The sequence below is a fragment of the Syngnathoides biaculeatus genome, chromosome 10 (assembly GCF_019802595.1).
Source record: "Syngnathoides biaculeatus isolate LvHL_M chromosome 10, ASM1980259v1, whole genome shotgun sequence".
Classification (NCBI taxonomy): Eukaryota; Metazoa; Chordata; class Actinopteri; order Syngnathiformes; family Syngnathidae; genus Syngnathoides; species Syngnathoides biaculeatus.
Genome location: NC_084649.1, coordinates 7,068,955 through 7,141,043, shown reverse-complemented (window position 1 = coordinate 7,141,043; position 72,089 = coordinate 7,068,955). Strand labels below are relative to the sequence as shown.

General features: G+C 43.1%; 3 protein-coding genes, 1 long non-coding RNA gene and 1 other non-coding gene across 5 annotated transcripts in view; 2 read left to right on the top strand and 3 right to left on the bottom strand.

The window, feature by feature from the left end:
• The window catches only part of LOC133507081 (ras-related protein rab7), an 8,625-nt gene extending 2,495 nt beyond the window's left edge, over positions 1-6,130 (bottom strand). Inside the window, exons 1-3 of the mRNA XM_061831696.1 lie at positions 5,689-6,130; positions 2,433-2,495; positions 2,132-2,258 (exon numbers count right to left, since the gene is read on the bottom strand). Coding sequence (XP_061687680.1) covers positions 2,132-2,258; positions 2,433-2,485 — 180 coding nt within the window. The 5' untranslated portion in view covers positions 2,486-2,495; positions 5,689-6,130. The remainder of the gene's footprint in view (positions 1-2,131; positions 2,259-2,432; positions 2,496-5,688) is intronic.
• Positions 6,131-11,528: 5,398 nt separating this feature from the next.
• On the bottom strand, positions 11,529-11,601 carry trnaf-gaa (transfer RNA phenylalanine (anticodon GAA)). Its single transcript has one exon. It is a non-coding gene; the product is annotated as a tRNA-Phe (tRNA).
• Positions 11,602-11,765: 164 nt separating this feature from the next.
• Positions 11,766-20,858, top strand: rpn1 (ribophorin I). Its single transcript, XM_061833237.1, has 10 exons — positions 11,766-12,143; positions 13,537-13,601; positions 13,696-14,002; positions 14,081-14,290; positions 14,362-14,554; positions 16,658-16,757; positions 16,854-16,992; positions 17,856-17,975; positions 19,754-19,999; positions 20,078-20,858. The coding sequence occupies exons 1-10, from the start codon at positions 11,919-11,921 to the stop codon at positions 20,258-20,260; spliced, it is 1,788 nt and encodes a 595-aa protein (XP_061689221.1). The 5' UTR covers positions 11,766-11,918; the 3' UTR covers positions 20,261-20,858.
• Positions 20,859-27,020: 6,162 nt separating this feature from the next.
• Positions 27,021-31,505, bottom strand: LOC133507055 (uncharacterized). Its single transcript, XR_009796731.1, has 3 exons — positions 31,375-31,505; positions 27,335-27,390; positions 27,021-27,203 (listed from the first exon to the last, which is right to left on the bottom strand). It is a non-coding gene; the product is annotated as an uncharacterized LOC133507055 (long non-coding RNA).
• A 7,682-nt stretch (positions 31,506-39,187) lies between these two features.
• Positions 39,188-46,942, top strand: gata2a (GATA binding protein 2a). Its single transcript, XM_061833524.1, has 6 exons — positions 39,188-39,280; positions 39,411-39,807; positions 40,561-41,133; positions 43,395-43,540; positions 45,105-45,230; positions 45,810-46,942. The coding sequence occupies exons 2-6, from the start codon at positions 39,579-39,581 to the stop codon at positions 46,107-46,109; spliced, it is 1,374 nt and encodes a 457-aa protein (XP_061689508.1). The 5' UTR covers positions 39,188-39,280; positions 39,411-39,578; the 3' UTR covers positions 46,110-46,942.
• Positions 46,943-72,089: the final 25,147 nt, after the last annotated feature.

Here is a 72,089-nt window from a genome sequence, read left to right as displayed (position 1 = left end):
TAAGCCGCGATCTCCAACTCTCAACTCTGGTTTGCAGCCAAGTGTGAAGCAGTTGGGATGAGAATCAGCACCTCCAAATCTATGACCATGAGCCTCAGTCGGAAAAGGGTGGCGTGGCATCTTCAGGTCGGGGATGAGATCCTGCCCCAAGTGGAGAAGTTCAAGTATCTTGGGGTCTTGTTCACGAGTGAGGGAAGAATGGAACATGAGATTGAGAGGCGGATCAGTGCAGCGTCTGGAGCGATGTGCACTTTGTATTGGTCCACTGTAATAAAGAAGGAGGTAAGTCGAAAGGCGAAGCTCTTAATTTATTGGTCAATATATGTTCCTACCCTCCCTATGGTCACGAGATGTGGGTTGTGACCGAAAGAACAAGGTCTCGGATACTAGTGGCCAAAATGAGTTAATTCAGCAGGCTGTCCAGGCTCTTCCTTAGAGATAGGGTGAGAAGCTTGGTCATCCGGGAGGGGCTCAGAGTAGAGCCGCTACTCCTCCGCATTGAGAGGAGCCAGATGAAGTGGCAGGGTATCTGATTCGGTTGCCTTTCGGACACCTACCTGGTGAGGTGTTCTGGGGACGCCCCATTGGAAAGGGACCCCAGGCACGCCCCAGGAGACGCTGGAGAGACTACGTGTCTCGGTTGGCCTGGAAATGCCCCGGTATCCCCCCCGGAAGAGGTGAATGAAGTGGCTGGGAAAAGAGAAGTCTTGGCGTCCCTGTTAAGGCTATTGCTCCTGCAACCCGACCTCAGATAAGCAGTAGAAGATCAATGAATGAATGAATAAATGAAAATTGTTGTGTGTCCTTGGGTCCCTTGCAAGACACTAAATAAAGACTATGACTGGAATGTTCATTGGGAACTCACTTCCCAAACACAATGATATTAATCCTCCCCCCTCTGTATGTGGCATTGTGTCCCCCATGCAGAAATGTAATGGTAAGTGCATTATTTTTTAAAACTTTAATATGCATTCTTTTAATATTTTAACACTTGTGTCACTGCTTATGGTGTTAAAAAAAATAAAATGCAAGAAACTTCCGCGAATTCCTCACTTTTATGTTAGTGATGTCGAGGTCATGAATCCACAAATTATTATTATGAAGCAGTTCACTTGTATAATAATATGTGCAGTTAGAAATGTTAAATGTTACTTCATACATTTTGTGTACAGCAAATAAAGCTTTCATGATGGGAAAGTTGGACCCTGCAAAAGAATATTTCCAACAGGAAACTATGGATACACAAAGAAATCAAGTACTGTCCTCACAAAGGATTGTGTTGGGACCTCAGAGTTTCCTTGTAAATATTTAGAAACAGCACATTTTGCCACATTGTGTAGACCCTCCAATGACTGAGGGAATTATTTGGCTAGATCTCATAAGGGAAGTTAACTGAACACAGTAACTGAACTCCAATATTTTGGGACCTACAGTCCCCTCCAAAAGTAATGGAACAGCAATGTAATTTTGTTTTTGGTCTACTGAAGACATTTGGGTTTAAGATCAAAAGATGAACAAGAGACAAAGTTCAGAATTCCGTATTTTATTCCATGGTATTTACATTTGGATGTGTTAAAATAACTCAGGAAAGAGCACCTTTTGTTTTAAGTATTATTATGTATGTATTATCATTGAACACAATAACCTATTGGCCTTTAAAGATTGGTAAACATCCTCAAAAATGACTGGTACTCGGGGTTTGTTTTTTAAGAAAATGTCTGGCACTGAATTAATAATTTTGTCATTGATTTATTCTTTAAAGCATTATTAATAATTTGTGCAATTGTAATGTCTTGACTTCAGTGACTTTAGTCCAAAGTCATCACCATGAATACAATTGTACTAATGCTTTAAGGGGCGTATATCATACAGTATGAAAACATTAAATCTAAAATAATCATGACGAATAAATGTATATTACTGTATAACATACGGGGCCACTAGAAGGTCTGACAGGGTTACCACAACTTGGCTTTGGCCACCACTCAAAAAGGCTTGTCGGACCCTACATTTCTTGAGATGGTGAATTTTATCTGTGTTCAAACGTTCGACTGGTAGTGTGCAATGAGGTACAATTGTATTTACAGAATCTTTTGGAATTGGTGCCGAAGTTACAGTACGGGTTAAATACCTGCATTGTGACAAGTCTGTCATCCACCATGACCTCTTTTGTCAAGAAGTCCGCACCTATCGTGGCTTTGTACTGGTTACTGAATTTCTTATTCACATACTGGTTCATCAACGAGGTCTTCCCCACTCTAGACAGGAACCAAGCACAGAAAATGAAGCGGAGTTGAAGGTCAGCAAAAAAACCAAAATGTAGTTTCTGTTTTTGTGTGCATTAGTTGGAAAATGGTGAGAACGGAACAAGTGGTGCATTCCTCCCAGGTGCACTGGAAGCCACTTGAGCTTGAAGGAGCAGGACCACTCACCCGGAGTCTCCCAGGATGATGACTTTGAGGAGGACTTTCTTCCTTGAAGTCATTGTGCCTCAGCTGGAACGACAAAAAAAAAAAAAAAAACCATCGAGAGAAAAGGAAAAATCAAACATGCAGGAACTTTCTCAAAGTGGACAGAGCCCTTGAAATAAGAAAAAATTTTCTACATACATACAACACCACAGGAAAAATACATCTTTGAAAAATGCAACAGGACAATGGTCCAAAACACAATACCAACACAACAAATTACTTCAGAAGGGGAAAAGAGTAGAAAGTGTTGGACAATCACCGGCTCTTAACCCAAATGAACATGCATTTTTTTTCCTCCTCAAGAGGAAACAGAATGGAGAATCCTCCAAAAAAAACAAAACAAAAAAAAACAAACAGGCTGCAGTAAAGGACTGGAAAAGCATTCACACAATGATGAATCCAACAGTCTGGTGAAGACAATCGGTTCCAGCGTTGATGCAGTTATTACTAGTAAGGATTATGCCACAAATATTAAATGTTAACTTTAGTCAGTCTTTTCGAGTACTTTTGCTTACTTAAAAAGTTCAGCTTCAAACAAACGTTGCTCTGTCTTGACTTATATATCACATCGAAATGTAAATGAAAGCTTTCATTTAATATTAATCTTTTGATGTGAAAACCCATGTCTTCAGTATACAACAACAACAAAAGGAATTCACCTTGCCGTTCCAATAGTTTTGGAAGATGCTTTAGCTTGGTTCATCAAGATGTTGAAGTTCACCCTTCCAAAATTGTATTAATTCATCAGGTGTTTTTTTTTTTTTTTTTTTTTTTACCATCTATCGAGTCCACACAAGCAGCCAGCTGTAGCTTTCACCCTACTATCTCAAAAATGTGAGGAAAAAGTTTTTTAAAAATGGTGAATTAAAACAAAACCAGGACTTTTGTGCTTCATGTGCAAACCAAAACCCGGAACAAAATATGGCAGGAACCATGGTGAAAGTACTGATAACTTTGCCTTGCTTGCAACTCTGGCTGAATACATGAAAAAATATTTGTTACATATTTTTATATTACAAATCAAAAATAAATTCCATATCATGACAGTGTGATCACACTGTTTTAACTAAGGCATTCTAATTAATATAGAATTTATTTTTTAGTAATCGATTTTTTAAATTATATACTGTATATACATTTACGCTGACTCTCAGAACACAATTCGATTTCTCACACAGCTGTGGCCTTACTGAATCGATTGCCAAATACAGCATTTATCCGAGGATATATGAAGGCTTGTAAATATGTATTCAGACAGGTTTTGTCGTGGAAGTCCCTAACTAAATCTTGAATAAAATGAGCCTGTTCTCAATTGCGTTCATCAGCCAGAAATGAAGTTTATCTTACGTTCACACAAATAAGAACTAGTGAATGAATTTTCGTTCATTGAATTTGTTTAAGTACAACTCCTGTTGTTTTAATGCATCACCTATAGCTCCAAGACTTTTGACTGGGAGTCTGCTGGCTTATGAGAGCCAAGTCAAAAGGCTGCAAAGTGATCATGACTTTGTGCTGTGTTGATGTTGGTGCACAACAGTATATAATGGCAATATAAGGTATGATAAAAAAAGTTGAACAATGTGAGAACAGCTAGCAGTTGTTTACGACACAGCTTCTGTCGAGAGTAACAATGTGTAGCTTTTCATGGTTGAACATTTCCATGTAGTAACTCTGTCTTGTTTTCTTTGTAAATAAAGCTCCATAATAATCTCAAACTGACAAAACACATCACACCATTGCAAATTTGCAACAATTACTGGAAGAGTAAAAAGACCTCCGTAAAACGAGTAGATGTGATGTTTTAAATGTTGCTGTTTTGCTTAGAATATATTGTGGATTTAAGTAACAGCAGCTGATGAAAAAAAAAACCATTAACATTGAAGATATAAAGTTGACATTTTGGTTTTAGTTCCCTTTAACGTTTGAGTGCAGTGCATGCAGTTGACTAGCCTTCTTCTGCTGTACTCTTCACTTTCCCTATGGTACACACAGCCAAAGGGTGAGTCATTTTTGTTTTGCTTCAGTCTTTTAGAGGAAATCACGAATTCTAACACATCTGTCATTTCTGACTCAAGAATATTGAGATCATACTTGAAGCAATGTTGTGGAAGAGATTTCTTTAGAATAAGATGGTTATTATAATTACAACCAGTAGGAAGTCGACCAGTATGACAAAACAGACTTTCTTTGGATGTTGGAGGCTCCACTGAGGTCACCTTGTTAAAAGAATATCAAAACAGACAAACCCCAGCACAAAGACAGCATGGAGAATGGAACCAAAGTGTTAATCATAACACGTTTTATTCTACGAGAAAAAAAGGCTGTTGAATGTTTTTGTTTTAAACAAATTATTTTACAATTGCATCTAAATGAGTCAAACATGGAGGTGGGAGCAAACACTGAAATAGCAACATTTACATGCAAAGTAAAAAGTGATCTGCAGAGAATAACTACACTAGTATAATCGACACTAATCAAATATAACCTGAGTTCAGAAATCATCACTAAGCATTCCTCACTTCAGCTGAGTGCGCCGAAGGCACCATTATACCACTACTTCCAGCTGGACCGACCAAAGTCCAAACTCTCTCATTTGATTTGATTAAATCTGAGAATCGTATTTATTTTTCATCAATAAACAGTCAGGTGGTGTACTTCCACATTTAGGTTGTCTTATTTCGTGGGAAATAATGCACGAGAGACCATAACGCTTGTAAAAAGTGACAAAGTGCTAAGGCAGCGGCGCTCCTAATCTGCACCCCATGACACATTGTCAGCAACGGATCACATGGTTGGCCAACACACGGCTAACGGAACCATGACTTGGCAAGCAGCTTTGAGCTCGGCAAACAGCACAGTACTTCAATAACGGCCATTCGTGTTGAAAAATAAACGTAAACGGGAAGCACAAGTACAACCAGGTAATCGATGACACAGAATGCACCGTCATCATTTTACTGCCTTGAAATCCCTTGATGACAAAATCAAACCGTGCACCCACAAATAAATACAATGTAACGTGTTATGAAACGTTGGATCATGAATGCAAATGAGTTACTCTCTAAACGAGCAGCGACGTCTTTTCAGTCGCATTTTTGCTCGTTTTTACCACCAGCTATCGATTGGGCTAACGTTTAGCAGAAAAGCGGATGTTGTGAAATGTGACAAGATTCGGCATATCCTTGCCTATTAGGTTTGAAAATATAATAAACCATACCTGCGAGACGATCCTGTGGTAAAAATACCGAAAGCGGACTTTTCCTCGGCCTCCGTTCCAAACGTTAGCTAACGCGGGGACTAGCCAAACCGGGGCTAGCGGTTCCTTTTAAATGTCTGTCGTAGCAAAAGTTTCCCTTTGAAGCCTCGGCAAAGTCCTAATATATGATGGCTGAACGTCCCTACTAACTCTCCCAATCCGAGTGAGGGCCGTCTGTGGCAGGGTATATATCACTTGTCGATTTGCTACACTGGTGTGTTGCTGTCGTTGACGTTTGCTTTTCCTGTATGTCAAGCTAATGAGTCAAGCCTAGCCGTTAGCCTCGCTCGCTTCTCCCTGCGTTGTCGTCCACTTTTCTTTCTGTCGTCCACTTCCTCCAAAACAAGCGCCGTCGGAGGCGTGGACGTCACACGCTGGCTACGCCTTGCTCTGCCTTGGCCAGCCCCGAGGAATTGAAAAGAAAAAAAAAAACAGCTGACAGGCGCACGCACGAGTTTTCAAATGGATTTAGTTCGTTCTTGAATTGGAGGACATGCTATTTCAATTACTTCATGCACAAAATAAAGAAATAAATACGTTTTTTTAGTATGAATTATAGTTGCCCTGAGACAAAATGTAACTATCAACTGTTTTCGACTGACGTCACACAGTTTCCGGTTTAAAAGGCAATCGCCATTTTGGTGGGGTGAATTCGAGTAAACAAATCGTAACTAGGCAGGAATCATTTCAGAAAGGCGTATGAATGGTGGCACACTGCTATGTTATCAGTTGCTTAAACGAACGTGGGCGTTATAAAGCGTATTTCTTTCGACTGCCAGCTGTTATCAAGAACCAGTGCAAGAAGCCGGAGCAGTTATCAGCCAAACGGCGACAACTGTGGCTGTCTCGTATCAGCAGAGCCGATGTAGCAGCCAAGTCATTCCCTTATGTCAGTGATTTCCAACCTTTATAGAGCCAAGGCACATATTTTACAATTGAAAAATCCCACGGCACACCAAAAAAAGTAAATGTCACCGAAAATGTATCGATTAATTACTGTATGTACTTCCTGCCATCAAATAGAAGATGATTTTTTTTTGTTCTGTCTGTCATTGTGCCTCACTGGCATAATTAGATGAAAAAAGATATATTATTTCTTGGAATAAATGTTTTTTTAGCAATTACATAAAATTGGATAACTTCCTATGGCACACCTGAAGAGCCCTTACGGCACACTAATGTACCGCGGGACACTTTGGGAATCACTGCCTCATGTCAGCGTTTGCTCGGAGCATTTTGTTCTTGGTAAGTATTGGATACATTTTAGAATTTCACACCTATTTAGCAATAACTAAGTTCTGTGAAGGAAAAGTATTCTTTAGGGCCAAGGACCGACATAATAAACGTGTGAATGCAATGCGGAGCTCGCTCACAGGGGAGCAAGCTCTTCAGACTCCGCCTCATTCCGCCCAAAGAACCATCTGAGCCATGAGCTTGCTCCCCGCCGAGGCAGGAGCTCCCTCGACCGAGGAGCGAGCTCTGGGGCACGCCGGGGAACTCGCTCCGCCAAGCGGCGGAGAGAGCTCATCAGACTTCACCTCATTCTGCCCGAAGTACCATCTGAATATGCAACATTATTTACAGGCGCTCTGCGGCATTAATTGACCCCTCCGTGGATATTGCGCAATCCGCTTCACTGACCAATCAGAGGCCAGAGATCTGCATAAACCAAAGCCCGTTTTTGCTCCCGGCATTTTCTCAGACAACATTGCATGGTCCAGTATAGGTTTAGTTAGCGTTTTATCGCGTATTTGGGTTATTTAACAAAAAATATGGTTAAGAGGTGTAGTCACGGACTTTTTAATAGTGACGACATGTATCCTGAAAGGCTAGTTGCTGGAGTTCGATTCGTACCCTTTCCAAAACCGAAGACCCAGTACGAAAAATGCCTTCGATGGATCAAACTTTGTGGAAGACCACATCATCAACTAAATCCATCTAATATCAACCGGAACACATATGTTTGCACGAAGGTATGCCCTATATTTGATTTTCAATACATGTCTCGTATAAATGAATTCGAAGTTCTTCGCTAGCATAACAGCTGGGTGTGAACGATTGACACTTATTCTTTGTTGAGCGATATTTAGCGATGATCGGACTGCACAAACGTATTGATTTCTTGCTGGCTCGCGGCCGAAGCTTAACCAGACTGTGTTTGCACGAAGATATGCCCTAAATTTGATTTTTAATCCACGTCTCGTATAAATAAATGAGACGTTCATCACTAGCATAACACTGCTACGTGTGAACGATTGACACACTTATTCTTTGTTGAGCATATTTAGCGATGATCGGACTGCACAAACGTATCGATTTCTTGCTGGCTGGCGGCCGAAGCTTAACCAGACTGTTTGCACGAAGATATGCCCGAAATTTGATTTTTAATACACGTCTTGTATAAATGAATGAGACGTTCTCCGCTAGCATAACATTGCTACGTGTGAATGATTAAATGAAATCAGAAGCATGGCGTCTCTCTCAGTTAAGAATGTATTGTATTTAAAATCTATTAATATATCGTTGATTTGAATGAAATCAGAAGCATGGTGTCTGCACGTCTAACGATGTATTGTATTGTATCGTATTTGCCATTTTTACTGTTTGTCTTACGTCAGCGCACGTGGTGTGACGTCACTTCAGGAGGCGTGGTTAAGTGCCCTGTACGGAAGGCTCTGTATGGACGTATTCCTCCGTCTTCCCGATCAACCAATACTGCTATTCATCATCTTCATCAGATGTGGATAAATCCGAGAAATCAGCGCTGGGCATAATGATGTCCCATATAATCGAGCAGTTGGAACGGCACGTAACACGTCACATACGCCCACGTAGGTCATGTGACTCACGAAAATGGCAGCACCTTTGAAAATCCGTAATTGTCAATAAAAATCATCTCAAAACTCTATTAAATTACACATCACGTTGTCAAGATAGAGTACATATTACATGATCTATTGGATTCAATATTAATTCAAACCACTGAACTTCCCCTTTAAATACACATTGGACTCATTTGAGAACAATGCATATTTAAAAAAGAAAAACGTCTGTCAGGGAGAGGTTTAATGAAGTTTAACATGTGGCCGCAACATGCTTACGTGTACGTTGGAGACGACTCCCTGTCCCGCATTATTCTCAAATGAGCCAACTTGGCATTATAAATACTTCTTGGGAATTTGAGATTGAGAAGAATAATTCCTACCTGAAATGAAGTGATCGCTACACACGCGTGTGTATTTAGTTGGGCACCATCCATCACATTTAATTGCCGAAATCCATCAATCTTTTCTGGTCTTTTCAGCTGTTATTCTATAGAATGACGTCTTTGAATATCTGTCTTGTCTGTTGTAACAACCAACATCACAACAAGTCTCGGGCATTGTGAATATTCTGCTCCGCTTCAATGTCCCCAACACTGTTGAGCAGCTCTTTTTGACCGGCAATATGACGTCGTGAAAATGGGGATGTCACGTGCACAAGCTCTATACCTGCAGTATAGACGGTTTTTGACCACGTGACTACATCCAGGGCACGCAGCCATGTTGAATGGGTTCACTCTACTGACGCACCGTTCACGCTATCGCTTTTGCATACAGATCAGAGTTACACAAATGTTCGTATGAATGTTAAAAGTGACGCATGGTGGCTAAAAAGAGTTTGGAAAGTTATCAGGGCTCATTAGATGTTGATTCAAGAAAAGTTACGACAATATGTTTTGATGGACAATATCGACCCATATGCCTTGGAGAAACACAAATGGAGCAAGAATTTTGAACTGTGGGCGTTGGTAACCTAACCTGACATCGTCAACTACAGTGAAGAAAATAAGTATTTGAACACCCTGCTATATTGCAAGTTCTCCCACTTAGAAATCATGGAGAGGTATGAAATTTTCATCGTAGGTGCATGTCCACTATGAGAGAGATAATCTATAAAGAAAAATCCAGAAATCACAATGTATGCTTTTTTTAACGATTTATTCATGTGATACAGCTGCAAATAAGTATTTGAACACCTATCAGCTAGAATTCTGGCCCTCAAAGACCTATTAGTCCGCCTTTAAAAGTCTACCTCCACTCCATGTATTATCCTAAATCAGATGCACCTGTGTGAGGTCGTTAGCTGCATAAAGACACCTGTCCACCCCATACAATCACTAAGACTCAAACTTGTAACATGGATGGCCAAGACCAAAGGGCTGTTCAAAGACATCAGAGACAAAACTGTACAACTCCACACGGCTGGAAAGGGCTACGGAGAAATTGCCAAGCAGCTTGGTGAAAAAAGGTCCAGTGTTGGAGCAATAATTAAATTGTTAAATGGAAGAAGCGAAACATGACGGTCAAGCTCAATCAGAGTGGCGCCCCATGCAAGATATGACCATGTGGGGGTCTTAGTGATCCTTAGAAAGGTGAGGAATCAGCCCAGGACTACACGACAGGAGTTGGTCAATAACCTGAAAAGAGCTGGGACCACTATTTCCAAGGTAACTGTTGGTAATACACCAAGACATCATGATTTGAAATCATGCATGGCATGGAAGGTTCCCCTGCTTAAACCAGGCCCGTCTTATGTTTACCAATTACCATTTGGATGATACAGAGGAGGGAAGAAAGTTTTGTGGTCAGATGAGACCAAAATGTAACTTTCTGGTCGTAATTCCACTAACAGTGTTTGGAGTAAGACGAATGATGATTTCCATCCCAAGAACACCATCCCTACTGTGAAGCATGGGGATGGTAGTATCATGCTTTGGGGGTGTTTATCTGCACATGGGACAGGACGACTGCACTGTATTAAGGAGAGGATGACTGGAGTCATGTATTGTGAGATTTTGGGGAACAACCTCTTTCCCTCAGTCAGAGCATTGAAGATGGGTCGTGGCTGGGTCGTTCAACATGGCAATGACCCGAAGCCCACAGCCAGGAAAACCAAGGAGTGGCGCCGTAAGAAGCATATCAAGGTTCTGGCGTAAAATGGAAGGTGTGTGACGTCCATCGAAAACAGTCTATAAGTGAGTACATCCCCAGGATAGATTTTTTTCCCCCTGTCTATTCTTATGTAAATCCGCCTATCCATCCATTTTCTGAGCCAATTATCCTCACGATGGTCGCAGGAGTGCAGGAGCCAATCCTAGCTGTCATCGGGCAGGAGGCGGGGAACACCCTGAACATCTTGCCAGCCAATCGTCGGGCACATGGAGACAGACAACAGTCTCACAATCACACGTAGGGGCAATTTAGAGTCTCCAATGAATGCATGTTTTTGGGATGAGGGAGGAAACCGGAATGCCTGGAGAAAACCTACAGAGGTTTTCCCTGTGTAACCACACAATGGTTTTCACCTTGGAATTTTGCCATGGATGTCATTTTTACCCTGTCATTTCTTTTTTTGAGACATGAATGTTACTGACCTTTACTGAGGTAAGGGAGGCCTACAGTTTTTGGGTAACAAATTTGCCAAATATGAATTATTAAAATTAAAAGAATATATAAGGAGCGGCGGCACAGCACGGTGACGCAGTTGTAAAGTGTTGGCCTCACAGTTCTGAGGACCAGGGTTCAAATCCTTGCCCTACCTGTGTGGATTTTGCATGTTCTCCCTGCGCAGAGGTGAGATTTCTCTGGGCATTCCGTTTTCCTCACTCATCCCAAAAACATGCATTCATTGGCGACTAAATTGGCTGTGGGTGGGAACGGTGGATGACTGGGACAGGCTCCAGCATTGCCGCGACTGTTGTGAGGACAAGTAGCCCAGATAATGTTTGGAGGTACTTTTGCAAAAAGCTGCACACTTACTGCCGAAACCCGGGATCGAACCAGGGACCTTTAGATCTTCAGTCTAACGCTCTCCCAACTGAGCTATTTCGGCCCGACTCACATAGCCGCCCACTTCCATCCCATGTTAATACCATAGCACACAGTTTCCAATGGTCAGATATATTATGATTGAGTCATTAAAAAGAGAAGTACGTCCTAGACGAGCGTTCAGTGAGGTGCAGGCTTTTTCTCCCTACTAAAGCGCTTAGTCGTCTCGGGCGCAGGCCTTCCTTGTGACGTCATCACGTTCAAATGAATGAAGCGTCATCCTTTCTCATGTGTGAGCGGAGCGGTGTGTTGGCCTTTTCTACTTTAGCTATCCCGAACCCAAGACCCTTTCGGTTTTTGTTGTCTTGAACCTTTGCAACCATGTGGAGAAGGCCCCTGCTCGGCGCTCTCCTACTGTTGATGGCCGCATTCTGTTCGGCCACTTTGGTGAACGACGAAGTAAAGAGGACCGTGGATCTGAGCACTCATTTGGCTAAGATCACCGTGGACATTACGATGTCTAACCACGGACGCTACGACGCGCAAAACGTGATATTAACCGTGGATCCGGATCTGTACCCATACATGGCGTACCTAGGAGCCTCCGTGAGTTGAAAATGAGCTAATAATAAAACTTAACGCGCAACCACGGGCGGTTGCCTGCTAGCAGTAGCAGGCTAGCTTGACGGCTACTTCATAGCTGAAGACACACGACCGACCCTGCCCTGTTTGAGCCAAATCTTTTTGTCTTAGGAGGTTTTTATTGTGTCAAATTGTGCTTTACAATTAGGTCATCTAAATGTGTTAAAACTCCAACTTGAGCAAACTCATATGCTAATGCTAATGAGTGGCCGGCGACTTTGGCTTTTAACGGATAGTCAAGTTGCGTACAGCTATCTTTCGTTTATTATTGACGCGATTGAGCTGTTTCGAAACAGGTTTGTTTGGATTAGTATTTTGTGAAAGTACTTTCTTTTATTTTCTGAAGACGAACTTCGTCAATGGCACACGTTTGTTCTAGTGACAGAATGACACGTATGCGCTAGGAAGCGTTCTTCCGGTTACGACTGCGCAGGGGACCCGCCCACTTCCATAGGACAGGAAAAAATGCTTTTTGGACCACGTAACCCGCACAATTTGGACAAAATAAGAGATTGAGATCTACATTGAAGCAATCAAGCATAGTTGCATTCATTTACTTTAGCAGACATTATGGATGTTTCTAAACTACCTGTGCACGCTTTGTGTAAAGTATTTTGTGTCGTTTACTGAATCCAAATCTTCTTATGTTAAATCTGGGACTGAACAATGTTACCTTAACGTAAAATCTTATTTTCTGTCCTGGCATGTGGTGCATTCGTTCTCATACCAAGCAACCTTTTCCACCTGCATTAATTTGAATGAACTAAGGAAATTTTCCGTGAAATTACCCCCTTAAAGAGTTTTGACTGACTTAGAAATACCATGTAAAATCTAGATTAAATCCTGTTAGTTTGCAGAAAGTTGGAGCCTACTGTTGACTGGAGTCAAACAGTCACTCTTCACCGGTCAGTCACAGAGCGCAGAGTGCCATGAAAAATGATTAGACCACCGTCTCCAATTCTCGTATTTCTGCATCAAACAAATGTAAATATCAGACACATATAACCCAAGTGAACTTAAAATGCAGTAGGATTCACACGTTCATGTTTTGTGGGCCAATCACTGGTCGGCGAGTTAAAAAAAAAAAAACGATGATCACCAATCCAATCCCAAAATGGAACACTACCTATTTAAATAAGTTGTTCATTAACTTTATATAGTTGTATACTTAGTATCTTAAAGTATTCTCTCTTCAGCTCATCCATTCTAATCAGTCAAGTCAAACCAACATTACGACATGACAGAAATAATGAGGGCTAAATTGCGCTGAAGTTACATTTACTTAACATTGTTCATGCTTCTTACAATATACTGGCACTTCTAAATATGCACTCAGTGAAAAACAATTGATTTACAGGTGCAAGGTGATGAAGAGGATGATGGCCAACTTGACATCCAGGAGACAAAAATTAACGGCTTAACGTAACGCACTATTGTTATTCATTTGTAGCAAAAGCACTTAGAATACTTGTTGATTTGATTGACAGTAAGTTATCCGTGCTGCTCTCTTTTACAGCGGGGTCTTTTTCAAAGTAACTCTTCCATTCAAGCTGGTCGTAGGAAGTAAGGCCAAACTAAAAGTGGAAATGACGTTCAGCCACGTCCTCCAGCCCTTCCCGTCGGACATCACGCAGGCTGAGCGCCAGCTGGTCGTTTTTCAAGGCAACCACTACTTCTACTCGCCGTACCCCACCCAGAGTCAGACGACACGTGTTCGCCTGGCATCCAAAACGGTGGAGAGCTACACCAAACTGGGAAATCCCAGCAAGACTGATGAGATTATTGAATACGGTCCATACAGTGACATACCTCAGTTTAGCCAGGTGCTGCTCATCAGAAAGTGACAATCTGTGCTGGAAAGTAGTACCAAGTTTTAACCGTGTGTGTCCTCTCGTTTCTAGGATACAATGAAAATCCACTTTGAGAACAACACTCCCTTCCTCACTATCAGTAGCATTACTCGCACCATTGAAGTGTCTCACTGGGGCAACATCGCTGTGGAGGAGACCATTGATGTGAGGCACACTGGAGCTATTCTGAAGGGCCCATTTTCACGCTACGATTACCAGCGTCAGTCAGACAGTGGCATCTCTTCTGTCAAGTCCTTCAAGGTATATGCGCTTGTGCTTAATTACTGGTTTTTCTTATTGTGATAACAATTAACTCCCGTTCTTCTTAACAGACTATACTTCCTGCTTCTGCGCAAGATGTTTACTACAGGGATGAGATTGGGAACATCTCCACATCCCACCTCCAAATTCTGGATGACTCAGTGGAGGTAGAGATCAGGCCTCGGTTCCCTTTGTTTGGAGGCTGGAAAACCCACTACATTATTGGGTACAACCTGCCCAGCTATGAGTATCTCTACACTCTTGGTGAGTGGATTGGACATTCATCCATTTTAAATAATCTGGACAGTGGTAAAATAAGTAGTTTTTCCACACAGAACAAAGTTTTTTTTTTTTTTTAAATAAATCATGAAGAATGGTATTGATCCTTTTTACAATTGCCACGTGGCCCCCTCCTGAAGCAGAGAGGGGTTCCCAAATAGTGCTACTAGGAAGCAGGACCATGGTCATTTGATTATACAATGAACCACTGCGTATTTGTGATTCATTTGCATTCACAAAGTCACCTATTTATGAATTTGTTTGAAGGATCCGATCCTCAGATTTTTGCTAAGAAACATCTATTAATTGTTTTTTGTACTTGGACCAGAGCAATAGAAGAATTACTCTGGTGTCAAGAAATTTATGTTGAACTGCGTTGAAATTTATTTAATAGAAACTGATTCACGGCTGTCTTGTGGTATCACTGCTGAAGTAATTGACCCCTCCGTACAGGGCACTTAACCACGCCTCCTGAAGTGACGTCACGCCACGTGCGCTGACGTAAGACAAACAGTAAAAATGGCAAATACAATACAATACATTCTGAACTGAGACAGACTCCATGCTTCTGATTTCATTCAAATCAACGATATATTATAGATTCTAAATACAATACATTCTTAACTGAGAGAGACGCCATGCTTCTGATTTCATTCAATCATTCACACGTAGCAATGTTATGCTAGCGGAGAACGTCTCATTCATTTATACGAGACGTGTATTAAAAATCAAATTTAGGGCATATATTCGTGCAAACACAGTGTGGTTAAGCTTCGGCCGCGAGCCAGCAAGAAATCGATACGTTTGTGCAGTCCGATCATCGCTAAATATCGCTCAACAAATAATAAGTGTGCCAATCGTTCACACGTAGCGGTGTTATGCCAGCGGAGAATGTCTCATTCATTTATACGAGACGTGTATTAAAAATCAAATTTAGGGCATATCTTCGTGCAAACACAGTCTGGTTAAGCTTCGGCCGCGAGCCAGCAAGAAATCAATACGTTTGTGCAGTCCGATCATCGCTAAATATCGCTCAACAAAGAATAAGTGTGTCAATCATTCACACACAGCTGTGTTATGCTATGCTTCGAATTCATTTATACGAGACATGTATTGAAAATCAAATATAGGGCATACCTTCGTGCAAACATATGTGTTCCGGTTGATATTAGATGGATTTAGTTGATGATGCGGTCTTCCACAAAGTTTGATCCATTGAAGGCATTTTTCGTACTGGGTCTTCGGTTTTGGAAAGGGTACGAATCGAACTCCACCAACTCCCCTTTCAGGATACCTGTCGTCACTATTACAAAGTCAGTGACTACACCTCTTAACCATATTTTTTGTTAAATAACCCAAATACGCGATAAAACGCTAACTAAACCTATACTGGACCATGCAATGTTGTCTGAGAAAATGGCGGGAGCAAAAAACGGGCTTTGGTTTATGCAGATCTCTGGCCTCTGATTGGTCAGTGACACGGATTTCGCAATATCCATGGAGGGGTCATTTTGAGGAGTATGATTTAGACAAAAATATTGCTTTGCTGCCATCTTGTGGCATCAGTTACTCTAGTTTTCAAAATTCAAAGGAGTTCTTTGGCTCTATCTAAAGCTGTTAGTATTTGGCCATTTTATTAAATGCAGTTCTATGATATATGTGATAGAAGTGACCGTGACCCTTCTTCGATCTTGAGTGATTGGTTGACCTCTTGAGTGGGGCCAGTTGATGGTAAACTGGGAAGATGAACAATCACATGCATGAGCTATTATTTTAGTGATTTTAATCATCACTGTGAGACCCATATGGTCACTACACTTTTAGTTTGCAGTCCCTTTCAAATGAAATATTTATGCACTACTGTAAAATCTCATTTGTATGATTTAATTGTTCTTTGTCCTCATTATGTTTCCATGCATGTTTTTAAATGTGAGTAGGTATGTGCAGTTGTGTATTTCGTGTCTGACATGGTTTGATAAGTAAATTGCACTTTACAGTCATGGGAAGTTTTGAAGTTCTTATGAATACTACATTGATGCAGAACAGGAACCTTAATTGGTGTATGTTCCGAAATATGCTACCATTTAGGGGACCAGTATGCACTGAAAATGAGACTGGTAGACCACGTCTATGATGACCAAGTCATTGACACCATGACTGTGAAAATCATCCTACCAGAGGGTGCAAAGTGAGTATCGGCAAACGTGATTATTATTTTTTTAAATCTTCACGCTCATTTCTTAAATTTGACTGCTACTATACTTTATTTTACTACTTCCTTTAGAAACATCCAGATGGATACACCATATAAAATTAATCGAATGCCAAATGAGTTGCACTACACTTATCTTGATACCTTCGGTCGACCTGTGCTGGTTGTCACCAAGAACAACCTTGTGGAGCAGCACATTCAGGATGTTGTGGTAAGACTGCTTTTATGACGAGGGTTTCATGCATTTAACTTATGTCATCAAGGTCATGCTATTTCACCAAGGTTGACAAAGGCATCTGGGCTTTTTCAAAATTAAAATGTGAAACTTAAAATTAAAGTGTGCACTCTCCCAGCATATACCTGTAGGGTAGTCACAAAAGAGTCTTGGATAAAACACAATGGTGATGTTTTTGCAGTGTAGTGCAATGAACTCTACATTGGAGAGATCACAATGTATAAATGCATGGCACAGCTTCGTAGAGCAATGTCTTTTTGCCCTGCATTTCATTTGATTCTCAAAATGAAGAGGCATTACTTTCAGGAAATTGCTGTTCAAATGCTGGACTGGGAAGATTTACAGGTTTGGAAGAGGTGTGAATGAAGCCGTTGATATGGTAAGCGAGAGAGTCACCCCTGAGCAGATCACCATTGTCCGCTTATTACAATGTTTTGACATTCCTGTCCGAAAAATCTGTCATTCTTCAGGAAGAGTTTTAAGTCAAATTTTCCACCAGATAACCGAACAGGCTGGCATGCTGGACAGTTGTTCACATGCCACGGCGGGTAACACAAACTACTGTATTGTGACTCCACACCTCAAATTTACATCTGAAGGCTTTTGGATTATAGTTGATACATCTTGAGTTGAAACAACATATAAAAGAGTCCAGTTCCCTTAATTCAACCAATCTAAATAGAGAAGGATTATTTTTTTTTAAATGCTTTTGTAATTTGCATAGTCACATGTTTTACAATGATTTTTTTTTTTTAACTTTAACAATCAGATATTGAAGGACACCACTGATAAAGCATATAACAGTGTAATTAATATTGTTCCTGCTTTGTAAATCACAGGTTCACTACACCTTCAATAAAATCTTGATGCTGCAGGAGCCTCTCTTGGTAGTCGCAGCCTTCTACATTCTCTTCTTCACCGTCATCATCTACGTTCGTATGGACTTTGCAATAACTAAGGTTTGTTGAAGCCATTAAGAGAGTAATCTTTAATTCAAACTACAATGGGAGAAGTCGTGCGCGTCTGCCTCTCGATGGTGGGCTCAGAGCTGCAAGTTCAGCTAGCACGCACGACTATCATATGCCGTTCTAACTTGCTCGGTAGTGTAAATATTTGCATTTTGCGACATAAACATTAAAACTTGTTTGCGGTAGATTACTCGATTGGACAACAGAGTTTTACAGTAGAACGATCCAATCGTGTTCCTGGTTAATCGAGTTTCACCATTGCCATGTACATGTGTTCTCGGTTCTCAGAAATTGCAGTGTAACGTTTTAGTTAGCCAAGTAATGGCGCGTGGGATTTAGAACTGATTGAACCGACGGTGTGTTCAAAGTTTTACGATGGCAAAAGTGTTAGAAAAAAAGGATGAAGATCGAGTGAGGGCAATTGACAAGGATGCTGGAATCAAAAACTGTTTCAGACGGGCATGGCTTGAAAAAAGTGTAACCGTGCAGATAGGACCGAAAACGGTATCAACATGTCTAACCGAACACATACAAAAAGTAGGCATCCCCCCATCGACAGACATTTTCAGTGTTTTTCCAAATTGGTCATTCTCATCCCTGTAAACACTATATACTGTATCTAGAAGTGAATAGTAACAGGAAATATCAATAGTATTAATTGTATCAAATTTATATTTATACAATAGTCAATTGACTGTACAGTTGTGATCCTAAATTTATATATTCTGGTAGAATTTGTCAGACATGGGCATTTTTTGGGGGGGATAATGAAAGATCCAGTGGAAAACTTTAATTTAGCTATGTGTGTCCTTTTTAAATCATAATGACAAGTGAGTAGAGTTGACAGAAGAAATGGGTTACTGTGCCAATGCCACAAAATAGTCGATTTGGAAAATGCTAAACAGCACCTGGACAACCCTAAAAACATCTGGAACAAAGATATTTGGAATGATTGGATCAAACCTGAAGTTGATAGTCACAACCATAAACACTATTTGGAGAGGCGTCAACAAGGCTTATTACGAAAAATACACCATCCCTATCATCCTATGATGCAGAACAATTGATTCACTAAGCAAAACAAATGTATTTGTATCGCACATTTCATACACAAGATAACTCAACGCGCTTTATGTGATCAAAAGCATTCAAATGCATAAAAACATTTTGAAAAATTACAATTAAGAGAGCTTTTGGTTCTAGAAATGTCACTGAAAAGTGGAAGTACTCAAAAACCAATGAGAAAGTTCAATCTGGATTTGAAAACACACACTTGGGGCTGATGTCACCTCTGTTGGCAACTCATTCCATTTTTTTTTTTTGCAGCATCATAGCTAAATGCTGCTGCACCATGTTTGTTTTGGACTCTGCACTCCACTATTTCACCTGAGTCTGTTGCTCTCAGAGCTTCCATTAGCATTTCTTTCATGTATTCAGGACCTAAACCATTTAGTGGTTGATGGACCAGTTGCAGAACTTTAAAATCTATTCCAAAGCCTGACTAAGTCAAGTCAGTGTAAAGACTTGAGATTTGGAGTTATATGCTCTGACCGCTAATTAAATACACCGGGCAACAACATCATGTTGTGTACACTGAAATATTGATCTATAAATTTCCTCACAAATGGGCTCGTTTAATTGAACACAAAGCTATTATTCTGTTGTATGAAAGGCAACAAGTCCATTTTACACAGCTTAATTGTACAATGTAGAGGAAGAGCATTCTGGGCTTAATCAGATTGTTTAACTTTTTTTTTTTTCCTTTCAAGGACCCGGCGGCTGAGGTGCGCATGAAGGTCGCTTCCATTACTGAGCAGGTGCTGACCCTGGTCAATAAGCGTCTGGGCCTGTACCGACACATGGACGAGGTGGTCAACCGCTACAAGCAATCTCGTGATACGGGCGCGCTCAACAGCGCCCGTAAGACGCTGGAGGCGGACCACCGTGCCCTCACCAACGAGATCAGCTCGCTGCAGGCTCGGCTCAAGGCGGAAGGCTCCGACTTAGCCGAAAAGGTGCGGGCCATTTGTATGTTTGCCAGCATGCATTCATATATAGTGAATGGAGCGTGACTGTCATCATCTCCTCACCAGGTGGGAGAGGTGCAGAAGCTAGATGGCCAGGTTAAAGAGATGGCGTGCCGTGCCAGCCAGGAGGCGGAGCGATTGGTTGCCGGCAAGGTGAAGAAAGAGGCTTACATTGAGAACGACAAGACTCTGGCCAGCAAGAGACAAGAGCTCATCGGGCGTATCGACAATCTGCTGGATGCTCTCTAAACAAAATGATAACACTTGCCCCGGAGCCAGCCAACCACGTGTATGAATGACAACCCCAATGAATGTGACAAAGTTACTTTTCACTTCATGTACAGCCAATAACGTGTCATCTTGTGGGTTTATCCAAACACTCGTTGTGCCTTGTGATAAACTGGTTCATCACAAGTTGGCAACTCTCCCTTTGCCACATGGGCAGACTTCACATGTTTGTTGTTTAAATCTTAACTTTTAGTTTTGTTTTACTGTAATTTTTTAGGTTTCATGTTTTGCAAAAGAAAAAGTCATGCTCTTGTGTTCTCTGTCTTTGCTCACACATACCAGTTCTACATTGTTTCAAGCGGTTCAGTATCATTTTTTTGTGATATTTTTCTCTGGTTTTGCATGTCACTATTTTTCTACCTTCCCATGATAATGTTCAAGCTCAGAATTTTTGTCTGTCACTTTTTATCTGTAATTTAGTTATTTTCTACTTTGAGAATTTATTTTTGTTTTCATGGAAATTAGGGAATACGTGACTTGGTTGTGTGAGAAAAGACATGGGGATGTGCAAATATGAAATGCTGTCAAATTTGAAATAAAAATAAACATTAGAGTAACATCTGAAGTTTTAATTTCATGAGCTATTCATCCATTTTCTATGCCCTAGGCTTCATTAAGGTTGTGTGAGCTGAAGCTCACATAAGGTGAAAGTGGTTGCAATTCATTTTCACAGCACAAATTAGCCACACAAATGCTGTGTGAATGTGCAGACTCTTAATTTAAGAGTTGAGACCTTTGGGGGAAACCTGCTAATCACCGTCTACGACAATATGTCAACTTGGAAGTTCAGTTAACAGAAAATACCAGATAGTAATGACCACATGGGGGCGCACTTATGTTAAACTAAACTCCAACGTCGTTTCTCTATAGAGCGTAAGTATGTTGCACTGCGTTTCGACATACTAATCGTTTTCTGGATGAAAATAAGCATGTAAAAAAAAAAAAACAATAATGTGGTCAAGCATTCATTTACAACGGAGGGAATTTCCAGAACATTGTTGTAAGAGTAGTGAAGCAGAGTACGGCACCGCACCTATGAAGCCCACAGAGGTCAATCTGAGGTCACTGCTTTCCCTCTGAGGTCATCATGGGTGCTAGCAGGTCATTTCCTGCTCCATAATAACAGGCCCCCTTCCTGTCACAATACTAATGTTAACATATTGTATGCCCATACAATAATCATTCTGAAAGTACACGGCAGGGGAAAGCAAAGACAATGTCCGTTCGCACCGATGCTCACAATGGCAGTTTTGTTTGTGCTCCAATGCGTTTTTGCAGCAATGGGAGATGGAGCGCAGTCATTCCCACAGCAGGCGGGCCGCTCAAACGCTCACACTGCGATGACCGAGAATGTCCGACAGACCACTGAGCTCACGTCTGCTTGCTGCAATACACTGATGCTATCAGCCTACTCTGACTTAAGTGCTGGCCCCACAAATTATGAGTGTTTGCCAGCAGTGATTAAAAGGAATTCAAAAGACGTTCAACTAAACTAATCATTAGGCTCGCAATGAGAAATGATCCGTGTCACTGAAAATACGTTTAAATAATAGATGAACAGCATTTATCAGCACCCTTCAGTGTCACTGTTATTATGGAAACCAAGGCATCTATTAAAGACAGCTGCAAAGTATGTAAAACTGAATCCGAGTGCCAAATTGAACCAAGATGACTAAGATTGCTTAAAACTAAAAGGCGTCCATTGTCATTCATTCAGTCTTTTTCAATACAGTAAGATGTATTTTTATTGACTGCTAACTTTATTACTTATCAGAACTTAGTAACTTAACAATGGTGAAACCCTCCATACAATGGCTGAAACATTTCAGCTCAAGATCCAAACTAGAAATTTGGTTTCAAACTTATAAAAATGTGTTGCCGCAACAATCAACACATACAGTATGTGAAACATTAGTTACACTAATTATTTAAACATACAGGAGTTAAAACATTAGTTCATAAGAAAATATTGTGTCAGTTATCAACATTAATTTTACTTACTTACGTACTTACGCTTTTGGGTCTCAACCATAAATTGGAGGAAAGCCCTGGCTGTGTCTATGAAACTATACTAATCTTCTCAAAAACATTATAAATATAATATATATTTAAACAAATCATACAATTTCTTTATTACAAGATAGATAAAATGAACTAAAATTATTTGTTATCCTAAGAAGGGCAGCAGAGAAATGGCTGTCTCCCTCACTGTTTTAATCTCATCACTTTGGGCAGTTTGCATGTTCACCTTTTGTTTGGGTCCTCCAGCTTTCTTGCACATAAAACAACAGACAAACAAACAAACAAACAAACAAATACATAACTAACTAACTAACTAACTAACTAGATAAATAAAACATCCATATTAGGTTTTGAAGACTCTAAATCGTCCACAGGTATGAGTGTGATTAGATGTTGTTTTATGTGCCCTGTGATTAACTGGCAATTAGACCAGGATTTATCCTGCCTTTTGCCAGTCATCTGAAGCTATTAAGCTCCAGTCAACTGCAACTAATAAGGACATGATGCACAATTGAAAATGTACGTACAGTCCATAAAAAGTCTACACACCGCTGTTCAAATGGCAGGTTTTAGTGATGTAAAAAAAAAAAGGTTGACCAAATTAGTCATTTCAAAACTTATTTTCACCTTTAATGTAACCTCTAACATGTATATCTCAATTAAAAATCAAAATCTGAGTATGCACACCTTGAAACGATATTTTCATTTCCAGCACTCTTGGCTTTTATTACAGCACTCTGTCTTTTTTGGCTAGGAGTGTACTAAAGTGGTATACAGTGAAGAAAACAAGTATTTGAACAACCTGCTATATTGCAAGTTCACCCACTTAGAAATCATGGAGGGGTCTGAAATTTTCATCATATGTGTATGTCCACTGTGAGAGAGATAATGTACAAAGAAAAATCCAGAAATCACAATGTATGACTTTTTAAAACAATTAATTTGTGTGATACAGCTGCAAATACGTATTTGAACACCTGAGAAAACCAATGTTAATATTTGGTACAGTAGCCTTTGTTTGCAATTACAGTGATGTAATTTACATTTCCATAGTTTGTATCTTATGTCATACATGCACGTGACTTCCAGCAAGTTGTCAACTATAGTGCAGCAAAAAAAAAAAAAAATTTTCTCCCTGCAAACTAAGCACTCCCTGAACATACCCAAAGCTCAAGACACTGGGGTGTTGTTACTCTATTCACTGCAAGGAGTACTGGAAGTGCCGTTGTTATTGTCAATTGCCCATCTATGGTTTAGTTACATTTCAGGCTATTTGGAGCTTCAAATCAGGACAAAGGGTTCTCAAAGTCTTGCAGCTACACCTGCAAAGTTGACACAGTGACGCAGAGATCAATGCATACATTTGGAATATTTCTGCAGAGTTTGTGAAATACCAAAATGGACATTTTATCTTCCATTAGAAACAACTTTGAATAGCAGTGGATGGGTTGCAGTACACAGAAACACCTGTGTGTAGCAACTTGCGTGCTAGTTTGGATATTAAGCAAATAGTTCATTGGTGTATTTGTTAAGCTGCCCTTTTCACTGCTCTAGGTTCAAACAAAGAAAATGACTCTTTTATGACTGCAAACCAAGATTTTGACAGTTCTTGATAATTATCTTGAGGTCTTCTCATGGTTGTCGCAGCAGGGTTGCTTGGAACAATGCAAGTAATCAAGTTGTGGGGGAAGTTTTGTCAACTAAGTCAGAGTCACAAGGGAAACGGACACATGCTCCAAGTCCACAAAGCACATGTTGACTTGTTGGGCGAACTCCGATGCACCCTCATTTATACTTCTACGGAGGCAGAGCTGGTCCACTTTTCCACAGCCATGACGATAACCACACTGCTCCTCCTGGATCTGAGATTCCAGTCATTCTTCATGACCTCACCAAACTCCTCCCCCTTTTTTTCCTTTTTTTGCAGCAAGCACAAAACCTGCATTCCACTTGGCTAGCCGGCAACCACTAGCTCACTCAGCACTCCTACAGACCAAAAAGGCACCATAGGACTCCTTCATCAGCTTGATGGCATTAGTTTGGATTTGGTTTGGATTTTTTTGTGCCATAATAAACTGAATTGACATTTGAAAACTGCATAGTACTTTCTTGGGTTGTCTCTGAGTGATGTTAAAATTGGTTTGATGGTTTGAAAACTGCATGGCACAGTGGGGCTACTGGTTAGTGTTGGCCTCACACTTGTGAGGACTGGGGTTCAAATCCCAGCCCCACCCGTGTGAAGTTTACAAGTTCTCACTGTGTCTCCATTGTATCCTCCGGGCACTCCGGTTTTCTCCCAAATCCTGAAAACATGCTTTTATTGGAGACTCTAAATTACCCGCCGTTGTGATTGTGAATGCGACCGTTGTCTCTCTGTGTGCCCTGCAAGTGGCTGGTGACCAGTTCACGGTGTACCCTGCCTCCTGCTGGGATAGCCTGCAGCAGTCCCAGGATCCTTGTGAGGATAAGTGGCTCAGAAAATGAAATGTATGGATGGATTTGAAACCTTTGTGTGTTCTAGATATGCAAAAAAAAAAAAAAAAAAAGAACAGAAATCAGGAAGGTGGTGAATACTTTTTTTAAAGGAGGACTTTGTCCAAAATTTCTATGTAGAATAAACCCTCCAATCTGAAGTAATATTATTATTACATATATTTTGGACATTAATCGGAAAAATTTTGAAAATAAAGAACATTTTTCAAATCCAAGCAAAATCGGGATATGTGAAAGCTTTAACAGCCAAACCCAGAAGAAACGTGCGTGACATCACCAGGGCTTACCCTCTGTCTACCTCAGAATATCCCACAGGACATTGCATCAAAGGAGCGACCAGAAAAGGACCTTGTTCTGCAAAAACATTTGTCCCGGTTCACTGACAAAGTCAGTAAATAATTGAATGAGCTTCTAGTATTCTTTTCTTTCTTGTAACACAATAATGTGGTTGTGACATCTAGGGGTTGTTCCAACACAGACTTTATTTCGCTTTTTTTCCCATTCATGTACAATCTCAAATATTGAAATGAAAAATGTAGTCTAGATAATGTGTCAAATTGTTTACGAAGTAGTAAGGTGGTTAAAGAAATGTTGACTGTTGGCCCCTAGTATGAATGTCATTATATTGCTCGTGTACCTGTTTTGCACCAAACCAACAAAGTTGTCATATATGTGCTACAAAACCAATATTGTTTGGACATGAATTGCATGTATGTAAAAGTTGCTTAATTTTAAATAAACTTCAGTCATGAGTGTATGAGTGTACAAACAGATCTAACAGGTTATTAGTCTTCATGTTAATACATTATCAATATTCGTGATATCCTTCGTAAATTGCCTTCTACAGGGAATCTTTTTCGAATGCTATTCACCACACAAGATAGGATATACACTGTATATTGTCTACATCTAAACTAACTCCTCAGAAAAGCATCAAACACATCGAAACATCGTAAACATCAAACGTCAGTAGCCTTAGCTTCTTAGCCGTTAGATGTAGAGTCTCGATAATTCGTCTTTGTCCGTATTTCCTCCTAGTCCGTCTTTCCTCCTTTTTCTACTTTTCTTTTTGATACTGCAGATGATTCCATTTATTCCTTGTCACCAATGTAATGTTCGTGTTTTGAGGAATTCAGCCTGAGAGCTTTAGCATGTTAGCTGCTGCTCCATGACCACTCACTCCCGAATGCTCCTCATACGCATCAAACACATTGAAACATCATAGACATCAAACGCCATCTCATGATCGTTACAATACGTAAATTGTCTTTCAAAACAAGCCTGTCTGGAAAATCTCCGCGGTCCATATATTGCGACTGTTGTTATTGTTCGTCATCAGCGCCACGGCCCCTCTCTAATGTGTGAAGTTCCGCTTGTGTGTATTCTGGCTCAAACGCACAGCCTTGCACATTGTATTTTTGTTTTGTTTGTGAATAATATTTCACAAAACTCGACCCAAAAAAAAAAAAAAAAGCCAGATAGAGGACATTCTCTGTTCGGTGAAACTTATTCACTAGCAATGGTGGGGTCAGAACAAGAAGCACTGCAGGCGTGGCAAACGCTGATTGGCTGTCAGTTTTCCAGCCGGACTCATTGGGATGTCTGAGCTAGAGAGGAATTTTGATAATACTTTTCCAATTCAGACATGTTTCTTGGTGACATCTGTGTATAATTTTTGGCATTAAAAGAAATACTGAACCCTCATCTACCAACTTTTAATGTGTGCTCCCATTCCCATTATTTTCGACAAAGTCCTCCTTTAAACCATTTTGTTGATTTGATTTAATAATATTTTTTATTTTTATTCACTTAAAAGAAGTTTCACATGTCACCTAATGTTTACTCAACGTGGGACTTTTCTTTCAGTCCTTCTAGCATTTTAACTAAAGTCTGGCAGAGATGCAGATTAGGAAGTGCAGAATTTGATAATTAGATATCAAACGGTTCCACAGAAAAGCATTCAAACTCCGAAGAAGCTTTTCACTTTAATGTCCAAGTGATGCTTGTAGCTATGTTTATGTCACCTGACAGTATTGACAGTGAGGCTTTTTGTTTCTGTGCTATGCTTCCTCTTGATGATTTTAAGGCCTTTCAGCCATTTTTCACTTCAAACCATGTCCTCTGGTCCAGGATGTGATTACTGGTCGCAGAAGAGGTGCGGTTTATCTGTTGGCGTCAGTCGAGCAAAATACTGTTTAAACCGGAATTCATGTGCAGCACTGTATCCTGATGTGGCGTACGCGTGTTTGAGGTGGATGAGGGGGTTAGTGCAAGGTGTGGGACTACTTGGCCCATGTGGTTGAGCTGTAAGGTACCCACATACATGAAACTGATTATTATCTTCCTTTCCTGAAGGGGAGTAATGATGCAGAGTGTGCTCTTTCTTTATCTGCCAGAAGAAAAAAAAATATGAAAAAAATAAAAGCAACTATGGAGTCAAACTATGTCACAGCTAAAAGGTTAATCCACAAGATTTTGGCTGTGGTGACGTGGTGGTGATTGATTAAGCGCAGGGCTCACCTGCAGCTACTTCCTTCTTAATCTTTCCCGCGTTGAGAAAATGGCCACGTACACACCTAGACGCACAAAGAAAGCGAGTGGCAGAAGTCACCAGTCAGGCAATAATATCCTGCTCAGAAGACCCTTCACGGCACACGCTCATAAATCACTAAGACAGAGCCACCATCCTCACTGTCACTGTGTTATTGTGTGCACACACACTTGCTATGACATGCACTCATTCAATCCTTCTCACCCCTGCATAAAAGAATGTCAACGAAAAGGGGAAATGTGAATCTGAACCTAAAACCTTCCCCTCCAGCACACCTAGGCCGTGTTGAGTATGTCTGGCTCTGCTTAAAACGAAGCCCTTTCCTCACAGCAGCGGCTCTGTGAGCCACCATTCCTCAGTGACAGGCTGCTGGGATGAGAGGTTAGCAATGGATGAAAAGCCCCGCCCCTGAGATACGGGCCTCCATGGCAGGTGGCAGGTGTGATCCGCCCTGCGTGCGGACGCGTGGTGCCGAGCGTGCGTGGGGAGGACAATGGGGGCGTCTGTGGTCCTCGTTCCAGCTGCAGGAGGGAAGCGGCCGGGAGTGTGGCTGACAGACACCTCTGACAGACATGAGGAAGGAGTGCAGAGATGGAGATGGGACTTTCAACCGAAGGATTGAGCCTCTGGGTGTGGAGAGGGGAGTTCTTGTCTCGCATGGAAGAGGTGGGGGACGGAGGCTAGCAAGACAAGCATCAAAAGCCTGCTTCCATTTTGCTCCCAAATGCGGATGTTTACACACTTTTACTGCGAGCTTGGCCTATCAGCGTGCACGCCGATGTCAACCTCCCTCTCGGTGTGGATTTGTATCGACGAGACAGTAATCCTCTTCCCTTGTCGCCCTTGTTTGCAACCGTCCACAACTCCCACTAAGACCCACTGATCTCTGCCACATGGCGCTCCATCAAAGCAGCGATGGTCATGCCTCTCAGGCCAAGTTTGGCCGAAAAAGCAAGGCTTCGCGGCTCATAGAAGTCCCTTGGTGCGGAGGATAAGCGGCAGATGAAGCTCTACTTTAGATGTTGTATCATCTTGGATCACGTGACAGTCGCCGAGCCTGTCGAGCTTCTCTCTGATCAGACGCACAACACATACACACACACACACACACACACACACCACACACACACACACACACGGAGACACATTTCCTACTTTCTCTATCGGACCTCAGTATAGTGACAGGGGCACTTCCCATTAGCTGTGAGAGTGGCCCTCTCCTTCCCAGGGCAGACAATTTCCCCTACTCCACAGCTGATAGGAAACTTTGATTGTCTACCAGGCTCACCAGAGACAAAGAGATTTTTCCTCTCGCAATCCACATATCTTGCTATCACATCTCCACTTCGGATCTCCCTTTCTCCTATAAATTCCTTGCTCTTGATTTTTCTTGCATGAGGCAACATTCGCTCGTTTGTGTCTGCGGCCTGCGAATTGGGAGTCCATCAAACTGACACTAAATGCTTTGATGGGCCGGAAGTTTCATTTCATGTGGCCACATCTGCATCCTGTGACTCAACCCGCCCCGAAGTGTGTTATTAAAACTCTTGTTGTACCAAAGGCCTCAGAAGTTTCACAAAACCTCAGTGGTAGAACCATGATGTGATATATCATGCAAGACTTTACAAGTGGTTAACATACCGTGAAACCCTGCATATTTGTGAATTCACCTAATTTAGGAGTTTTATGTTCCGACCAAAGGACTAAAAGTATTTCTCACGACAAAACTACCAACCCTTTAGTAGACAAGCGACAGGACAAGCACTTTGAGAAAAATACAATTTGATAAACACTTGCATGCAAGGAGGTACTGTACTTCAAATATAATGAGGATGGCTGGAGCTCAGAAGTGTCTCACAAATCCTCCTAAGCTTGATTCTATATAAACACATTGAACAGGCAGTTATGCAACTAGTGCATCTCTTATCTGGCTGCTTCACAACACATTTTGAATCAAATTTTGAACTGCAGCAAAACCTCTGGCCACTCATAGAAATAGTTGCAGAACCCTGCACACCACGCAAGAATTAAGTCGGGGTTGGCCATATTGCTCAGTCTTCAGAATGTTTAAGAGAACCAGGACAGTCCAGTTGCGATCGATTTGGTGCCATCAGCATGAAAACTAAGATGCCACTGCACAGGGATTTGGTCTGAGGACAAAAGCGAAAAGGTAGGTTCTTAAGTGAATAATGGAGGATAAATTACCAGAAAGTTTGTGAATAGGTGAATTCACAAGCAGCAAATTGTGAATATACAAGGGAAATAGAAATATGAGCGTTCATCTGAGATGTCATGCTGTGGCGACCTCTAACGGGACAAGCTGAAAGAAACAAGTGAAATAGAAATAGAAAACAGAAATAGAAAATAGTGGGTCAGTGGTGATAAAGAATGTTAGGTATGACTTAAAACACCAACGGCACAGTTGATAAATGTGTTCATCATAGTAAAATATTGACCCGGGAACAAACTTTGTGAGCACATTTGCGATGTTGTGTGTCATGATGTGTGTGAATAGTAGTTTTGTAGCAAAGGAAGAGCACGTTTATCAAGCTAAATTAACTTATATTACCTGTTTATTACATATTAGTCATATGAAAATAAAAATGACTTCTTATTACTACAATTCAGTTTCAAACATGAAATTACATAAAAATAAGTCTAAATGATGTAAATGACAAACTTTTGTTGAATCCTACCTGAGGTGCGTTTGACCAACCAAGGGGGCCCCATTAGATGAGTTTTCCCGTTTATATACTTTTGAGGACCAGATGTCCGAGGACCAGGTGTCCGAGAACGGCTGGAACTGGAGTACCCATATGGGAAACTCACATAAGCGCGGGTAGACCCCACAAGAAGGCAGAGATAGGTTTGCCAAACCTCAGACATGCTAAGGATTTTTCACCATTGCTGCTGACAATATTTTTCATGTGTAAAATTGGACCTGAAATGTAAAAATATCAGAAGTGGACGGGGTTTAGCACTGTTTTATTGCCGTACTCATTGTTGTAGCTTTGTCACACTGCGTGATTTGCAGATTACAATTGGTCACTTTAAATGCCTGACGACCCCCTGCATTATTTGTCTGGTATGTGCAAGATAAAGTACCGTACTTCTGCATTCATCAAAACGGGTGTAAGCACTTCCTCGTTTAAGTGAATGGTGAAAGGGGGCCATGACAAAGTAACCGTAGGACTTAAGTTGTCTACACTGTCTTTTTTTTTTTTTTTTAAATAGAAGATGTCACCAGGCAAGCAGCACGGTGGGGCTGCTGTAAAGCATTAGCCTAACAGTTCCGAGGTCCAGTGTTCAAACCTGGCCCCTCCTGTGTGGAGTTTGCATGTTCTCCCCGTGCCTGCTGGGTTTTCTGGTTTCCTCTAAGATCCCAAAAACGTGCAACATTAATTGGGCACTCTAAATTGCACCTAGGTGAGATAGTGAGTGCGACTGTTGTCTGTCTCCATGTGCCCTGCAATTGGTTGGCAACAAGTTCGGGGTCTACCCTGCCTCCTGCCCGTTGACAGCTAGGATAGGTTCCAGCACTCCCGCAATCTTTGTGAGGAAAATGGATGGATGGAAGATGTCACCACAGATCCACCAAAGGTTTCAATATTAGATTTTAGGCTTTATTAGTGTTTACACATCTATTTTTATAGATACATGATATACGTGTACAGTATTTAGATTTTGGCTGAAGAAGCCAGCCATTAAGAAAACTAAATTTTAGCAACAAGTATGTCATTAAACCGTACTAATGCTCATTAGAGTGCTATACACAGGTTCACGATCACGTTTTGGGGGTTTGTTAATTAGATGTTCTACATATAGTTAACTATCATTGTATTAGTATTAAAAAATACTGCTACACATACATTGCTTATTGTCACACCTTACTTGTGATTTTATCTCCCAATTCTACGTTTTCTGTTCGGGGCTTTCTGTTGTCGTACTAGAAATATGATTCATGATTCTTTGCAGAGTATTTCTCTATTCTAGTTACATGAGTACTCACCACAGAGCTTGTGAAAGATTGGTGGGTTGAGCTATTGAGTGACCCGAGAACGTAAAAGGGCCATCAGACTGCGAAACAAGGCGTCTAAACATGTGGCGAGAGCCAACAGGAAACATCTCTCTCCCTCTCTCACCGCCCAAACGCTGACCCTCCATGAGAGCACACTTCCTGTCAGAGCTCCTTTAACTTCCTGTACAGCCACCGGGAATCCCAGCTGGAACATTCCAGCTGTGTAATAGTCTCACTCCCCGTTTGGGGCTCACTTCATTGTTGCAAGTACCTAAATGGCTCAATCCTTCATGCACATCCATGCATAGAGTGCAGTGGAATCAATCTCACACAGCCGGCTGGTCCTCAGGGGGGTCGTTGCATATTCTGCACACTAGGGGTCGCTACATAACAGGCGATTTACTCCTGCAGGGTTTTGCGGCCTAAAACTGGAATACCAGTGGACTCGTGTCTCTGCTCCGTCAACTTTCAAGCACATGGACACAAACAGCACTTTCACTCTAATTTCATCAAACAAAATGGCGCATGCAATGTTTATGAATGCAGGTTCGCGGTGGGGACATGCAGGGAGAACGGGCCCAAAAAAAAAAAAAAAAAAAAAAGCAGGTTTGGTGACTTTGCGTCTGACCTTTTCGGAAAAGCTAATCCCGCGCTATAATAGACTCCAGGGCCGATATGGAAAACTGCTGCACCGTTATCTCGGTTGTCTAGGAGACCATCAGAGCACCACCGGGGCTGCCACGGTATTAAAAGGTGTATGTGTGTGTGTGTTTTGAAGATATTTTTTTTCATAAGTGTCACCCATAAATAGTGCATTTCATCTAATGCTCTATTATAAACGCATGGTGGTTTGGCTCTCAGGCAACATTTTATACAATTTCCAAGGCGCTGTCGTAGGAAAAGGTCACATTTAAGTTAAAGTGAATGGGAGTGTCCTCCACGCAGCTCGTTGAACGTCTGACATCAATTAAAGGATTTGGTATAGCTCTCATTCAAGCAGACAGTGTATGATAACACACGGGGTGGAAAATGGATCAACTGACCAAAGTAAATATTTTCGAGGCAATCTCTTCCATAAATAGTAAAATGGTGCGCTCGCAAAAATGATTAAAATTGCCTATAGCTCATAAATCTCATTTTGAAAAAGATTGGTCTGCCTCCAAACAATGACGCACAGTGAAAAGGTGAGCCGAAACTCAAAAACCGAGATGGGACTAATCAGAGAGATAGGCATCATATCATCGTGATGTTTAATATTCAATATAGCTTGTATTGATATGTTAAGTGTGTGTGCACAGATGACCCGGCCAATAAACGCCAAATGCAGTTTATATTGGCTGCACAGCTCGCATCCGTGTAAATATTTCTCATTCTCTGCGCCTATCTGTCTCTATCGACCTACACCATCTCCCCCTGCGCACAAATGATGCATTAGATGCATTCAATGTATTTGTTGTGCAAGTTTGAAAAGGCGGCGATAATCTGGGAGAGAGAGATAAGGAACACCAATTTATTCAGCGGCACTTTGGACCCCCGCTTCCAGCCTCGGTCGCTGCTGACACCCCCAGTAGTTTGCTGATAACGATTAGGCCATTTATTATCTTCACAGGGAACAAAGATTGCGTGGTGCCCATGAAATATTACCCGTGGTAATAATCAGAAGAAGAAGAAGGGAGGAAGATGGAGGCGCACATATCAAAAATTATTATTATTATTATATTATTATTATTATTAGTAGTAGTAGTAGTAGTAGTAGTAGGAGTAGTTATCGTACTAGTGGTAGTACAAATATACAAAAATAGCAATTTGCTATATATATATATATATGTACAGGTATATTAAATGCACATATGTACAAATATCAGAGTATATACAGTACCTGTTTTCGTGTATGGAGAAATCTTTTTTATGCGTAAATGTGCACTATGTATGTTATATCAAAGACTTATCCAGGAACCAGTATGGTCATATTCCATACTTGGGACAATATTGTATTAGTTTTTTTTAATGGCTCTCGAGAGTCACATTTCAAAAGTTAAACTTTTCCAAAACAATTTTTAATTGCGTTTCCAGTTTAAAAAAAAATTATTTCACTCTCCAAATATATTTCACGTTTACTGGATACGTAATTATGATTCTTTTTTTTTTTTTTTTAAGAATCGCTCTCCTGCCCCAAAGATGCCGATGTTGCTTAGCAGTCTGAGCTCTCATTGCTCTGATGGCTTTAAACCCAGAAACAACAGCATTTAATTCAATCGAAACTCGCATTTCTTTGTCTTCCCCTTTTTTGGACTGAGCCTTTCAGCTTTTCTTTCTCCCGTTTTGTGAGGGTGTGCACTCCGGGGAGCACAAGCCCGGATTGAAGGGCTCGCGGGGCTTGCACTTTTTTTGCACCTGCCCTGAACCAGCCACGCGCACGAGCGAAGGTCGCGTGCAGGAGATTTGAGGGGCTTTGCATGTTTTACAAAAGTTGCGAGATTCTCAGGGAAATAAAGCACACATGCACAGACAAAGAGGGAGGGACAACTCTTTCTTCTCAAACACGACGGTCGCATCTTTGGACAAAATGTCAATAACTAACTATCTTTTATTGATGCAAAAGAGAGAGAAACGGGAGAAAACAAATTACTCCGTTTATTTTAAATTAAACTTTAATAGTTTAACAAGTGATGGGTCAAGTGTTTTTGACAAACAACAACAACTTTGGCATACAGTGCAATTACATTTTTACTATATGGATATTGTGCATGGCGACAAAAAATTGAATCTTGGACGACCTGGGAGACCCGACCAGATGAGGCAATTTAGCCTTACTGACTTCAGAAATATAGCAAGTGTTTCCTAAAACTTTTATTGAATTCAGATACAGATTTTACATGGGGAGGACAAATGTCACAGCACACCACCAAACAAGAATTCCACAGAAAATGGATAAGCAGATCACTATTATCAGAATGAAACTGCACTTATTGTCTTTTCGCTTGCCACTATACGTGTAGAAGGCATTGATGTGTGTACAAAGTAACTGTAGAAAGTAAAAAAAAAATCAGTTTCTTCGTTTAATTTAAAAGAATGTATGGCACTTGACGGTGGGAGGATATCCCTTTAAATGAAATTAATTTGCTTGTTTTTCGGATTTATTGCAAATGCGTACAGTTGATATACTGACGTGCGGATTTTACCCAAAAATGCAGCCGGGCCGTTGCGCACACCGGAAGCTTGAATGCTGCTGCTGCTTGACGCGCCTCACAACCCTCTCGTATGGATGCACAAGTTTCTGCTCCTATTCACAAGCCAGCCTGCACACAGCCCCAGAATGAGCACGCAGAATCACACGCACTCACATGCACGTACGCACTCGCGCGCGCACACACGCACACGCACAGTTTCTGTGCCAACCATTCCGAGCTGCAATGACACCTTTTCTTCCAGTACATCGTTTAAAATGGGAACCGCTATGTCGCTTAAATGTGTTTGCTTTGATGACATTTAACGGCGAGAGCGAGAGAGCGAGAGACAAAGAGAGAGAGAGAGCCAGAGAGAGAGAGAGAGAGAGAGAGAGAGAGGAGAGAGAGAGAGAGAGAGAGAGAGAGAGAAGAGAGAGAGAGAGAGAGAGAGAGAGAGAGAGAGAGAGAGAGAGAGAGAGAGAGAGAGAGAGAGAGAGAGAGCCCTGAAGCAGTGGGCAAGTGTGTTTGTCTGTCTCTGTCTTTCTGTCTGTCTGTATCGGGACCATTTCGGTGCTCATGAAGTCCTTCATCTTATAGGACAAAATTCAACGATAGAAAACAGCCTTATTAAGTATTATTTATTATTTCTACAGCATTCGAATTCAATGTTTTGGACCATTTACAATCATTCCCCCTACTCGTTTCGACATTTTGGTTGTGTGTTTTTTTGGCTGCTTTTTGCTGCTTTTATGATGTTGCTGATTTCATGACTATCTATCTATCTATCTATCTATCTATCTATCTATCTATCTATCTATCTATCTATCTATCTATCTATCTATCTATCTATCTATCTATCTATCTATCTATCTATCTATCTATCTATCTATCTATCTATCTATCTATCTATCTATATCTATCTATCTATCTATCTATATCTATCTATCTATCTATCTATCTATCTATCTATCTATCTATCTATCTATCTATCTATCTATCTATCTATCTATCTATCTATCTATCTATCTATCTATCTAGTGGCATTTATTTTATGAAGCCGTTCAATTTATGCAAAAATATAATGCAACTAAAAACATTTATTTTGTTTTATCTATTATATGTAGAGCATTTGTAGACTAAATACTGAGAATTTTTTTTAACATCTCTGAAATTGTGTTTGCCATGAAAAATGGCCAACAACAAGCACATTCATTATTGTACTTTAAATATACAATACTGGATATATTATGTGGAACATATATAGTGCATGTTGTTATATATAAAAGAAGTATAGAAGTAATAAAATTCCCACTATAAATCTTATATTACTGTATGCACATGTTGCCCGGGGCTTTGCTTTAACAACAACAGTAATACAATAGTTATCATAAAAGGGATGACTGTGTCATCATCCAGATATTAGTGACGACAAAATGTGCAATTGTCACGCTCCATATTGCATAATGAGTGGTGTAGCCATCTTTCATAAGCAGAACGCAAAGCTGCAGGCAGAATAACACCCTGTTGTCACTCTCCCTTTTCTTACTTTCTACATGCTTGTACAAGGCCAGTGCATGTGCAAGAAAAGAAAGGGAAAAGTTAACGTTGCCAAACAACAACAGGCTTGGGCTGCAAAGGGAGCCCATTTCAAGTTCATTGCAGTCGGAACTAGCGTGACGGCGAGCTGACGAATCTCTCATAGCACCACCCAGACCTGATTAAGTGCAGATAGACGCTCTTCGGACTGGGTGCTGGTGGCTCCAAAGCCCCTGGGTACCATGGCTCCATCTAATTAGGCGTGAGTAAAGGGGACAATAATGCTTCGGCTGCTTTGTGTCATTCTCTCTATGTGTGTCTCTCGCTCTCTCTCTGCTTATCTTCACAAGCCCCACATGGCTCTTCACCCCCCCCCCCCCCCAAGCAAAACACACACAAAGAGTGCGCAGGTTTGAACAGTCACACACCTCCACTTTGGATAATGATGGATGACTGTGGCCAATGGGAGCAAACAGGTAGATAAAGCCAATCCCATTTAATAATAACACCAGTGTGGATGGGAATGATAATCTTGTTGTTCATTAGTGGCTGCAGTGATACAGTTGTTACACACACTTCCAAGCCATTGCATAAGGGATCGCGCAAGTCAGCCCCTTCTCTTTATATAGGATAGCATCCCTATGCGAAACAATGCTGCTGTGTCCTTGACAAAGACCACCCCCCACCCCCTACAATCACTTCACCCTCACTTGTCTTTTGTTCCAGTGCAGATACAAATGGGATTAATGAAGGTAGAAATGACAGAGGGCTAAATCCTGCTGAGTAATCCATTTGGCAAACATGCCAGCGACAATGGGAATGCAGCAGCATGTCTGACACTCCCTCCCTCTGAGGCCTCATGCAAGACTGGAGAGTGCAGCAACATCATAATTCACGCTTTTAGAAATGGGAGGATATTTAAATGCATGAACCAAGGAGCTCCCACTCCACCTGTCAGTGTGGCGTTGTCCGGTGGAATGTGAGTTATTTAGGTGGTCACTATACTGCGCTAATTTGTTGGTTTTAGGGGTTGACAAGCTCTTAGGGTTGAGCTCATCAGCTCCCTGCCTCTGGCAACATGCCAGTAATTTAAGGTCTGTGTGCTGACTGACACGCACACACACGCGCACGCGCGCGTGCTTGCACACGGACGCGCGCACACACGCACGTTGATTGTTGGCTTTTAGGAGGGGAGATAGTAGGGGTCTTTTACCTGAAGAATTTGTCAAGGTATCATAAGCACCCCGCCCCAGCCCATGTGATCACATGACGTCAAACCCCGGCGTCGCCGTGGCGGCGGGCCATTCCCGGCCTCCTTGTGCCCTCCAAAATATTCCCTGTCAATCAAACGCCTCCGTATCCATGCAACAAAAATAGCAATTTTCATACACATTTAGTGGTGGAGAGTATTTCAGTACGTGTAAGGAGATTATGTAATTTAATAACAAAATGCAGGTTGTTCTAACCCATTACATTAATGGGAGAAAATGTTTTTATTTTTATTTTATCAAATTACGGTGGCTTTTGGAAATCTCGATGATTGCAGTTTTGTAAAATAACTTGAAAACGTCAGATTTGTTTTTCCTTCATCTCACTTCCTTTTAAAGCCGAGATTTGTAACTTGCTCTCTCTGGTTATGTGCCGTTTATGACAAACATGAGATTATTTTTTTCCCCAAATCAACCTCAAAGAATGATCTTGTGATATAATATATTGATTTGTCTGACATTTTGGAAGTAATAAATAAATAGACTTTTGTTCACATTTGGCCACAGTTTTATGGATTTTTAGAGTAACATTGTCTAAATTGTGCAAATTTATCATTAAGTCATCATGGTACGGTATGGTGGTCTTTCACATGCTCTGCACATATACAGAATTATTTACGTTTCATCATCTTTTGTTATCATCTTTACATTTGTGTACAAGAACAAAAATGTTGTTCATTTCAAAACAAAAATTAATGGTTTTAATCTTTTTTTTCGGAAACATCAAAGTATCTTGTTCAAGCATTCATTAAAAATTGAGAAAGGTTATCAAAACATAATCAAATGTATTTGTTATTTTACTGTGAGAAAGCAATTGAAATAGTGACAGCATTACATTTTTAACAGGTAACTTGTAATTGTTCCCAACTACATTTCCAAACTAATCTTCCCTACACATTGCGTTTCATTGTCATGTGGCAAAATATGTATTTTCACAAGCCTTGTTGATGAATGTGAATAATCATGAAATTATTTGCAAGCAGGCAAACGCAGGCAGCACATTTGTGACCGTCGTGAATGGGGCCCTTATGAAGACTTTTGGATGATCAGCATATAGGTGAACGAGGCCTTACGCCCATCCTTGATGCCAGCAGCAGAGAAAAGGTCGCCATTCGTATGCAAACAGTGTTTGATAGTCCAGTCCCTGAGACAACCCCCCACCCCCACTCGTGTTTTCACAAGTGGAATGCTCTCCTACTAATTAAAGACAATTAGACGCTGCGAACAATGGCCCAGAATGCGGGGTCGTAGACCGCATCTCTTGTTGGTTTAAGAGGTGCTAAAAACAGTGTGTATTTACATAACAGCAGCATACGAAAACAACCTTCACAATTCACGCCTTCTTTGTATGGCGATTGGAAAATGATTTTCTGCAAGTGGGTGTGAAATGATAATGACTCTATTATATGATGCGTTCACTTACTGGTTAAAAAATGTATATAGAGTCGAATTTGCATGGAATTACATTTTCTAAATAATCACATTAACAGGATCAGCTGGATATGTGCTCAGGAGCGCTGTTGAATGTGCGTCTTAAAGCGCTCCCCTCAACAAAAAAAAAAAAGAAAGATTATCGGACGCCGATTTCGTCTTCGTTAGGAAGCTTATTGAGAGACTGTTGATATTACACCGCTGACTGAGAACTCTTTCAGTTCAATTGGCTTCCAGAAAGGAAAAAAAAGAAAAAAAGCAGGAAAGAAAGGAAGAAAGGCAAGAGACGAGCTTGGATGCTGCGAGCCAATTGCGGCGGCGCGGCTCCGGATTGGCCCTCAACTCGGAGCCCCGCCCCCGCGCGGCTAGATATGGGAATTGACTGGCGCCAGCCTCAGCAGTCCGCGCCACATCCCATTAACGAGCCCGAGCGCTGCGCGGATCAAGGAGGCTGACACGTCCGAGCTGCACTCAGCTGATGGGAAACTGCAACAGGTAGCAACACACCACATATTTGCCAGCTTCTTTTAGGAACAGAAAAAAAGCCGCTCCTCTTCTTTCTTTGTTTCATGATCCAAAATTATTTTGCAGCTTTATTTGAAATAATGTTATTTGTCCTTTGTAGGTAATAACTACGAGTTGGAGAAAAAAGAAGACCGTATTGTCTGAGGATTCTTTTTTTTTCTCTCAATAAACAAAATCTGAGCGAGACTTTCAAAACGCACTGGGACCTTTTTTCCCCCCCTATCAAGAGGATTAAACTTCCATTGGAGGGCAGTTCGGCGTCTCAGCCATGGAGGTCGCAGCGGCAGATCAGTCCCGGTGGATGGCGCACCACCACGCCGTGCTCAACGGCCAGCACCCGGACTCGCACCATCACGGTCTCAGCCACAACTACATGGAGCCCATGGCGCCTTTGCTGCCCCAAGACGAAGTAGACATGTTTTTGAACCACTTGGACTCTCAGGGGAATCCGTACTACACCAACTCCCGGGCTAGGGTCACCTACAGCCAAGCACACGGTAAGACGCGCAGCTTTTCAAATAGGGGGTGCCCGCAGGAATATGGAGCAATAAATAAAAAAATCAATGAAGTAAATACAAAAATATTTATATCAATAGATACATCAAATTATAATATACATTATATACATATATATGGGCACACGTATAGATTTGTGTGTGTGTGTGTTTTTTCCCAAAAGCTCCTTTGGAGCGTTAGATCCCCCCCAAGTGTGTAGGGAAAAATGGCGTATAAAAATTCTGAAAATGTGCAAGCATTCAGGCCTCAAAGTCCTTGGTGACATTTGTATGTATATTGAGCAACATAAAAGGAATTTTTATGACACCAGGAGGAAAGGGAAGTGTGTCATTTAACCCCTCCGTGCTGGGGCAGGAGTTGGTGAGGGGAGAGAGAGAGACACTTCCCGGATATAAAATAAAACTGCAAAATGGAGAATAACAATTGTTACTCCGAGAGCTGCAGGCGACGTAAAGATACTGGCCCGAAAGGTCGACACGTTTTTTTTTGTGTGTATGTGATCTTCTGATGCGCATTTTTGTATTTTATTCCACCGAGTGTTCCTCTGGATGTCACTGATAATATACGAAGGGCAGAAATTTTCGATCTTTAAAAAACATTATTTTAAGGCGTGGAAAACGTAAATGTTGACTTCGGTCGATTGTGGAAATTCAGCAGGTATTTAGAGAATTTATGTGGATGCATTTCGTGGAAAAACAAAACAACAAATATGAGTAAGATGTGTGCAATTTCAGCTCGCCTCACTGGGAATCAGGTCTGCCGACCACACCTCATCCACAGCCCCGGAATCCCCTGGCTGGACCCCGGGAAGGCAGCCCTGTCCGCCGCACACCACCACAACGCATGGGCGGTGAGTCACTTCAGCAAACCCGGCCTGCACCCGACCGGCTCCGGCTACCCCTGCAGCAGCAACACCGGCACGGCCCCGGTGTCCTCGCTCACCCCAGCGAGCCACTCCAGCCCGCACCTCTACAGTTTCCCCCCTACCCCGCCCAAAGACGTGTCCCCGGACCCAGGGCCGACGTCGCCCACCTCCACGTCGACCAGGATGGACGAGAAGGAGTCGCTCAAATACCAAGTGCCGCTGACGGACGGCATGAAGATGGAGAGCTGCAGCCCTCTGCGCGGCGGCCTGGCGTCGATGAGCGGCCAGGGCCCGGCCACGCACCACCCCATCCCCACTTACCCGGCCTACCCGTTGCACACGCCGCACGAGTACAGCGGCAGCCTCTTCCACCCCGGCAGCCTGCTGGGCTCGTCGTCCAGCTTCACGCCAAAGTGCAAAAGCAAAGCCCGCTCGAGCTCAGGTGAGTCTCTGCATAGTGTCACGCTCATTTTCGAGTCACGTCGAATGAGGTTTCCAGGACTCACTTCTAGGTTCAATACACTTAAAATAATAAATTAATAACAACACAAATGACACTTTGGAAAATACAGTTTTCAGCCGACCATTTTCCGTGTTTTAACGTCATTTCCTAAAGTGAAAATAAACGTCGAGAAACGTGTATTTCAGTGTCACACACCTTCCCTTGTTAAAAAAAAAAAGTGGAGTCAAAAGGCCAAAACTTCCATGTACAATTAAAAAAAAATCATATTTTGGGGTGTAAGCGTCTTACGTAATTATTTTTAAATGTGTACCCACGAGGGATATTATGGACTATTTATAGATAAAGTTGGCACCAAGTAGCAGAAAAAAAAATACGTCGAAACGCTGTTTTTATGGACACGCAGGCAAAAATGGGGATGTTCGGAAAACGAGGTTTCAAACAACATTTTATTCAATTAGATAATTACAACAAATAAATAAATATGTTAACACGATTACAAACACTTGCGATGTTCAATTAATGCAATAACCGGACATTAGGAAGAAGACCACGTGGCCACACTTTAAAACGTAACAAAATGCACGTCTTGAATGTGACACCGGAGCAGATATGTAGCGGTCGTGTCACGGGTTTGTTTTCCTTTAAACCTGCCCCTCATTGCACTTAAAAAACCAAGGAGTCACGACGCCCTGGCTCCTGCCATATCCTGTATACCTCCGAGTGAACAAATCACGACCTCCACCCCTCCCCGCGATCCCCCCTCAGCCTCCCCGCCTTCCCGCATGCTAACAAAGAACAGGCGACATAGCCCCGCTGTTTGTGTTCTTAAGCGCGGCCATGGCGCACAAAAGTGGAGGCGAGCAGAACAGCGGCGGCTTGATCGCGTATCTGCGCATTACTCAATTAAAAAAAACAAAAAACTAAAATATGGTTCAAATTTCTGTAACGAGTAGCACATTTGATCTGCTCACATTATATCATAATTTTCATTTCTTACTGTATGTGCTGAACAAATACACAAGAAATACTCCAAGTGCACTGAAAAAGTCAGTTGAACATGATTGTAATGTATTAATCTAACATATATTATTTGCTTATTTTCGAGGAAAAAGGGCGGGGGTGTTTCGTCAGTTGACCACATTTTAATCACGAACAACTGTAAATTCGGTCCTTTTCCCCCAGCGTGTGTAATCATGTAACGTGTCATCATTTACTAAGATTTTTTTTTCCACCTAGGCGATGCTGCCACTCAGATGATCTGAGTGATGTGAGCTTTTGTAGGTCAAAAACGTTGTCTTGTAAGATTTTAATAGAAGCCAGCCCATAATCAGGAACATATCAGCTGTGCCATTAAAAGGCGCTTATCTGTTCAAGTGGATGTCCAGCTCCGGTAAAATTTGATTGACTGGTGCACAAAATGCCAGGCTGACATTTCAGCTGTCGACACGTATACCTTACAGTGGCTTCCTGTTGAATTAGCCTCAAAACCCCAACCCCGCCTCTTCCTTTGCCTTTTCACAGCTTTCATCTTCCCATTTTTAATTTGAAAAGTTAACGTTGCATAAGACATGAGTTCTTACTGATGAATATTTAAAACTGTAATGACCTCTCTTTAACGTGATTGCCGGACTTGCGAAACACTCAAGGAGAAGACGAGGAAGGCATAAAAGAACCGAAGGCGCATTTCAAAAGGAACAAGGTTTTTTCGCTCAGGTCAGATTCCATTGTGGAGCGAAAGGGTGGGACACTGGGAGTCGCTGGTATTATATCAGTAATAAAGAGACGATACTCCAGGGATTGTGGGATACTTGAATTAGAGGAACAGTTGAGCAACAGGCCACTTGAAGTATGTGAGTCGAGACAAAAGAGGAAAAGCGTGTTTAGCATCAGGTTTAGCTGAAAGGCAGGCAGGAGTGCGCACCAGCGGGCCTTAACACGTCGACCACAATTTCTTGTCAGGGTGGTCCCTTCTGCTGATAAAGTCCCTATTTGGCACATTTTTTTTGTATTTGGTGACACCTCTGGATGTGTTCTTGCTGGCCTCCCCACTGCTGGTTGTTCTTACTTAGCGGTCCATGACTAAGTTAATGACACACACTCTGATGCGAACATGTCACGAGACTTAGGCTGACCTCTGGGTGGCCCAGCCCATCCGCAGCAAACAGCCACCAAAATGCCGTAGACCAATTGAGACGTTTAATTATATAAAATTTTCTTTGTCTCTCTTGATTTATATGCAGAGGGCCGTGAATGTGTAAACTGCGGTGCCACCTCCACTCCTCTGTGGCGGCGAGATGGTACCGGCCACTACCTGTGCAACGCCTGCGGACTGTACCACAAGATGAACGGCCAGAACCGACCGCTCATCAAGCCCAAACGTAGACTGGTGAGTCCCACTCGTACATCTGAAAGAATCCAAATATGAGCAAAAAGCAGATGCTGTCGACACAATTCCAGGAAAGTTATATTTTCCCTATCATCTTCCTGGAATTGTTTGTTGCGCTCACCCCCTGACGATCTACCTACATGGCCTGTTACAATAGTGCTACTATTGCTATTGTTCCTGCTATCATTATTGCTGGTACTTCTGATACTGTTACTGATAGCAATGCCCATGTTGCTTTCTTTGACACCACGTTGGAGTAAATGACAGCGCACGCATGGCTCTGAGACCGTTGCGGAGCCATTACACAGTTATGGCAAATTTGTATTAGCTGCAGGAATTCAAATAAATCGAGAAAAAAAATAATTCTTGCCTGTAAAGGTAACTAATATAACCAATAGTACACAAATAATAAGTCATAAGTAACAATGTCTTGGTTATGTACTGTTATTGGAATATAATAATAATAGCTTGAATTGTTAATGAAACACAGTCCTAACTTTTCATTCATCATGCTAATTAGGATGTAGGCTGAAGTCAACGTTGTTACAATTCACTATACATCGTTTCCATTCGACTTCTCACACATACACACATTTGTGATGTAAAATTCCTTGACCGCAGAGGTAGTCTTCCTCGGCCATTCCATTTTCCATCGGGCCAGCCTATGCGGTTGCAGCTTTTGCGTTTCCAACTCAAGTGTTTGTCAGAGCCGTGTTCAAAGGGGCATCCAGTTGTTTCCTATCCGGATATCTGCCCGGCCCAGATAAGGAAGTCAGGCTCCCGGCTGTTTCCGCCTTCACCCAGCACGCTGCATTCTCTCTGGCCAGACTGACATATACTGTAAAGAGATTATCACAACACTAGAGGAGCCGCTTATGCGTGCCGAAGAGATGGACCGAGAGGGGTGGGGATTGGAAAATGCACGGATTTATGTTCCCCTCATGTTTATCATTCTCTATGTGTACAACTGGGATGCATAGCTCATTTGAAATGAATGCTAACTTCATTGCTTTATTTTGCATAAAAATGAATAGGAATGCGATTGGTTGGTACATCAACAGAAACAGTCGCACCTGGATTTCATTTCAAGAGTAAAAAAAAAAAAAAGGATGCCGCTCACACAGCACCCGCAGCATTCTCACATGTAAAGTTAATGTTTCTCATTATGTGTGCAGAATTGATCTGCAATGGACACAGTGCACCAGTGTTGGGCGGGGCCGCGGACATTACATGGCTTGGTTTTCACCATTCCGTGCTTTAAAAGATGCTAAAAATGTTTTCATTCATCAAAATGCAAAAGCTATATATTTTTTTGCCCAAATTCCCCAAAAATGATTATCCTTGTCGTAAGGGTAATTCATTCCCAAGTTTGGTTGATTCAGCAGTAAATAAACACAGCAAAAATTAATGCTGCATTTAATGAAAGTGCTCACAATGTTTATATTTCGTTGGACTGACTGTTTTTTTTTTGTCAGCTATTAATGTTTTCATTGGTGATCAACTGGTGTTCAGTGTGTTGCATCCTCACTTGATGATTGACACCATTTTCCTGGGCATCTCGCAGTCCGCGGCTCGACGTGCGGGCACCTGCTGTGCAAACTGCCAGACCACCACCACCACCCTGTGGAGGCGCAATGGCAACGGAGACCCCGTGTGCAACGCCTGCGGCCTTTACTTCAAACTGCACAACGTAAGTAGCCCCCGTGCATGGTTGGTTGGCGGGGGGCTGGGGGGGTCCGACGGTCGTTAACTAGTCAAGTGGGCGGACAGCTTGTATCGATTTAGGAGCAAAGAAAGTGTGAGTGCGAAGCAAAGCCAGCTCGCCCTTTCGAGCGAAACCCACTGGCCGTCCTCCTTTTTTTATTATTAATCCATCGTTGTTTCAATGGGGGGCGTGACTCCCCAGAGAGGCTGTGGGGTGGGATCGTCATTCAGTGTAACGGCGTCGGTTACACTGATGAGGATTTGTCTGACGCTGGTCCTTTCAGATCCAGCCATCCTCATGTATTCAAATTGACCGAGACGACTGTTTGCTTTTGAATTCAACAAAAGCCAAACGCTCCCCCAACTCACCTTATAATGCAAGTATAGTTTATGCAAAACAGCTGCTCATTATTTATAGCATACTGGTTTGAATTAGGCATTTGAGTTAGAAATGCAGCTTCAACAACGAGGACAGGGAGGGGAGGGGAGCACAATTAAAATGTAGTATTCATGATGTCAGTCCTACTTTTGTAGAAGTGTCGAGCTAATGTGCGGCTCCTCACAGGTCAACAGACCGCTGACGATGAAGAAAGAAGGCATCCAGACGCGCAACCGCAAGATGTCGAGCAAGTCCAAGAGGAACAAACGACCGAGCGACGGCTTCGAAGAGTTGACCAAGTGCATGCAGGACAAGGCCTCTCCCTTTAGCGCTGCCCCCAGCCTCACCAGCCACATGACCCACATGGGTCACTTACCCCCCTTCAGCCACTCGGGACACATGCTGCCGACTCCCACGCCCATTCACCCTTCATTCGGCCCCCACCACCACACCAACCGCTCGCCGGTTTGGGCAGAGCCCCACTGAACTTTTCTTCCTGTGTGAGCCACCATGTTGCCATGAACATTCAAGGCACAGCCTCCCTCACAATAAGCCGGAAGCTGACCAGAGTTGTCGCGTAATGTACAGCGGTTGTAGCCGAGCGGCGCTCCTCTGGACTTAATAACTGCACGTCAAGTCCAGTGGGACCCCACGGATGGAAAAATGCAGGGAGGGAGACTTTGGCGGACTCTGTGAGGAGCTTTGCGTGTTCTCTGTGGCGAAGGGTTGCAGGAATGGTGATGGTTGTCACTCTTTCCGCTTACTCCAGTCGCTCTGGTACGCACCTTTCCACAAGCCTCATGAGAGGACTTATAAAGTTGTCTCTTCAGCTCATTTTCCTTATATTCTGACATATTTGCCCGCCCCCCTACCCCTCCCTAGCCCTTCATTTGCGTCCGTGCTGGAAATGAAGGCATGGCTGGACACAAAACAGTGACAGCACCTTTGCGACAAAGCAGTAAACAGACAAAATCGTGTTCTCTTTATATGCTGGATTGTGCACCAACACAATAGTCACCATTTTTAAGAATGGCCTTTTATGGAGAAAAAAAAGGACACGGTAAATAGAGTGTTTATAAATGCTTAATTGCTATTATGGTTGTTATATTTGATGTTATAATTATTGCTACAATAATTTATTTTCACTCTTTAAGCTTTTGTCAAGAACATATGGAAAATGTTCTGAGTTGTATTTCATGGTTATGACACAAAAGAAAACACTGACTTATAGAGGAAAATTCCCCGAGCTGTACGTTTTTATCATTTTTTTCCATCTCACAAAAAGTGAAGAAAATAAAGTTTATTACTTAAAACGATACACCACTGCTAAATTTGGTCTGTTTCACTGTCTTAACCTGCCTTCTCACCACATGACTGTCCTCGCTAAAACATGCACATTTTTTTCCACCGCCAAACCTTGATAAAGCTGATTTCAAAAGATAAGTGGTTAGGAGAAACGAGTGGCAGTGTGCAAGACGCGTCGAAATGGTTGGTGTAAAAGTCATTTTATATACCGAAATAAACAGCGAAGAGGGGTTGATTATTAAAATCACAAGGGATACCCAACGTATCAAGGGAAGCTCTGTGATCCCTAACGCGTGGAAATGGGTTGGTCAGGCTCCTCCTCGATCTGTGATGGCGCGTTGTTAAGAGAAGGCGCCTTTGTGAAGCTAAGCCCCAGGCCGGGTCCATTGTAGCCACTAGGCAGACTCCAAAGTGAGAGAAATGCAGATCCACATGCGATGTTTGGACCATTAGTCAATCAGAGAATACGCGCAAAAGACCAGAATTTGCTGGGACAAATACTGAGTCATGAGAAAGTTTGAGCGGGAGTCGCTGTGTCTCCCTGAGCTCGCCGCCCTCTTTCTTGGCCGCGGTGATTGGAGTGAGAGGAAGGACAGCGGGTCTTTAGCGGGATAGAGAAGAGGAAGGAAAGGCAATCAGGCGACCTGAGCAAACACGTGGGGGTCTGCGCTGACCGTTTACACACAGATGTGCACGCAGCTGAGGCTGCCAGGAAGCAGGCGTCCACTGTTTCTCCCTCATCTCATCCTTTATTCTTTCTCTTTGTTTAGTTTGTTCTTGTTTTTCCACTCTCGCTCATTGCTTTCTTTTGTACTTTTTTGTTGGCAACATTGCGCCGTTTCTCTATTTTTGTTGGTATCCCGCCCTCCCCATCCGTCTTCTTCTCTCATTTGGAAGATTACAGTAAAATAACGGGCCGAAAAGATTTTGAGCAGAGCCAGGCATTAATGAGTGCTCGATTAGGGCCAATTAGAGGTCATCGTCATTGAGTTGAATGTGCCCTCACACACCCAAGAGACAAACCGGCCGATTAAAGACTCGCAACTAAAAGTTAACCATTATCCCTCCTCCTTGAACTCCCCACCCGACTCACATCTGTTGCAGAGGTTGATCCACAGGAGTTTCCCACAGCCTTGATAAGTTCCAATTGGACAAACTGTAATAGAGAGTGAGGGAATCGTGAAGGTGTTTTTTTGTTTGCAGTTTTCTCATGCACTCGGTTGTCTCCTACAATGCCCGATGAAGTACTGTGTCTTCACTTGATGATAAATTTTTGGGAGTTTTTCCCTGAATTATTTTCTGCCATTTCCCCGGGATGTTCTAGTTCTAACAAAATACTGTATATTGGTCACCCCAATTAGTCACATGGGAGGGTAAGACAACAAAACCAGGAACAGCTATCAGTATAATGCAGACCAGTTCTACACCACTGCAAACTACAATCATAGTGTTCAATGCATGACAGTGCCAATCAAATTTGCGCATTATTATCTTTGGAAGCAAAGAATTTTCATATGGTGTTCATAATGATGTAGTTGTTCCATTTTTAACAAAGGAAACTGGTGACGTATTGCAGCATACATTTAATAAACCTAATAAAAGAGAATGTAAAGAAATTAACTGGTGTAATGAAGTGTAATGAAGCTAAACCTCACATGCCGCGGCACACTAAAACAGTGGCGTGAGAGATTTTGCTGGAAATTATACAATTTCAATTAATTTGCCAGAAAATGATTCATTAGTCAATGACAAAAATATCTTTGTTTGTCCGCCCATGCCGATGACATATAGGGACAGGCAGACCACTCAAACACTCTTCCATTACATTGAAGAAAGTACAATTAATATCCAGCAGCTGTCAATCACTCGACAAAATAAGCCTTGGTTTCTTCAGAGTATATCTGTTATATTTACAATAGTAAACCGAGTGGTTAAAATTGTGGGCAAATTAAGAAAAGATCATTATTACAGCATTCATATGTTTTGTGACATTTGTGTGTGGTGTTGTGCCGTGTGATTTGTCTTTTGGCTCAGTAAAGGCTGGGAAACACCACTGTTGTGTATTTTGTGTGTTGACTTGTTGCATTTAGGAGGGGTGTGGCCTGGTAATTATGCGACGTCAGGACTGCTGACTCTAGGTCCGGTGGACTATTTTCCACACGTCTCCCATCTGCTCTATGGTCCTGAGTGTTTTCATTTTGTATTAGACATTTGCACTCTACAGTAATACGAAAACACTCACTTTGCCCTGCTTTAAACATTGTGTGAACTGTTTTGAAGGCCTTTTCTGTACTTCAAGGTCCTTGCCCCATTGCACAAAGGACGGACTCTGTCAGTTTAATGTGGTTGAACATATCCAGCCTGGACCACATCCTCATTTCTCTCAAATGTTCATCTGGAGGAATAATTCAAAATATTCAAAACAGGACCACTGGTGGTGTTGTGATTCACATAGCTGACTTTCATATAGCTGGCATGGGATCAATTCTCACGCAGCGCAGTAGGTGTCTTTCGTCAGCTGGGTTAAACTCTCCTCCCTGACCCTGAACAAGAAAACCAGTTTAGAAAATACTTGGTTACCCTGAAACCTTCTCAGAGGAATATAAGCTATAATTGTGCAATGGCACCAGCGCACCAACAATTGTACTTTACAACAGTTCTTGAGGAGTGCGAAGGGTGAGGGGGTGGCAAACGGCAGCATAAAATAGAACATCCGACAGCCATTTAGCAAGCTTGCCTTCTATGTGGAGCGCAGCACTGCGAATGCACCAGGGTGGCGTGCAGCCGCGGCCAGCTCGCCGGCTCGCCGAGGCTTTGGCTCGACTCCCGGAGCTTGAGATAGGGTAGCGGAGAGCCAGTGCTCTTCAATGGGGCCCTCCAGAGGGTAGCAGGAGCAGCCCAACAAAAAATATTATAGCATTCTGCCAGAGCCGGCATCCCCGCAGCACACGCCGCTACAGATGTGAGCGTCCATGTGACTGTGTGTGAGAGACCTGCGTTTGCGGAAAGTAGGGCAACGTTTCATTACTTAGGTAAGATGTGGGTACACAGCCACATGAAATGAATACTTAAATAATATGGCGCTTCCGTGACCAAGCTTGTCACTCAATTTACCTGCGTATCAAACCACGGAAATGAATCCAAACGCCATAAATTCAGTCGAGCCCCCTCAAATATCACCAAAATAGCTCTTTTACAGTGTTTAGTTGAAAGAAAAAGAGCACTGCATTGTATAAAAACAAAAAACACCATCATCTAAGAGAATGGAAACAAAATGAACTTCACACACACACAGAGCTCCAGAAACAATAAAGAGAGCATTGTAAAATTATGAGTTTTGCTCTTTTTGAGTATGTTTAAGAAAAATGGGGGAAAAAAATCTATAAAAACTACTGACAAAACACCCCATTTTCAAGATACTTTACTGTCATTTAGAACAGTTATTTGCAAAAAATGAAATAATTTTCATTGGTTTTTTGATTTATTTTCCATATTTAGACAGTGTATACATAGTGAACCCTCATTTATGTCCGGGTTAGCTTCCTGAACACTGAGGAATAAATAGATTTTGCGATGTGGCATTTTTTTTTGTAATTTGACATATGTAAGCTATATGATTCTCACCGTGGTGGAATGGTGGGTGACTGGTTAGTGTGTGTGCCTCACAATTCTGAGGACCAAGGTTCAAATCCCGGCTTTGCCTGTGTGTGGTTTGCATGTTTTCTCTGTGACTGAGTGGGTTTTCTCTGGTTGGTCTGGTGTCTTCCGACATCTCAAAAACAAGCATAGTAGGCTGATTGAAGACTAAATTCTCCATCAGTGAGTATGAAGAGTTGTTTGTTTATGTGTGCCCTCCGATTGGCTGGCAACCGGGTCAGACTGTACCCCGCCTACTGCTCCATGATAGCTGGGATAGGCTCCAGCATTCCCACAACCCTTGTGAGGATAGGTAGCTCAGAAAATGGATGGGATGCATCGCTGAATTTCCCCAGTAACACAGTTATTAATCTTTCCATCATTCTTATTAACCTCTGCAATACATATAAATATTTCCTATACTATTAAACACTTCTTATACTTTTATGTTTACATAATATCAACAACACATAAAATGAAAGTACTCACCACTGAAGTTGATGCCGATTATATTGCAAAGACTGAGCATTGCATTGTAGGTCCATCCATCCATCCATCCATCCATCCATCCATCCATCCATCCATCCATCCATCCATCCATCCATCCATCCATCCATCCATCCATAATCCAAGCTGCTTATCCTCATAAGGGTCACAGGAAAACAGGAGCCTATCCTAGCTAGCTTCTGTCATGATCCTGCCGCAACAGCCCGGACGGTGCGGGTGCTCGCGCGGTTGCGCTGATTGGGAGGCACACACCTGCGCCTCATGCGGGCTGATTATCCTGTGTATTTATATGACCCCGATGACGATTGGTCCCCGCCAGATCGTTGAGCTTCATGTCCCGTTCGAGTACTCCCGTATCCCTGATCGACAACCCGTGTGTACCGACCTTCGCCTGTTCTCCGACCAACCCCGTAAGCCTGACTCCTTTGACACTTCTGCCTGCTTTGATTGTTCTCCCGTGTACCGACTCCTGCCTGGCCGCCCACCTGCTCTCTTTGCCCGACGTCCCAACTACCGCTGCTGCACCTGACTGCCTGCCCGATCCCCGACCACGAAATAATAAACGTTTCTCCCCGAACTACCTTGCATCGTCCGAGTCCTGCATTTTGGTCCTACTCCCGTTCCGATGGGGCGTGACAGAACGAACTGGCCAAAACAAGACCCAGTAGGAAAGACCCGGCGTCGCCGGGACCGACGCAAGGTAGACTGTCTGCCGGAGGACCAAGCCTGTCCGATCCGGGTAGGCTCCTTGACGTCCTCCGCTTCCGTGTCTTACACTCCCCCAGCGAGGTATGAATACGTCCCGAACACGACCCGTCCGGCTCCTCATATTCTTCTAGACTCTGACTTTTCGGAATATGAGGAGGACCTTGATTTGTATGACCGGCTGCCTGAGTACGACTCCGATGATTTGATTATGAATCTCTTTGACCGGTCTTTCATCCAGTCAGTTTGTTTCACCTCCCCGCGTTTCCAGCACCTGAGCGTCTTCGCCCAGTAGGTCCAAGTACACCAATCCGTATGAGGGAACCTGCTTGGCCATCTACCCGGGACCTCTGCATGGCGGCCAGAGGAGACGCCCGGGCCCGGCGCTCCCTTGTGCCTCCCGCTGCGTGGCAACTAAGACACCGTCCTCCCACTCCTCGCCGGCAATGGCGAAACCGGCAGACCCGCAGCTAGTGGCAAAGCTTCCAGCCCAGAGTGAGGAGGAGCCACCAAATCACGAGGCGTTCTGCCGCGAAATGCGGGCGCAAATAGAGCAGCAGAGCGCCAAATTGGCGGCTCTCACGGCCCAGGTCCGGCAAGGATTGGCGAACCAGCCGAGCTACGCTGACGTCTCAACTTCGACGGACTCGCTGCTGACGCAGATTCATGCTGCAGTGGGAACAGACCCACCACCTCGCCAAGCACACGTGGCAGTGGGAACAGGTCTGCCACCTCGACACGTCCACGTTGCTGTTTCGACGGACTCATTACGGACTCATGCTCACGCGGCAGTTGGAACTGACCCGCTCCCGAGGCACGCCCACGTGTCAGTTTCGACTGACTCTCTGCCTACTCTCGTTCACGTCGCCGTGGAAACGGACCCGCCACCGCGCCACGCCCACGTTGCTGTTTCAACGAATGCACTGCAAGCTCACGTGGCAGTGGGGACCGACCCGATGCCGCCTCACGTTGCTCTCCAGGAGGTGGCGACGTCTCCACAGCCGCTTCTCGTCCGTGCCGTGGAGTACCAGTGGCGACCGGTCCGCGGTCGCTCCCGTTCCTGCTGTGTCGGCGACCGGTCCACGGTCGTCCCCTGTTCCTGCTCCGACGGCGACGGGCACATCCATATGTTCCCGTCCAGGAGGTGGCGATGGTGCCGCCGCCTTCTCACGTTGCTGTCCAGGAGGAGGTGGCACTGACGCCGCCTTCCCACGTTCCTGTCCAGGAGGAGGTGGCACTGGCGCCGCCTTCTCACGTTCCTGTCCAGGAGGAGGTGGCACTGACGCCGCCTTCTCACGTTCTGTCCAGGAGGAGGTGGCACTGACGCCGCCTTCTCACGTTCCTGTCCAGGAGGAGGTAGCACTGACGCTGCCTTCTCACGTTGCTGTCCAGGAGGAGGTGGCGATGTCGCCGCCGCCTTCTCACGCTGCTGTCCAGGAGGAGGTGGCGATGTCGCCGCCGCCTTCTCACGTTGCTGTCCAGGAGTACCAGCAGCGACCGGTCCGCGGTCGTCCCATGCCCTTGTCTCGACAGTGACAGGAGCTGGGGAGTTCTGTGGAGCCACCCCGGAGCTGGAGAGACTTCGGGATGCCTGTGATGGTGGCGGTCATGGGTCTGGTCCTTCTCTCCATCATCCTCTATGCTCCTGAGGGCTCCCAGCCGCTTCAGGACCTGGCCTTGTTGGTGACCAATCCATGGCTGCCTCCTGACCAAGCCTCGGTGGCGACCAGTCCCTGGTCGTCTCGCAACCACGGCGTGGGAGGTTCTCGTCCGGAGCAGTTGCCTGCCTCGGCCTGGTTCCTGCTTCGCCGTTTGGTTCCTCACAGAGGTCGTCCGCCCGAATCGCCCGGTGGGGACCCTGGCGCTTGGCGTCCGGGTTGTCCTCCTGACCTGTCCACTCGGACGCCTTGCGTTTGGTGGCCTGGATGGCCACCAGACTGGGGTTTGGGGGCGGCGTGTCCTCCTCCGGATCCCCCTTCCGCCCACCCCTGCCTGTGTTAATTGTCTGTTTCTTTTGTTTAGGCAAATCTGGGAGCCGTGCCTTTGAGGGGGGGTACTGTCATGATCCTGCCGCAGCAGCCTGGGCGGTGTGGGTGCCCACGCGGTTGCGCTGATTGGGAGGCGCAAACCTGCGCCTCATGTGGGCTGATTATCCTGTGTATTTATATGACCCTGATCACGACTGGTCCCCGCCAGATCGTTGAGCTTCATGTCCCATTCGAGTACTCCTGTATCCCTGATCGTCAACCCGTGTGTACCGACCTTCGCCTGTTCTCCGATCAACCCCGTAAGCCTCCTTTGACACTTCTGCCTGCTTTGATTTTTCTCCCGTGTACCGACTCCTGCCTGCCCGCTCACCTGCTCTCTTCGCCCGACGTCCCAACTACCGCTGCTGCACCTGACTGCCTGCCCGATCCCCCACCACGATATAATAAACGTTTCTCCCTGAACTATCTTGCATCGTCCGAGTCCTGCATTTGGGTTCTACTCCCGTTCTGAGGGGTCGTGACAGGTTCGGGTGTAAGGCAGATGACAACCTCAACTGGTCGCCAGTCAGTCGCAGGGCAGATATCAACACCATGACTGAATGGGAATCATTCCCACGCTGTCCGCACCTGTCATGAACCAACTGTGCGGGGGCGAACCCAAATGTAGGACTCCAAGACGAAAACATGATGTTAAACGTAGTTTTATTTCGAAAGTGGGTCAATAACAAAAAGCAGTCCAAAAGAGGCACAAAAACGCTAGGGTAGGCAGGATGCAAAAAGACATTCAGCAAGTGTCATGGTCCAGCCCTGGCTGTGTGGGTTCCCGCATGGCCGCGCTGATTGGGAGGCACACACCTGCGCCCCATGCTGGCTGATTGGCCCTCAGGTTCCTGTCCAGAAGACAGCGGTGAGGGTTCCCCAGCTGCCTCACGTTCCTGCGGCGAGGGTTCCCCAGCCGCCCCACGTTCCTGCGGCGAGGGTTCCCCAGCCTCCCCACGTTCCTGTCCAGCAGATGGCGGTGAGTGTTCCCCAGCCGCCCACCGTTCCTGCTTCGTCGGCGACCGGTCCACGGTTGCCCCCCGTTCCTGCTTCGTCAGCGACAGGAGCTGGGGAGATCTGATGGGCCACCCCGCAACTGGAAAGGCCTCGGGATGGCTGTGATGGTGATTGTGGCGGTCATGGCTTTGGTCCTTCTCTCAGTCATCCTCTTCACCCCTGATGGTTCCCAGCCGCTTCATGACCCGGCCTCGGCAACAGCGACTGCTTCCTGGCCACCTCATGGCTGAGCCTCGTTGGTGACCAGTCCACGGCTGCCTCATGGCCAAGCCTCGGCGGCGACCAATCCCTGGTCGTCTCGCAACCACGGCGTGGGAGGTCCTCGTCCGTAGCAGTTGCATGTCTTGATCTGGTTCCTGCTTTGCTGTTGGGTTCCTCACTGAGGTCGTCCACCCGTATCGCCCCGTGATGGATCCTGGTGCTTGGTGTCCGGGTCGTCCTCCTGACCTGTCCAGCCTGGACGTTCCCTAGACAGACTGGGGTTGGACCCCCTTCCACCCGCCCCTGGACTTGTTAATTTTTGTGTGTGTTTTGTTGTTTAGGCACGTCTGGGAGCCGTGCCTTGGGGGGGTCCTGTCATGGTCCAGCCATGGCTGTGCGGGTTCCCACACGGCCACGCTGACTGGGAGCCCCACACCTGCGCCTCATGCTGGCTGATTGGCCCCGGTGTATATAGGACCATGGAGACAACTGGTCCGGTGGCAAATCGTTGCGGTTCATGCACCGTTCCAGCACTCCTCTCTGATCGTTTTCCCGTGTACCGACCTCCGCCTGTTCTCCGAGCGACCCCGTAAGCCTGACTCCTTTGATATTCCTGCCTGCTTCGATCGATCTCCCGTGCACCGACTCCTGCCTGCCCGCGGACCTGCTTTCCACGGCCGACGTCCGGACTACCGCTGCTGCGCCTGACTGCCTGCCCGATCCCCAACCTTGGAATAATAAACGTTTTTCCGAATTATGTCTGCGTCTCCCGACTTCTGCATTTGGGTCCTACCTCCGTCTCGATGGGTCATGACAGCAAGGTCCAATCACGATGGGGCAAACTATCAATCTTCACAAGACGGGATTAACCAAAGGGCACAGAATCGCTGCGACGAGTATAGCTCAACACTACACTTACTCTCAGTGGTGGAGAATCCAACTGGAAGCGAACGCAACACACTGAAACAAGGCAACGAACTGGCAAAGCCAGTGACAAAACTCCAAACTTAAACGCTTGGTCTAATTAGAGTCCACATGGAAAACAGCTGTTGCTGGTGACAGGTGTCTGAGGTGACACCGCCCAGAGCGGTGGCCAGGCCACGCCCCACTTGGCAGTGGTCCATCCATGCTCATGACATGCACCAAAGGCAGGCATGTGTACCACTACACCATCAGTAACTCATATTGTAGGTCACCTTGATATTGTTTTTGCCTCTTTATGAAACGGAGCAAAGATTAATTTGGAGCATAATAGTTATGCAAACGCATAAACCTTGTGCCTGTCTGACCTTCCTTCAACAGGTTGAGAAGTTCCATCTTTACTGCCAGATAGCTGCTAATGTGACTATGTTCCTCTGCAACTAACTGCCAGCTGTCAAGTACCTTGTTTGGGCAGCATCCCAAGGCCTGACATCAAGTATTGTGACGTCTTCCTAATAATTCAATTTTTTTTCAAATGACATTTATTCAGCAAACCAACTGAAATATTAAGACCATGACTAAAACTTTTTTATGATAAGCAGGACATCTACGCCCCCCCCCACACCTCCTAGTTTTCTGTCAGCACTGCGCCAAAAACGTTAAGGTCAAATTGTATTTGTAGGTGAGCAAATGTGTGCATACCCCCAAGTGAATTCGGGCCCACAATAGATGCTGATGAGTGTTCTCATTTTGCATTTACGTGTTTGTCGTCTCTGGCTCTACATTTTTTTCTTTCACTTCACTTGAGCGGTGGCGTACCTGAAGCTTGCTCGCAACCCCCAAAAACTTTGAATCCAAGAAACCACTGTACAAGCATCAATACGTGTAACCACAGCTGTACTTTCTCCCCAACTAAATTAATTTAGTGTGAAAATTTATGGCAGTCATTTAGCAATTCTTTGTAGAGTAACAGATAAACTGAACAAGACATTCTTTGCAAAGCCACCTCAAGAATTATGTGACACAAAAGAGCCATAAAACTGGATGTTACTTATCTCTGCTATCAATGGCCTTCCACAGCACAAATGAAGTACGACAGAGATCTCAGATGCATTGCTGGGGTGAGCATGGCGGCCACCTAGATCAGAGCCAGGAGAGGTTTACGACCTCAACCTGGAGCTGGATGCTTGGGCTCATTCCGACTCCCTGCCTCCCTTTTGGCCTCCCACCTATCTCTCCAGTTTGCTCTTCACAACTCAATTGCCACCACAACTCCTTCCCTACATATAATGATCCTTCTCTTCGTCCCCCCCATCCCACAAAAAGAAAAACCCTCCCACTCATTTCTTGCCTCTCATTCCCCCAGAGTATTTGTTTTTGCATCAAATTAAATTAGAAGAATCAAGAAGGTATCCCGGGCGTGCTCTCACTAAGTTGAGTTAGGGAGAGAGGGACATCTAAGATGAAAGGAAGTTTAGTGTAGTTCAGATGCAGGTCTTCATGTGTGTTGCAGTTTGGAGGTTGACCTTTGCCTGGGCCCAACTAAAAAAAGCATTGCTCCTTCCTAAGACCCTTAGAAGGATATTAAAGCAGCAATGGAGGACAGTATCAAGAGAATACAAACAAAAGACGTGTTTTCCTGCCTTTTTGTTTATTGACACAGCGCAAAAGCAGAAGTTCCACTTTGGCTATGATGAGGCACTGACTAAGCTTAACTGTCTCAAGTGTAGTGGTCACAAGTCACCGTGAACAGAAAGAGCATCCTTATTTCAAGCATGAAGACCTGTGTCACGGTACGAGGAAGAAGCATATTCAGTAAAATGGCCAACACCTTTCAAGTAAATTTTCCATTACAGAGCTCCTTCCTTTACAATTCTCAGATTAATCGACACAAACGTGACGTGATTGACAACACTTTGACGGTAAAAACTGACATTTACAGAAGCAGACCTGACAGCAGATAATCACAGATGACCTCTGTTGACAGGAAGCAACCGCTTCCTGACCTGCCAGAAGAGCCAATCTCATGGCCGATCTCTCCGAATGTCAGAAATTAGTTAGAAAAAGTAAAATGTGTTTTAGATCTTGCATCATTTTCCCATGTGGGCTTTAGAGCTTTCGACTACTTGTAGCCTGTTGCCTGTTTGCTATTTAGAACAGTTTGATATGGATTTTCAAAACAGTGAAAAAAATAAAGACAACATGTTAGTGTTATGAGCAATTAAGGAAATAGGGAATAGGCAAATGAAACAGACAGAGACGCATATAAAGAGTAATTTCTGAAATAATATCTAGTTGATCTGCTTCTATACAAGCTGTAACAATGGTAGGCCTATTCATGGTTAATTACACTATATTGACGCTTGTAGATGTTCCCATGGTAATGGGAACAACAGGGACACAAAAGTGTTTTGAAATAAGCTTTATCAGGCATCAACATTCAACTATAGCGAAAGCATGGAATTGTGTTAATTTTGTTCATTGAAGGTAGCCTTATTGCATGTTCAGTGCAATAACAATGATCATGATCATTTATGATCGCATATAATTAATATTTGTACTTATACTTTATCCTGACGATTTGTACATAATAATGATCCACTTGGCTGTGCTCACAGGGCTCTTCCTTGCTGTCACAAGTTTTCTCTGTTCATATACAATATTGCCCCAATCCCCCAATCACATGAAATAAAAGGAATTCAAACAAAGAACATTAAGAATTGGTCATATGACTGGTTTTCACGTTCTCTTCGGTTCACCCTTTCTTTTCCTGAATAGTTAAGTATAAAATCAACTCCAAGCAAGGGAGCTGGCTGCGTGTGCATGCAGAACATCCCGGATGGTGGCCTCCAACACCCCTCCCCCCCCATGTCTTAGGCCATAAAGGAGCTCAGTCTTGTTTCAGAGTGGACAGGCAGCATTGAGGATGTTCACCTGGGACAGGTAGTATTCAGGCCTCATTGGGGTATCCTGAGCCCTCCTGAATGTTCCCCACTGATCACCTGCTCTGGCATACAAACCCATCCCCTATTGTCTGAAGACAAATGAGTCTATTCAGACCAGCGCGCAAGTACAGTACTAAAGTCTCGGAGGGCTCAAGGGAAAGGGAGTCAGAACTTGCCATCTTCTTACATGCCTGTATAATGTCCCCCACCATTATCAGCACTCCCTTCCACCCAAATCACTTTCACTGGCAGGTAACTGGAGAAATGCATGAGTGGGTTTAGGACAGCTTGGCCTGTAGCCAGAAGAGAGAAGAGGAGGACCAACTCCTGCCCAGATCCCCTCCCATTGGGGCGGGTGTTGACACCCAGAGACCTGCCGTGCCTTGCTGAGGCTCCTATCATGTTCAGCACTCCATAGTAGGCTAATGATGGTTGTGAGGGATTAAGTAACATGGCCTTTCTTTGGCTCTCCTGAAGTAATTTTCAAGCTTACCTCTTTCATAGCACTTCCTGTCAACAAGAGCAAACTACATTTAAAGGCAAAGTTCAAAGTGAATCCAGACATGGCCAAGGGGATGCAAAACGGAGATGTTGACTTTTGCAGATGCTTAAATCCAACACTTACATTCCGAATTGTATAGTTGTAAAGATATCACAATGGTCAGATTCGACTTCCAGCACGACCTTGCAGTTAGGAACCAGACAGGGCCACTACAGAGAAAGGTTTGGCAGTTCGGACCGCTGGCGATTCAAGTGATAGTTCATATAAATACTGTACATCATTTGCATACAAAAAACACAAGCCATGCTGTCACCACCTGCAAATGCTCTATTGCCTGACTTTGAGAAGTTGCATTTTTACGTGTGTGTGTGAATAACATGAGTGAAAGTTCAGTTTTCTCAGTTTCTTTAATGTTTTATTCAGACACTCATCCACGGTAACAAGCTTTAAAATTGTGCATACAAATTATTGGAATGAGTTTTCTACATGAGAGGCGCCACAATGATGTTCCGGCTAATTTATATCTCTGCATTGAACTGATGCCCTGCGATAGAATGCCCCACCAAAGTGTAGTGTACAAAGTAACCTGAATTGCACTTACGAAAGAATTTTCACACCATCTCCCTTCCCCCCTATGGTCCAATTTGCTGCTTGCTGGTAACATCACTTAACACAACTACATTACGTAAATGCAGTTGCAATTGTGGCAGGGAACTCTGTGGCCACCCAACTTGCATTTTTGGTGGGGTAATACTAGAGCAGGAGTATAATTGCTAATCAAACAGGTTATGCGCTGAGCACTTACAGCACGGCAACATTTACATAGGGAGACAAGAGTGCAAAGTTTGTTTGTTTTCACTATTCACTAAATAATTCAGATAAGTGTGCAATTATTCACGGTCGGCACAAAGCTGTTGGGCAATTCTGTGTTTAGTCCTTTTGGTTTGGTTTCACTTTGTTGGGAAAACACAAAAAAAGAGATCCCAATCATGATGAAAAAAGGGCTATAATTTGACTACCAAAGGTGGAAAAAAAATGAATAGTTGTCTTCAGAACTCATTTGTACGCAACTAGACCTATAGCATGTTGACTGGAAAAGCATTAATTATCAAATGACATCAATCAGCCTGATTGACAGACTGGAAAACATTTTTTTAAAACATGTTTCAGAATGCATGGAGAGACCTGCCGCCATTACACAATGGATGCAGAAATTTTGCAGAGGCAGAAATTATCAGTGGCATCATGCGCATTTACACACGCACAGCTAGCCTATCTGTTGATGATCGCTATGAAACGACATTGTGCTCACTCATTGGCCCAGTGGGATGTTGCAACCCTGCACCTTACCGGTCCTTATCTCTCCTGAGCAGACTGCGACGTGATATGCATCTGTCATATTTGTCGGAAAGAAAAGACACCGTGGTGAGAGCAAGATGAGCAAAAAAAAAAAAAACAGGCTAGTGACAACCTCACTTCCCCGTGGTTTCAGCATGACCATGATCATTTGCTTATTTGTGTCAACTCAGTGGTCGAGGACGGCACTTTGGCCCGACAGATCCAACAGACTCAAGGAAGAACTTTTTTCCCCTCCCCTCAAACGGACATGACTCTCTACCTGATAAGAGAGTGCATATTTTTATATTTGCCAAACTAAGAAAAAAACATTTCCCCAAAATATCAATTGAGAGGAATGGACTGATCAAAAATGTGGATTTAAACAAATGACAAGGGAAGGCATTGGGAACATTACCCTGAACAGGATAAGCAGTTAAATAGTGATAAAGGATAAACCAAAGACTAGTTTCATGTTTTCTCACCATTCTGGTCCCATTATGGCACACAAATTACGAGTCTCTGTCAACCAATCAATTAGTAACACTGTACTGTCTACATTTTCATAGACTAAATTTGAACTGAATTTCATTTTAAACCTTGTCCACCACTCCACACAATATGTGACTTATCATTTGTACACCTCAACTGGTAAAAAATGAAGGTGAAAATAAAAATAATTAATGTCATTCAATAACCTATGTGCATAAATATTCAGATGTTACAGGTAATATTTTGTTGCAGAACCTTTGGCTGATATTACAGCACTCATATTTTTGGGTGGAGGGGTATCAGTGTGCCATATCTTGTGGTGGCAATATTTGCCTAATCTTCCTGCAAAAACACTCCAAATCAGTCAGATTGCAAGGTCATCTCGTGTGCATAGCCCTCTTCAGTGAATGTGTTCATAACTTACTCCATCTTGACGGAGTCCCCTTTTTCAGTGAAACAGCCCGAAAACATGATGCTGCGATACCACCTTCCTTCACTGTGTGCGTAGTGTTCATTTGGTGATGAGGAGCATTATATGTGTGTGCCAAACATACTTTTTTTTAATTTGTGGCCCAAAAGTTGAACCTAGAATACACTGGACCATAACATATTTTGTCACATGTTTGGGAAATGGTGTGTGTATGTGTGTGAGTATTTGGCAGAAGATAGCCTGGCTTAGATATTGATAATGACTGACTTCACTGTGTAAATTTGATGACTTGGAAATAATTTTGTACTCCTCTCCTGACTGACACCTTTGAACAACGAAAGCCTTCTGATGCTGTGGAAGCTCTCTGCAGATCATGGGTTTTTGCAAAGATAGGAGAATAAAAATGACAGGAAAGGCCTACTAGAACATCTGAATGTTTTGGGGCTTATCAGATGTACCTCAAATGGTGACTCCCATTTACCATGAGTTCGAAACCATCCATCCATCCATCCATCCATCCATCCATCCATCCATCCATTGTATGAGCCGCTTATCCTCACAAGGGTCGAGGGAGTACTGGAGCCTATCCCAGCTGCCATTGGGCAGGGGAAAGGGTACACCCTGGACGGGTTGTCAGCCAATCGGAGGGCACATAGAGACAGACAAACAGGCGCACTAACAATCACACCTCGGGGCAATTTAGAGTCTGCAATTAATGTTGCGTTGTTTTTGGAATGTGGAAGGAAACCGGAGTACCCGGAGAAAACTCATGCAGGCACAGGTAGAACATGCAAACTCCACACAGGTGGCGCCGGGATTGAACCTTGGACCTCAAAACTGTGAGGCCAATGTGCTACAGCTGATCCACTGTGCCGTCCAAATGAAGCATTTGAATGTATTCATGTTGTATGTATGTTGAATGAGGACTTGCCTCATCTCGTCAGTGTGTTCAGTTTCATCAATGAAATCAGACAAGGCGACGTCTGGCCGCATATTATCTTCTATGTTGTTACTGACAATTGGCAGCGGGCCGTCATCTCAAGTGATGCGACTGGAGGAGGTCTTTTTATTGGTCAGGACTCAAGTAGTTCACACTGTATTTTTTTTTAACCTCACAAGGTGAAAAATATCCAACAAACATTAGATATTGCTCTCTGGACCCAGTGAGAGACAAAACTCCATGGAAATTGAATACACAAATCATGGCAGTGTTCAGGTGACTTTAAAAACAGTGTTGACTTCTCTTGCTACTACTCCCAATGACCAGTTAAATCACAGCCTTTCCAATGAGAAAAATGTTTTATCATATTGCTATATTATTGTAAATGCCATTTTAACATTCAGCCTTACTATATATGAAATAGACCTTCATGGTTTATGTGACACAAGTCCGATTCTTTGCTTCTAAGTGGCACAATATTGGTATACCTTTGTTTATGGCAGTGTAAAGAGAAAGAGAAAGAGAAAGAGAAAGAGAAAGAGAGAGAGAGAGAGAGAGAGAGAGAAGAGAGAGAGAGAGAGAGAGAGAGAGAGAGAGAGAGAAAGAGATAGATAGATAGATAGATAGATAGATAGATAGATAGATAGATAGATAGATAGATAGATAGATAGATAGATAGATAGATAGATAGATAGATAGATAGATAGATAGATAGATAGATAGATAGAGAGAGCCAGAGAGAGAGAGAGAGAGAGAGAGAGAGAGAATGCATGAAATTCGATATCAGACCTCTTCGAAAAGTGATACAAATGCAAGTCTCACCCTATTTATGGGTGAACAACACACATTGGCATCTACCCCACCAGCAAATAATCAAATTAACTGTAACAAAGTAGAAGTAGTATTAAGGAAGCAGAATAAAGTCACTGATGGTGCAGCGGTACATACACCTGATTTTAGCGTGGCCAGCGTGGGATTGATTTCTGCTCAGTGACAGTGTCGATTTGTGCCCTGCAACTGACCGGTAACCACTTCTGGCTGTAGTATGACTTTCGCCTGAAATTAGCGGCGATAGGCTCCAGTAATCCCGTGAGCCTTGTAAGGATAAGTGGTTTGAAAAATGGATGAATGGGTAATGCTGAAGTGAATCCCTCTTTTTATCGAGTTAGATTTATTGTCTGTTGTTGCTGGTCATGATCGTAATAATTATTAACTGCATTTTGGACATCTGGGAACATGCAGCCTACTTGACATGTACATGTAACAATCCATCCATCCATTGTATGAGCCGCTTATCCTCACAAGGGTCACGGAGAGTGCTGGAGCCTAACCCAGCTGTCAAGGTGCAGGAGGCGGGGTACATCCTGGACAGTTTGTCAGTCAATTGCAGGGCACATAGAGACAGACAACAGTCACATTCACAATCACACCTAAGGGCAATTTACAGTGTTCAATTAATGTTGCATATTTTTGGGATGTGGAAGGAAACCGGAGTGCCCGGAGAAAATTCACGCAGGCATGGGGAGAATATGCAAACTCTACACAAGCGGGTCCGGGATTGAACCTCAGACCAGTGAGGCCAATGCTTTCCAGCTGATCCACCGTGCTGCCCACATATAACTACATGAAGTCTAAATCGAATGGGGCACTAAGAGCTGCAGAGTAATTCTAGCCAATGAATGCGACAAACACCTCATCCCCATAGCTGTGACAAAATTATGAAGCTGAGAAAACTAGAAGAAGACAATCCTGTCTCAACAAAGGAAGGTCAAGGGACCAAATATACAGTTTCTTTCATTGCTCCGTCCCCTTTTGTGCCACATTTATCATCTCTGACTGACTTTTAGCCTGCACGCCCATCATTAATTGACATCAAACACACATTCAAAGACATTACACACACAGAAGTACACGTTCAGACATTTGTGTAAGGAAAACATCTAATCCATTTTATCCACACTACCAGACGAACAACTGGCGACACAGTTAATCACCAACATAAAAGGTAAAGACAAGACCAAATTGACTGATAGAATTATTTAATTTGGCAGGCTGATTAAAACATGGTGCCACTGTTATGGTTCAGTGGAGATCGTCTTCAGAAAAAAAAGACCATTAAAAAATTAATTGAAAAGTGAAGGCATCTAAATGACTTCATTCAATTACTGCCAGAAATAAAAACGAATCCTAAAAGGCAGATACAAAAACTAACTATCGTATGAGCAGGAAAGCACTCCAGCGTTCTTGAAACGGGAGCCAATTTATCCAAACAAGGAAAGTTGTCTACTGGAACGGAAGAAGGAGATGCAGCCATGCTTGCTGGATACAAGCTCATGTGACTACGGATCACATCCCTGCAGCCCTTACGCCCGGTGTGACTTCACGCAGCGAGGGTCAAAGTGAAGTGTGCTGAGACACTAGGTGAGGAGTGAATATGCGGAGAAAGCCAGAACGGGCGCAGGAGAACCGGACTCTCTGATTTGTTTCCTTGGCAGGGTGACAAAACTGCACGGAATGTTGTGGAGAGGGGAAAGAGAAGTGATCAAGAGCTCAAGGAAAAGGGGAAAAAACAGATGACAGACAGGGAGAGAAGCTTGTTGAATAAGCCAGACTGGCACTGCCTTCCATTGATTCATTTCCCCTTTCCTACTCTATTAACATTCTTTCTTTGTCCTTTCCTTACTCTTTTGTTGCACCAACATCAACTACATGCTCGCTCATCTTTTCGGCATTATGCCTCTTTCCTTGCCTCATGAAAGGAATACAGTTAACGTGAGGGCCGACTGTAAATCAGTCATGTGTTAAACACGAATAAAACTGTAATTAATCTCGTAATGACACACACACACACACACACACACACACACACACACACACACACACACACAGTATACTGTACGGTGTATATATATATATAGATATATATATATATTTATATATATATATATATATATTTTTTTTAATTCATATATATATATGGATAAAATAAATATATATATAGCCACAGGAGACTGGGAAAAAAAAACAAAAACAGAAAAGCAGTCACGAGCACAACCGACTGCCTCTGTCAGCCACATTTCACAGTGGTCTATCACGGCCACACAGTGCACATACACTGAGCAAATGCTACAACCTCAAACACACACACACACAAATCAAGTGTCGGCTAACACGCGAACACAAGTCACAAGCTGTGTGATGAATGCTATGCGACAGCAGCAAGAAGCTTCTGTGATAAAGAGCCAACAAAAACAGACACTGTGCTTTTTAGATCATCATGAGTAGACCCACTGAGCAATATGGTAAGAAATTGGGATATTGTCTTATTTTATTACCCTGACCGTCGAGCAGATGATAGCCTAGAATAGACTCCCCAGGCAAACAGTCCCGATTTTGATGAAAACCAAATGATTGTTGCAAAGTAGGCCTATCATTTCAAAATGATACACAGTATTTGTAGACAAATAGGAATGAAGAAGATGTAGTTGATAAACCACCACATGCATGTCACCCGGTAGGGTGTATAGTGCGTAAAAAAGGGGAGCACAGGTGAAAACGTGCTCTTTGAGAAATCCAAAGCACATTCTCAAGCATGGGGATGGTGATTTTTTTTGGAGGACAAAACATGTTTACACAATGAGAGGAAAGATCACGAGTAAACGGCTCAGTTATTCAACAGTTTGAACGTAGTTTGCCTTCATTATATGCCCGTCATGTGACAGCAGTCAGCCCGAGTGCCCCCCTCCATGGCTCCACGGCTCCGCTTCACAATTCTGCATCTTCTCATGCCCGTCTCTCGCCCCCGCCGACCCATCCTTACTGGCGCCTGTACGGTTAGTTAGAGATTGCCACAGGACATCATGTGACAAACAAGCAAAGCAACACACAAACATGATGACCTGCTCAAGCGCACACACACGCACGCACATGCGCGCACTCTCCCTCTCTCTAACACACACAGACACACACACACACACACACACACGCAGGCACACACACGCACTCCAGTCAGCATGGCCGTACAAGGCTGTACACTAGAAAGGCAAACACATTCATTCGTCATTCTGCCTCCCATTGACTTCTTTCATGTGGCCAACTTGAATGAGCTGTGGAGCGCTTCAACAATCGAATCCTTTCTACTGGGGGCGTCGTCACTGCTTGTCCATGTGTCTTCGAGACAGTACTGGCCAGACACACCTTAAGGCAAACGTTATCATTGACTCAGCAGCTCAAGCTTTGCCAAACAAAGGCTCTGTTTCTTTATTCTTTTTTTTGTGACAAAACTTATTTGTGTTATAAATCAAGATTTTCAATGTATATGCTTTGTCATTAATGATACTGTTGCCATGAATATTTTATGGAAAGAAGACAGTTGAGTGCTACAAGCATCTTGGTTTATTTAGGGGGTTCCTTCATTATGATGTAGAGATGTGAAAACAATACGAAATATGATTGTGTTGAAAAGGAGTCATGATGATGACAACACACATACTCATTACTCAACCTCCTTACCTAGAGTATCCAAGCCAGCCTTTGAGCCTTTGCTCCCCTTACAACTCCCCCCCACCCCAACCACACACACACACACACACACACACACACACACACACACACACACACACACACACACACACCACACACACACACCCTTCTCGTCTGGCAGGCATCCAGAGGCTGAAACTGTAGACAGTACTTGTTGTGCCTATTCCAAAATTTAGGAAGCCATTAGCACCATCAAATCATTATTTCTGGAAAGGGGGAAAAAATGATACGTAGGTGGCTTGAAGCAAGAAAAAAAGAGTGAAATAAGGCCACGCAAAGAGATCGGATTTCTCTCTGCTTTCAGATACACTGAATATAATCTAAAATTTTATTTCATGTGTGCATACAACTGTAGAGCGTTGGCCTCACAGTTGTGTGGAGTTTGCATATTCTCCCCCTGCCTAAGTGGGTTTTCGCCGGGCACTCCCGTTTCCTCTCACATCCCCAAAACATGCATTCATCGGAGACTCTAAATTATCCGTAGGTGTGATTGTGACTGTTGTGACTGTCTCCATGTGCCCTGTGATTGACTGGCAACCAGTTCAGAGTGTATCCCGCCTCCTTCCCAATGACAACTGGGATAGGCTCCAGCACTCCCATGACCCTCGTGAGGATAAGCGGCTCAAGAAAATGGATGATGGAATTATACATACTGTAAGTTCATGATAACTTTTTGGAGCAGAATCCCTGATTGAAAATAATTTAATAACAACAAAAATTATGCATCCAAGAGGAACGGTAAGTACGTCATCACAGTATGTGACTAAAATGGGCCAATCACGAGGTTCTCGGAGTACAGCAACTTTTTTTTAGATGTGTGCGGCAGGCTACACACAAGCTACGCAGAGGTGGTGCATGGGGCAATGCGTAGGTCAAGTGATGCAATCCAGGCGTTGTCGGGCAAACGATCGCGGGAGTATAAAGTGGCCTTTAATTGCACTCACTACTGTGTCTTTCCTCATTCTCATAGTATTGATCCACAAACATCAGATGCTGTTGATGTCCAACATCATGCATAGAATCTACACAGACTCTAACATCCTGCAGTTATATTTCTTTTTTTCCATTCAAAATTAATCTTCACAGTCTCTTCTATGTACTGTCAACACAGGACATGTAAATTGCCAATTGATGTGTTTTACATGGAAATATACTGTCCACGTGTGTTTTGTTGTTCGTTGTAATCACAAAAAGAAAAAAAAGAATATTTTCTGGGATGATGAACATAATGTTTTGATCTGTAAAAAAAAAAAAAAGTTGTATCTTTACAGAACAACCATGACTTGTGATGGAAAATGTAAACTGTAAAGCCATTACACTAGTAACGTAATGGGCCTTATTTTCACAAACAGCGTAAATCTGGCACTGCAAGCGGCACAACTCTGTGGCATGGTGTGTTCACTGGAGACTTCATCCGCCGCCAATCAAAGTAGCTCCTCTCAATCCCTTTAAATGTGGCATGATGACAGTTTCGACAGAGATCTTTGTGTGGAAGAGGATGATGCATAATCGCAGTGATCCGTTCATGACTGCAGCACTGTCACTGCTCTTGGCTGATGTGGAAACAGACAATGTGAGATGGTACCCTTGTTATATTATCCATTTCTCCATCCATTTTTTCCCACTTATCCTCACAAGGGTCGCAGGGAGTGCTCGAGCCTATCCCAGCTGTCAACGGGCAGGAGGCGGGGTACACCCTACACTGGTCGCCAGCCAATCGCAATTATTATATTATATTATATTATACAGATTCAGCAACGAAATTGAACATAAACCTCAGTACAGTACAGTACAGTACATTACAGTACAGTACAGTGTAACTGTCTGCCTGTACCCCTATCAAATTCACCCAAATAGCCTTGAACTACTACTTTACTACTACTTTGTGTCTACTTTGTGGCAAGGTTTCACGGTGGCGCAGCTGGTAAAGTGTTGGCCTCACAGTTCTGAGGTCCCGAGTTCAATCCCGGACCCGCCTGTGTGGAGTTTGTATGTTCTCCCCGTGTCTGCGTGGGTTTCCTCTGGGCACTCCGGTTTCCTCCCACGTCCCCAAAACATGCAACATTAATTGGACACTCTAAATTGCCCCTAAGTGTGCTTGTGAGTGTGGCTGTTTGATTGGCTGGCAACCAGTTCAGGGAGTACCCCGCCTCCTGCCCGTTGACAGCTGGGATAGGCTCGAGCACTTCCACCGACCCTCGTGAGGATAAGCGGCAAAGAAAATGGATGGATGGTCTAAGTAGGTCTAGGTTTACGCCGACTTTCAGCCCCAAATTGTCACACCGCCTCATGCAACTTCGAGGATGGACCCTTACTGCACTTGATGCATACCAGTCTGACAAATTGGTAAACACGCTGAGGCGAGCCTTGGAGCTTGCACAAAAAATAAAATCAGTTGGCATTTGTGACCTACACAGATGCGCTGTCAACAAAATTAGAGTAAAATATGAGTTTTGTGGAAACCTTAAATGTACGGTGTTGTTAAATAGTATTGTCCCTCTACTCAAATTCTTATATTTTTGCATAGTCTTCCTATTACAATGGTTACAATTATGAAAGAAATGTAAATGTCAGACAAATATAATCCAAGATAAAGAAAACAAAAGTGATCTGGATCTATGTAACAAAGTGTTTAGCTCCATTGTTAAATCATTAATTATTTGTGGGTAATCACAATTTTTGGTTGATTTTCACTGACCACACCCGAGCATAATTACCTTCAGATATGTTCAATCAAGAAATTGCTACAACTGAATCTATCGGGACAAAACAAAGTCAGATAAAAGATCTAAAAAGCTGCAACAAAATGTCTGTATCTAAAGAAGAAAGAAGAAGAAAAAGAAGAGTCAACAAAATAAAGTAATTTACACCTATCAGTCTGGAAAGTGTTACAAAAGCCATTTCTAAAGCTTTAGGATTCCTGTGAAAAATGGGGTTCCTTATCCTCACATGGAGAAAACATGGTGGACCTTCCCAGGAACGGCCAGCCTATATAGATTAACCCAAGAATACAAGAATGACTCATTCAAGAGGTGACAAAAGAACTCAGGACCACTTCTAAATGTTAATAAGGAAGAGACTGGCATCCAAAAATGGCCAAAGTCACTGCTGACAAAAAAGAACATAAAGGCTTGTCTTACTTTTGAAAAAAAAAAAAAAAAAAAAAACACCATTTGGGAAAATATTAAATGGACTGACAAGATTAAAGTTGATGTTTTTGGAAGGTGTGTGTCTCGTTGTATCTGGTGTAAGCTAAGTACAGTACCATACCAACAGTCAAACACTGTGTTGGTAGTGTGATGGCTTTAGGGTGCTTTGCTCCTTCAGGACCTGGGCAAGCTTGTGTTATTGATGAAACCATGAATTCTGCTCCTAAACAAAAAAATCCTGAAGGAGATTATTCAGCCATCCGAATGTGACCTCAAGCTGAGGCGCACTTGGCTTCTACTGCAGGATAATGATCAGAATCACATCAGCAAGTCAACTTCTAAATGGATTAATAAAAAAAAAACAAAAGTTGGGTTTTAGAGTGGCCTAGTCAAAGTCCAGACTTGAATTGGAAATGCTCAACTCCCCTCAATTTCTTCTGAATTCAAACAATTCTGCAAGTAAACTTCAGTATCTCCACAGAGATGTGAAAGACTCATTGCCAGATAAAGAAAGTGCTTGGTTTCACTTGTTCCTGCTGAGGATGGCCCAACCAGTTTTTTGGTTTTCGCGGCCATTACTTACACGGCCATGCAACTTTCAATAGTTTTCTTTACTTAATAAATGAAACCAATGTTTAAAAACATCATTTTAAGTTCACTTGTGTTGAATTTACATTCTTTTTTGATGATTTTAAACATTAAAGTGGGGAAACTACACAAAATTATAAGAGTTTGTAAACAGGGCCGGTACCTTTTCATGGTTCTGTATTTAGTGACACACAAAGAGAAACAATTTTTCTGCATACTTCCTGAAGGATAGCAAATATAAAAATCAAATATAACGTGATGCTTTTAAAAAATTGAAACAGACTTTTAATTCCAGTTCAAATAAGGGTAATTGTAAAACACAGTAAATAACTTTGAGTGTGTTCTGTTTTATGAAAAATGTTAGTGTGGATTTCATTTGTTTTTAATCAGATCATATTCTTTATGGAAATGTTAAGAGAGAACTCAGTATTTTTTCCCCCCGTTCTTTAATAATTAAATATACTGGAAAACTATTCAAACGTTTTCTCTTTTTCAGCTGGGTGTTGTGATTTTCAAAATATGACAAGTGTATCCTATCGCATTTGCACAATAAAGAGGCTTCAAGAGACCAGACATGCGTTTTCAAAATGTGGGACGAAGCCAGCATACCCAGAGAAATCCGATGCAAACACCACAGAGATTCGAAACCCCAAACCTCAGAATTGTATGGAAGGTAGATGTGCTCACCGCGAGTTCTAAAACGGCGATTTTATTCCACTTAAACGAAAGGCGTAGCATACTGTGTGCAGGTTGCAAGCTCATGTTGTATTTCTGTAGACAAAGCAATGCAAACAAGAAACGGGTAAACGTGACTGTTCCGTTTTTGAAAAACGACTTGTGTCATGCGACTGAAGACTTTTGCTTTTCCCCAAATCTCATTTTACCCCTTCAGTTGCTGCGCCATCACCCCAACACTAATCCAGTTCAAATGTAAACAGACTTAGGTCTTCATTCCTCACTTAAACCGTATCAAATGTATCAAAGCAGAGGCTCAGTGGTGTCCCTGGTTACAGAGGGGTCAGGCCAGGGTCAGACAAGGCCACACACTCTACTCAATTAAGAGAGCCAGATAGTCTGCCCGGCTAGCAAAGTGTAAGTTTCTACTGCCGAGTAGGGCTGAGGGACACAGCACGAATGTATCTGCAAATGTTTGCGAGTATAGTATCTAATAAGACGTGAGCTCGTGTGACTGAATGTAAATGTTTCGACGTACTGGGTTAATAG

Bases quoted from the DNA above. Each gene is read 5' to 3' on its own strand.
- rpn1 (XM_061833237.1), top strand. From the start codon at position 11,919: ATGTGGAGAAGGCCCCTGCTCGGCGCTCTCCTACTGTTGATGGCCGCA. The intron at 13,602-13,695 runs GTAACGCACTAT...TCTCTTTTACAG, and splicing joins ACAAAAATTAACGGCTTAAC to CGGGGTCTTTTTCAAAGTAA. The intron at 17,976-19,753 runs GTTTGTTGAAGC...TTTCCTTTCAAG, and splicing joins TGGACTTTGCAATAACTAAG to GACCCGGCGGCTGAGGTGCG.
- gata2a (XM_061833524.1), top strand. From the start codon at position 39,579: ATGGAGGTCGCAGCGGCAGATCAGTCCCGGTGGATGGCGCACCACCAC. The intron at 39,808-40,560 runs GTAAGACGCGCA...GTGCAATTTCAG, and splicing joins CACCTACAGCCAAGCACACG to CTCGCCTCACTGGGAATCAG. The intron at 45,231-45,809 runs GTAAGTAGCCCC...GGCTCCTCACAG, and splicing joins TTTACTTCAAACTGCACAAC to GTCAACAGACCGCTGACGAT.